Raw genomic sequence first — 71,182 nt, forward strand, 5'->3', positions numbered from 1 at the left:
AATGCAGAAAGAGGAGTTCCAGGGTGGAAATCAGCAGTGTGGTTCTGAACATTTCATCGTTGACATGAAAATCATGCATGTGATACAAGTCTGGGGTTCAGGGAAAAGATCCCAGGTGAAGATACATGTTTGAGAGTCATCAGCAATTGTCTGACAGTGCCAAGAGGCAAGGTGAGGTCAAGGCAGTGAGTTAGATGGAGGAACACAGGCCCGGGACATAAGTGGTGTCCTCCAATATTTACGGATCAGAGTGAAGACCAAACACCAGCAGAAGAGACCAAGAAGAGTGGCCAAGAGGAGTCAGAAGAGAACCAGTAGGGTGCAATGTGGTCAAGGAGCCAAGTAAACAAGGGACTTCAACAGGAGGAAGTGATCAACTGTGTCGAATGCTAATAACAACAGAATTGATCATTGCTGTTGGCAATATGGAACTATTGGTAATCTGGGGAAGAGTCAAGGGAGTGGTGGAGAAAAGACCTGATTGGCATGGGTTCAAGAGAGGATGGGAGGAAAAGAGGTAGGAACAAGAAGTAGAGATGACTCTTTTCAGAATACTGAAAGAGAAGCAGAGGGTTAAAGAAGTTGCTGGAGAGGCATGTGAGTGCACGTGAGTGAAGATTCTCTTTTCTTAATTTAAGGTGAGGTGTATTTAGGCACAGTTGTATAATGATGGGAATAATCCAGGACAGAGAGAAATTGATGATACAGAAGAGAAGTGACAATTGCTAGAACAATGCCCTTGGGTAGTTGAGAGAGGATGGAACCCAGAGCCTAAGTGGAAAGCTTGGCTTTACGTGGCAGAGTAGACAAAAAAAAAAAAAAAAAAAAAAAAAAAGAGAGAGAGAGAAGAAAAGAAAAAGAAAATGTCCCTAGAATCACAAAAGCCCCCTGGATGCTATAGTTGGGACAAACTCCCCACATCTGAGTGAGCGGGAAGTCTGCAAGCTTCCAGATGGGGTAACAGGGCTTCTGTTGTCCACAGCTGCCACCTGGCTGACCCCCTCCTTATTTCCAGCTCAGGTTTGGTTTGATTCTGGTGGGTGACTCATGGCTGTGTCATACGCCAGGATGCAGAGCTGGACATCAGCCCTTATGGCCCCGGGGGAGATTCATTCTGGAGCCAGGCCAGCCCACCCTGATGGGAGCCTCACCTGCGCCACACGGGGCAGGCGGGAGGCTGTGTTTGTGGAACAAGCGTTCAGGTGACTCTCATCAGGGATGTTTTGGGAAACACCAGTGATTCCCCAGCTGGGCTGCCCATCGGAGTCAACGGGGTCCTGCCCCTGGCCCTACCCTGAGCCAAGAGAGTCAGAACCACACAGACCTGGGCTGAGGAAAACTATTATTCAAAACTGTGCCAGGTGATTAAAATAATAATAATAATAATATAATAGTTTTGTTCCTTTTGTAAACCATATATTTTATAAAGAACTTAAATCACACAGAAAATTGCAAGAAAGAAAGAAAAAGTCATCCTAAACTCTATGATGTAGGAGCAGCGTTGTTAGCGTTATGCAGGCAGAACCCCAATGTTTCTTTTTCTTTCTTTTTTTCTTAAAGATTTTATTTATCTACAAGAGGGAGAGAGAGAGAGACAATGCACAAGCAGGGGAAGGGGCAGAGGGAGAAGGAGAAGCAGACACCTTGCTGAGCAGGGAGCCCAATGCAATGTGGGGCTCCATCCCAGGACTCTGGGGTCATGACCTGAGCCGAAGGCAGCCGCTTAACTGACTGAGGCACCCAGGCACCCCACCACAAGGTTTCTATAAGCATCAACACTGATAGAAGAAGGCTAGATGGACAGGCACACTTGGCCACACATTCTGAGGCAGGTGGGCCCACGTCAGGTCCCCACAGCTCAGGGGACTCTGCTCCCTGCGGGACGCACGGCACCTTCACCAGTTGGTGGCTGGAGTAGGCCCTGGCTGGGGAATTCCCCCTGCAGGCCCAGGGCACCCATCATCTCTGTGTCCATGTTACCCTTTCACACATTTCTGGCACCTCATAGCACTCTGATCCAGCTGTCCCCTCTGATGGGACAGGGGCACAAGGCCATTTTCTCCAAACCATCACCTTAACCAAATGGGAGCGATCGACTATGAACAATGTGAGACAACACGTTAATGTTGTGGCCCATCGAAAACATGGGACCATGGTTACTGCCGACCCCAGTGCCCCTGAACCAGAGCTTCCCAATGGAGGTTTATAGTGTTTGACCTCTCAGCCCATGGTGAGCCTGGGGTGGGGCTGCACGGGCAGTGACGTCCCCAGGCCAGAGGCATCCAACAAAGGAGCCTCAGTTAACCACAGAATGCTGCAGATAGAATAGCTTCTTCTACATAAGCTGGAGTATTAGTGGCCTAGGGTTGCTGCAACAAAATACCAAAAACTTGGTGACTTAAAACAATGGAGATTGATTTTCTCATAGTTCTGGAAGCCAGGAGTCCAAAATGTAGATGTCAGCAGGGTTGAGCTCCATCTGGAGGCTCTAGGGGAAGATCCTTCTTTGCCTCTTCCAGCTCCTGGGTGCTGCTGGCGTCCCTTGGCTTGTGGCCACATTGCTCCCATCACTGCCCCTGTCCTCACATGGCCTTCTCCTCTGTGTGTCTCCTGTGTCTTATAAGGACACTTGTCATTGGATTTTGGGCCTGCCCTAATGGAAAATGATCTCATCTTGAGATCCTTGAATTGTATCTTTGAAGACCCTTTTTCCAAATAAGGTCACACTGACAGGTTCTGGGAAATGGGCTATCTTTTTGGGGTCACCATTCAACTCACTACAGCTGTGTTCTGAAAAGCTGGAAGCATGTCCAGCAGCCTGGACTATAGCAACCAGACCCTGCTCAGCCTCGGGGAGGTGTGGTAGTCTGGGTGTGTGCCCCCCCCCAAACTCATGAGTTGAAACCCTAACTCCCCGAGGTGGATGGTATTAGGAGGTGGAGCCTTTGGGAGGTGATTACGTCCTGAGGGAAGTACCCTCGGGAATAGAATTACTGCCCTTATAACAGAGACTCCACAGAGCTCCCTCAACCCTGTGTGGGGACGCAGCAAGGAGTCTGTGACCCAGAGGAGGGCCCTCACTTGACCATGTTGGCGCCCTGATCTCCAGAACTCCAGAACTCCAGCCTCCGGAACTGTGAGAAGGCCATTTCTGTTGTTTATAAGCCACCTGGTCTACGGTGTTTCGTTATAGCTTCCTGAGCAGTCTAAGACAAGAAGGTTCTCCACCCAGGGCTCTACCACTTTGTATGCCTCGAACAAACTGTCTGAGCCTGGTATGGGCTTCAGAGAGCTTCCGGTTGCTGGACACCTGGAGGTGCTAGGTGGGCGGCATGTGTGGGGAGGGTGTGGACGCCCCATGCCCCATTCTCCACACCATGTCCTATGCACCTCTTCCCCCTGGATGTTCACCTGTATCCTTTATCATATCTGTCACTGTATAATACACTGCTAAGTGTCGGTGTTTCCTTGAGGTCTGTGAGCTGTTCTAGCAAATGATGGAGCCTGGGGAGGGAGTGGTGGGAACCCTGAAGCAGAGGTGGTCGGTCAGAAGTACAGGTGGGCACCCTGAGACTCGCGAGTGGCACCTGAAGTGGGGGCAGTCTTGTGGGACCCCTGCACCTGCGGGGTCTGGGCCAACTCGTTAGTGTTGGAATTGAATCGAATCATGGGACACCCAGCTGGTGTTGCGAAGTGCTCGATGGGTGGGAAACCCACATCTGGTGTCAGAAGTGTTGTGAGCGTGGGAATAAAGAAGTGTTTTTTCCGATGCAGTTCCCCACGAGGCCACCAGGAAAGGGGGCACACATCCTGTGTCCACAAACATAGGAAGCCACCGCACTCAGCCCGAGGATGTCCGGTTTGGCCTGGAAACCTCCTCTCCACCACCCAGGGGGCTTCCTCCGCAGCAACTTTCAGGTGCACATCAGAGGGGTCCCCAGGGAGGATGGCTGTCTGGCAAGCTGGGCTGGGGGGGACATGCAAGCCTGACCCTGGCCTGGTCATCCACCCAACCACACTTCCCAGGCAACTACTAAGTGCCTGGAGGTGCACGAGGCTCAGGGGTCCGGACGGCAATGGGCCAGCCCTGCCTCCTGGCGCCCCTGCTCCGGTAGGGGTCAGCTGGCCGGCTGGAGGGACAGCCTTGGGAAATGGGCGCTGGTCCCAGCCCCCCTCAGACAAGTCAACTTGATGATGGCTGCATGAGGAAGAAGGCTACTCCACCGAGGAAGGGGTCCTTGGGGGACCAGAGGAGTGTGAACGCCCAGCCAGCAGGGCCTGGGAGCGAAGGCATGCTGGGGGGCTTTGGTGGGCTGAGCAGGGAGCACAGGAGACGCCCCCAGCTCCGGGTCAGCTGGGTGGTAGAGGCAGGTGCAAATTCTCGGCCAGGGCTGGGGTCAGGAATGGAGCAGCGGTGACCTCGGCTGTCCCTGCCCCTCGGCAGAGCAGGCCGCCCCGCCCCGAGTCCCGAACCTTCCGTGTACCTGGTCAGAGCGCTGGCTTCCCTGCCCTGGGCCGTGGATGCTTCTGTCCGTCTCCGGCCTGCGGCTGCCCCGGGGCCCGGCTGTGCCTGGCTCACCGGCAGTGAAAGAGCAGGCCCCGTCTGCGCTTACACGGTCGGTAGCAACGAGACGCTAGCGCCTGGCCTCAGGTGCCTGTCGCTGCTCCAACAAGTCACCACGAGCAGTGCCTTCGGAGCGGGGGGAGAATCCGTTTCCTTGCTCTTCCAGCAGCTGGAGAGGAGCCCACGTTCTTCAGCTCGTGGCCTGGCGCCACCCCCGACCTCTGCTGCCGTCCTCACAGCTTCTCAGGAGCCCTTCCTGCCTCCCTCGAGTGAGGACCCTCGTGCTCCCTCAGGGCCCACAGACCGTCCATCCCCATCCTCCCACGTCTAGATCATTCATGCGATCACACCGGCCCAAGGCAACACGGTCTCAGGTTCTGGGGACCGGGACGTGCACATCTCTGGGGCCGGTGTTCTGTCTACCACGTGCTGTGGGAGCCACAGCCCTAACCTACTGGAATCCTTACAGCAACGCCGTGAGGGATTGCAGTGTCCATTTTACAGATGAAGGACTGAGGCCCAGAGAGGTTAGGCAGTTGCACCGAGGGCCTCACCGTCCGGCTCCAGAGCCCGAACTCCTGCCCCTCGCAGGCTTCCTTGGCCTGAGATGAGGGGAGGGCGTGAAGGCCACGTCCTGGGGGGACCAGAGAGGCAGGACTTGGGTGCACGGGACCCAGGGCGGCCCTCCCTGCCCGCCGCACCGGCGGCCTGGCCGCACCGCCCTCCTGGGCCGGGTGGGAGGCAGGCTCCGTGCTTGCAGCGCCTGGGCGGGAGTCCCAGTGTGACTGTGAGCGGCCGACCGGCCACCTGATCTCTCTGAGCTTCAGCCTCTTCGCCTGCGAAATGGGAATAGCCGTTACTCTTGCTCAGAGTTACTGTGACGTTCCCTCTCTGTTTTCCCGCTTGGAAAACGGCCGCGTTGACCTGCGCGAGGCCTCCCAGCCCTGCTCTCCAGGGGGCAGGTGGTGGCGTGGCCGAGGGGGCAGGCAGAGGCCACCATGGGGTCAGAGGGGGAAGAAACCTGTTTTCCGGGAGACACCGGGGGGCATGCTGGCTGGCACTTTGAGAACACGTTGGTGGGTGCTTAGGGCACCTGTTGGGCGGGTCCTTGGGCGTCATGCTGGGTAAATACCCAGAGACGGAATTACTGGATCATATGGTATTTCTGTTGTTAACGTTTGAGGAAGGTCCACGCGTCTTCCAGAGCCGCCGTAGCAGTCCGCATTCGCAGCGTGGGTTCTGCTTTCTCCACACCCTGGCTAACCCCTGTGGTATCCACATCTCCTTCTTGATTGTCTTTCTCTCCATAAGGTAACTTGAGGCCAGGAACTGTCCTTACTTAAACCCTCTATTATTCTTTTAAGCGTAGATGTCCACCAACTGTCACGTGGCCCCCAGCTTCCCCTATTGACGGAGGCACCAGGGGCGCCTCCAGAGATCCTTCCTGCACGCCATCTGCGAAGGATGCGAAAGTGATGAACGTCCTCTAGAGAGAGGCCGAGCAAAGCGCTGGCCTGGACCGGTGCTCCCCACCAGGGCCGGAGAGGACCCCGGCCTCCGACCCCCATCTGCTGGCCAGCCTCGGGGCAGCTGTCTCCACTCGTCCTTCCTGCTGTGGCTGCACTTTTATTTCCAAGTTCAGCGTCCATGGTAAACAGGAGACACCAGATTTCTTTCCATCCTCCATCCCCGCCCATGTCAACCCACCAGACAGATGTTTTCCACTCGTCCTGCGTCCTCTGGGTAAGGCAAGGTTTTGAATCAAGAAGGGAAAAATATAATTGCAGTGAGGAGTCAAACAGCTTTACCTTTGAAAGAGAAAAGTCATTCATGTGCTCTGTGGGTACTTTCTGAGCGTGGCCCTGGGATGTGATGGGGTCACAGGCTGCATCCCTCAAGGCACTCAGAGTCTGGTGGAGGTGATAAGAGGTAGAGATCCCAGTTGGAGAGCGAAGTAAAGGGTGGGAGCACTGACGTAAAGGGAGCCAGGGACCAGGGTGAAAGGCCTGGGGAAGGGTCTTGGAGGGAACTGAGGGCTCTCCAGGAGAAGGAGGGCATCCACCTCGGGGAAAGCATCTGCCACATGACAGTGAGCAAAGCAGGGGGTGAGGGTGGGACTGGACTGTGGGTGCGGGTGGCAGGGAGAGCCCCAATGGAGCTGGGGCCAGACGAAGGCCTTGAGTGCCAGCCAACGCTCCAGGGCTGCACTGCAGAGGGGCAGGGGGAGCCTCTGGGGAGTCTGAGCAGGGCGTGATGTGGTCATGCCTCGGAGGGCAGGCTAGGAAGAGCAGGTGGAGGCAATGGGCCAGCGGGGCCTGGCCAGAGAGGGGATGCAGTTTGAGAAATGCTCGAGAGATCAGAACAATTCATCCTGGAGAGCCTGGGGGTCGAGGAATGAAGGAGGGGCTGAGTATATCCCGGGAGGTGAGAGGAGGTTGGCATCAGTACCTCAGACCCCATGGGCTCCAGGTTCAAGTCAGCTGGCTGGAGCAGGTTACGTTCTGGTCCGGAGGGGCGGGGTGCTGGGCAGATATGAGGGTGAGGACCTGGGAATTCACACACACACACACACACACACACACACACACACACACACACGGCGGTTGGGGGGTATAATAAGAGACATTTATTGAGTGCTTACTCTGTGAGTAAACACTTTACACATGCTAGCTTATTAAGGTCTGCCCATTTTACAGATGAGAACACTGAGCGTTGGCGAGGGCACACAGGCCACTCTAGGCGTGGCTGGTGCTGCCAGAGCTGGATCCTACACCAGGGAGTCCGGGTGCAGACCTGCTTTGCCGCCTGAGGCTCAGACAGCAGACACCCACCTTGGGTGACACGGTGTGCCTGTGCCTGGGGTTGGCATTGGGTCTGAAAGCTTCCCAAGCACTCCCCCGCGCTGCTCACTGGACAAAGGTGTTCCTCTTTCTCTTAAGCCAGCGTGAATGCCTTTCTGATCCTTTCCCTCCTGCTGTTTAACGGGTGTGGAGAGCTGTGCTACACATCACCTTTGTTTATGACACTCTCTGAGCTCTCCACGCCGGACCCTCTTCCTCCTGCCTGCCTCCCTCCCTGTTCCTCCCTCCCTCTCTTCCTTCCTGTATTTTTAATCTAATAAACACCCGTTGATCAACATCCAGCAAGAAAGCTGGAACCCCGACAACCATTGCCATGTTGTGCTCCCCCATCCAGAACCCTCCTCCCCCAACCCCAGGGAACAGACTTCCATAAGCCTTCTTTCTTTCTTTTTTTTTTTTTAAAGATTTTATTTATGTATTTGACAGAGAGAGAGACAGCCAGCGAGAGAGGGAACACAAGCAGGGGGAATGGGAGAGGAAGAAGCAGGCTCCCAGCAGAGGAGCCTGGTGTGGGGCTCGATCCCAGGATTCCGGGATCACGCCCTGAGCCGAAGGCAGACGCTTAACGACTGAGCCACCCAGGCGCCCCTCCATAAGCCTTCTGCTTATCATTCCCCTGGTTTCATCTGATCGCATCTAAATAGAGCCTCAAAAATATTTTTAATTTTAGTCATTTTTTTGCTTTAAAAAGGGTCTTATGCTGTATAATTAAAAAAACTTTAAGTTTTAGAATAGTCTTGGATTCACAGGAAATTTGAGAATACAGAGAGTTTATATCATCTTTTGGGACTTTCTTTTTTTCTCTCAAAATTATATTGCTGTTTTGGAAAGCATTTTGGCATTGTCTCATGAAACCGAGCTTTACATACCTTGCATTCCAGCAATTCTTCTCGTCGGTAATACCAGAATGTTCATGGCAGCACCATTGCTGATATTAAAATGTTGAAAACAGCCCAAATCCTGGCAACAGAAATAGATAAATAGATACATGACTTATGTTCTATTTAGACATTGGGATGTTACAGAGCAGTAAAACTGAACAATAGCAGGGACGCAAATATGAATGAATCCTCAAATCTAATTTGGATGGATAGTCAAACAATAATGGATATTCAAATAAAATAAAAGGAAGCCTGAGATTTTCCCCTTACTTGGTGTATAGGGGACTCCAAAAAGTTGTCCAGCATTTAGGGGGATTCTTGGCCAAAGGCCATCACCTTTAGAGTGCAGGATGAGCCCACGTCAAGGGCGAGGTCCTGTCTGCAGGAGGACAACCCCCAGGGTTGGTTTGGAGCTTGAGGCGTGGCCAAGGTGAGTCAAGGTGACCAGAACTGAAGGTACCCGTAGAAAGTTATAATGCACCACAGTTGAAGGCTGGAGAGCCAGGGTGGGAGGGGCCTCTGCCAGGACTAGAGAGGGAGAGAAGGCTGCTCCCAAGGAGTCGGGGGGGGGGGGGGGGGGGGGAGGGGGTGTTGGGGGAGGGATAGAAAGACCCTGAGACTGGCTGAACCAGTATTGCGGTCACCAGAGAGAGGCCCAGAGCGGGGCAGGGCAACTTCTCCAAATGTTGCCCCAGCTGAACAAACTGTCCCTTAGCCCCATCCAATTTCCATGCTCACTTAGCAACCCTCATATTTTTCTAAAATAATTTTTATTATAAAACAGGGCATCCTTATAAAAGAAAAAATTTAAATGCGTGAAATAGAAAGAAGGAACAAAAATCATCCATGCTTTCAGCACTCGTGGCTACATTTTGGAGTATTTTATTTCAGCCTTTTTCGTATACTATTAATTATACCCATTATATTAACTCATGTCTTTTATCCAAGCACATTTTTGCATTATAAACCTTTTCGGGTCATCATCTTTAATGACTGTATATAGATCGTTGGGTGGAATCTAGGTGTCCTTCTATCCATCCATCCATCCATCCTATTGATCATCAATCTATCCATCCATCCATTTATCCGTCCCACCTCCACTTCATAGAATATATTCTATATGGAATATATATTTTTATTCCAATGGTTGTCCTCCAATGGCTGGTTATTTTGGCTGTTTCTAGGTTTTCACTATTATAAGTAATCCTGCCAGGAATATCTTGGTGCAAAAGCTTTTTCAGTATTCAAATTATTTCCTTAGGAGAGATTCCCAGAAGTGGAATTATTAGATCAAAGGGTTTGAATATATTTAAGGCTCATGATACTTGCTGCCAGATTGCTTTCCAAATGTATGGCAACAATTCGCCCTCCTGCGGGCACCCTGTGATCGAGCTCATTTCCCTGCACCTCCATGAGCATCGAGCATCTAATTTTTAAATAGCTCTGCTAATTTCTGATGGCCAGTCAGTGGTATCCTGGAAAAGACAGGAGCTAGAGTACAGCGACCTGGGAAAACTCTGCCCTCCAGTGTGAATTATGCTGTTGTCTGGTTGCCTACTCGCTTGCCATCATTTGACTCCATGTGAGCCAGTCCCCTGGGCAAGACGACCAAATGGAGTTCTATGGTCAGCTGAGCTGAGGGCCAAATCCATGGATCTGAAGGCCAAGGGATCTAGCCAGGCATCTCTTTGGTTGCTTATAACTGTAACTGCTTCTGGAGAAAGAATGTTCTAGAAGGAAAGAAAAATATGAGGGTACCAGCCATTGGGGAAGGCTATTGTTGACCACCCAACATCTGTTTCACTCCTGCGAATCTTTTAAAAAAATTTTATAAAGAAAAGAAAAGAGTTTTATTCGAGCCCAAGTTAGAACAGCTGCCCAGGAGACACAATCTTCACAAAGAAGAGAGTGCTCTGGGGAAGGAACATTTGGTTCAGGGTGATATGTCTTTTACATAAAGAGTTACAAATCATCATGAGCAAGGACATTCCAGAAAGTTCCAGACTTTATCTTATGTTTTTAATATGTGCAAGACTGTATGATTTTAATCTTTTGGGAGCCAGGGAGGGTTTTTTTGTTTGTTTGTTTTTGTTTTCTTATCTTTACATTTGAAATGCTCCTTTTTGGTTATTATTATTATTTTTTAAAGATTTTATTTATTCATGTGACAGAGAGACAGCCAGCGAGAGATGGAACACAGCAGGGGAGTGCGGGAGGAAGAAGCAGGCTCCCAGCGGAGGAGCCCGATGTGGGACTTGATCCCAGAACGCCGGGATCATGCCCTGAGCCGAAGGCAGACGCTTAACGACTGCGCTACCCAAGCGCCCCTGGTTATTATTTTTTTAAATAAATCAGCTGTACAACCTGTGCTCGGGGCAGAACTGGAGCCCATGCTTTGAGGTTTTGCTGAGTCATTTTGGACATTGGTAAAATGTTAAAGGAGAGCTTCCCTGGGAGCCCAGGAGCAGGGCCATAATGTGAAAAGTTGAAAATTTGTTTTTATCACTCCTGTGTTCTTCCCACCAGTAGACCTGCGGTTTGTTCAGGTAGTCGTGCAGATTCCCTGATCTCAGGGAGGGGGAGCCTGGACCCCAGCCCCAGGGGACGAATCACAACTGTACCAAGGCCAACATGATAGTATCATTCCCGCTGACCAATCGTTGGTTTAGGTGGGTGTGTGATGCCATTTTGGTCAATAAAATGTAAGTAGAAGATGGCAAGAGAGGAAGTAAAGTAAAAGTAAAAGTTGGGACAGATCTGACCGACTGAACCCTTCAGCCCTTTATCCTATGCTCTTCTTGCTGCCTGGGATGCACATGGAATGTCAGAGGCACAGCAGCCCTTTTGTGACTCCGAGTTGACAAGCACGAGGACAAAGGCCAACACACCAAGAATGGCTGAGCAGAATGAGCCTGTGTCCTTGAGGACCTGGTCCACTTTTGAACTGCCTATTCCAAGACTTACTTCCTGCTATGCAGAAAAACAGTGTTATATTTACTTACGCCCCCTTGACTGGCTTCTCAGTTACTTGCATCTGAATGCATTCCTACCAAGAGATATGCCAGGATAGATGATGCTAGCTGCTGTAACAATGTCTCAGTGGCTGAACACCATACAGTTTCTCACTCACGTCACAGTCTGATGTGGGTTCGGCAGTGCTCCTCCAAGCCGTGACTCAGGGATCTAGGCTCCTTCCATTCTGTGACATCATCTTTTTCAACACATGGTCTCCGGGGTTGCCTTGGAAGGCGAGCATGGACCATCATGTCCATGATCTTATGGCCAATCCTGTAAGCGGCCTGGATTGCTTTGGCTGACATCTCCTTGGCCAGGACCCAGTCACAGGGCCTCAATCTAACTGCAGGAGAGGCTACGATGGAGTCTTCCTGTGTGCACAGGACGAAGAAATGGGCTTAGTGAGCAAGCAGCCAGTCTCTGCTCCACACTCACTGGAAGGGAAACATCCCAAAGATGAACACGTTGGCATCATGGTTTGCCAAAGACCCATCTGGGAATGTGCATTCTGGATCTAGAAAGTGAGCCTGGTGTAATGTGCAGTGGCAGAGCTGTGCCTGAAGATTGGCAGTCTGTCATCGGCGTCCAGGGGCAACCTCGCCAGGGGCCCGATTTCTGTTTTCGTTGTTTTTAGTCCTGCAAAAAAAAAATGATATTGACATTTTTCAGAAGTGTGCTTTAAAGACTAGTAAGACCCCCCTCTTTCTCTCTCCCTTCCTTCCTTCCCTTTCTCCTTCCATCCTTCCTTCCTTCCTTCCTTCCTTCCTTCCTTCCTTCCTTCCCTCCCTCCCTCCCTCCCTCCCTCCTTCCTTCCTTCCCTCCTTCCTTCCTTCCTTCCTTCCATATATTCTGAAGAGATGGGTGATCTGTGGCTTGGTTTGGAATGGACTCATCAGGATCTCAATCACCTTGGTCAGAATGTCTTCTCTTAGATGCTGTCATCACAAATTCACTTATTAACAGTCATGGGTACTGACTCTGTGAAAACTCTGGGCCACCCTTGGGGCCCAGATACACACACATTGGGATTCTTGCCCCCAAGGAACCTGCCATTTTGTCAGCATGTAAGTCCACAATAAGGGGGGAAGGACAGGAGGGAGGCCAAAATGGGGGCCATGGCCAAGAGCCCAAGGATTATTGAACCACACTGGGTCACACAGGGAAAGCTCACTGGACAGAGCCTCTAAGAAATCGTGGGGCCATCATTCATGCATTTAATCAGGCAGTATATGTGAAATGCTGAGAACCATGTCTGGCACATGACACACTATTTTCATCCATCCATCCATCCATCCATCCATCCATCCATCCATCCATCCAACTGAGAAGGAACACTGGTTACGTTCCAGGCCCAGGGCTGATGCTGAGGACAGGTAGAGAGGGCTCTGCAGGGTTGTAAATCTGGTGATTAATTCTGAATGTCCCGTCCAGCTGAGGAGCTGGTCAGACAAGCAGACAATTACAGCACAGTGATGGGAGGTGTGTTGTTTTTTGTGGGGGTGCACAGGTGGGACACTTAACATCTTGTGGAGGTAGGGAGGGCTTCCTGGAGGAGGTGGTGCCTAAACAAAAGGATGAATAGGCAGGAGCTGGCCAGGCAGAGATGGTTATATAATACACAGGACTCAAGGCAAAATGAAAATGCAGGGCCTCTTGCTCAAAAAGCAAGGACGAGTGCCATTTAAAGGCATTAAAATATAAAGTTTTCCCTTTTCTTCCACATGACCTTTCTTGTCTTGTCATAGGGCTTTTATTTGCTATTTAATGATACTCTAAATAAAGAGAAATTAAAAATTAAAAGTATCAGCACACATTTTACCACTCACCGCTATACCGTGCCGTGCCAGTTTTAAATGGAAATATAAGAGCATTCAGCTCATAAGCAGAACCACTGAAATGACACGGCCGATCTCAGAGGTCTTGCATGCATGCGAACTTCATTCTTACCACAAAAGTGGGAACGTTCAACTATTTTTTTTTTTGCTTATTGATGAAGTCACCTTCTGCCCACACTCTGTGCCTTCATCTTCCTGCTGAGTGAGGAAGGGCCCTCAAAAAGGGAACTGTGGGGGCCCCATCTCTCCCTTTCTGTGCCTCTGGTGTAGGCAGAAGTGATGGGCTAATGCAGGGACGGGACATGACTAAGAAAGGGCTTCTGGAAAGTGAGACCCTGGAGTGGGGGTCTCTTCCGTGGACTGACTCCAAGCCTGCACAGAGAGGGTGAGCCCCACACCACCCCACCAGGTCCACACTCGGCCTCCGCTGGCCTCTCCTCCTCCACGTGCCAGCCTCACCTCCACGTGCCAGCCTCACCTCCACCATTTGGAAAGCGCCCATTTGCCAGCATCCAAACCTTGACCTACCAGTTTGGCCCATCCATCATCCTTGGCTAGGGTGTTGGTGTCTCCTTGGTCAGTCCCCTGCCCACCTCTCCAGCCTCATCTCCACCTGCCCCGGTCTCTCCCCTGCCGCTTGGCCAGGGCGAGGCCCTCCAAAAAGAACATAGGGACGTTGGCTGCCGGGGGCGGGCAGGCCTCGGAGGGCACGGAGGTTTGACCGGGACTGTGGGAAAGCACGATTGCTCAAGGACTCTGACTTCCAGTTCTGCTAAGTCGGCTGGAAGCTGGCAAGGCTCGAGCAAATCTGGTAAAGGAGACGCAAAGCAACAGGAAGTCTGGAGGTAAAACAGGATGGGGAGGAAGTGGAGGACAGAAACTCCCTCCTGGCCGGGCGCCTCCTCTGCCCGTCCGTCGTCTGAGAAGCCCATAATTAGCTGCCTTTAGTTCTCCATGGGTTGAGCTGAGCTGCACTGAAGTGCCAGGAGGCCCCGAGCGTTTCTGGCCAATTCCGGTCCAAGCGGCTCTATTTCTGGCTTTAATTTTGGATGCTCTGCTCCCAGCGTGGGAAGGAAGACAGGAAGGGCATTTAGGGAGCTGGACCAGAGGGGACCCATGGCTGCGTGACTTTTCAGACTGTGTCCCACGAGGAACAGGCTACTCTTGGCGGCTGAGCTGTGCCCCCCACACCTACTTCCAGGTCGGGGGGCCAGCAGGGAAGGGGGCCTGGCTTAGCGAGGCCAGCTACAGCTGGGAAGTTCTTCCTACACTGAAGGAACTAGGGTGTGTTTGCAGAAGAACCAACACATTCTGAGGAACTCGGGCCTCCTCGTGAGGATGGGGCTGGGCTCGGAGTCGGCCAGGCCCCGGTCATGACCCCAGGGTGATGCGAGCATTCATGGAAATCACAACACATCTGAGGCCAGCTCAGGGCCTGGCACCCAGCACAGGATCTGCCAGCGATCGTCTGCATCCTGCCCTGTCTCTCCCTTCCCTAATAAAAGCATCTCGGGGCGGAAAAGGCTGCCCAGGACTGGAGAGCTTGTCTTTGGGGACTCTGGCCAGTGTGGAAATCCACAGGCCTAGGGTGGAGGCCAGCAGGAAAGAATTTGGGTGGGGATGGTCTTTAAAGAACTGGTCACAACAGGAGTGGTGACTGACGAATGTCCCGATGCTTAAGAAACAGAAAGCGTAGGTTTCCAAATCTGAGACTGATGGGTTGTAGTTTTGATTGAGCCCATCTTGGCATGAATTCCGGGACACGTTATAAAACAGAAAGGAAAGCGGGGATTACAAAGAGGTTTGGTTTATTACTTTGTTTATTTACTTGTTGTTTACTTACAGGGCTGAGCAGAGGGCTGGTGCTCAATCCACGCACTTGGAAACGAACTGTCAGCAAGCCAGAGTGATGCCATTTTCCCTTGGCCATGGGGCGACTGTGGGTGTCCCAGGAAAATGCCCTGCACGTAAGCTATTTTGAATTTGGCCACACATTAGAGAGTCCCTCCCGAAATCTTCATGAACCACAGAGGGAACTAGGAGCTGAATGTTGGCCAGTTAAGGTAGGATTGAATACGGTTGTTCAACCAGCTGTGAATCTGGTGAAGTTGTGCGATTGCCAATATTTGACTGTTTTGACCTACAAACATGGCCATGCTGCACAGTTCACCTGCTGTTTATTGGACTAGGGAACTGCGTAAATCCCTTCCAACACAAGGGCTCTGTATTGCTAGGAGACTCTGGTTGCCCAGAGAAACTGGAACCTCAGCCACGCATGGAGGTGAAGACTCCGATTCTGGGGTCAAAAGGCTCTTGGCTCAAATTCTGGCCCCACCACTCACAGGGTTCATGGAGGAGCACGCATGGTGTGTTCAGCATGGTGCCTGCCCAGGGTTCCTGCCCCTCTCTCTGCTGAGGGTCTTTGCTCTGTCACCTGGCCTCTGCTATGCCTGGTGTGAGAGCCAAAGCAGGAATGAGGCCAGGAGGTGCAAGGTCAGAGCTGGGAGTGGCCGTGCATTGGGTCTGGGATCCAAGGGCAGAGCGGGGATAGCGCCAAAAGATGGGAGGTATTAGGGAGATGCCATGAGCATTAAGACTAGCATTGCCCAAAGGTAGACAGCAACTGGGGCTGAAGACATAAGTAGGACACTCAAGTACCTAGTCTGTTGGTTACTGCTGCAAAATGCTGCAAAACCAACCCCCAGCTCCCCACTCAGCGGTCTCCAACAGCAAATCTTCATTCTCAAGATCGAGAGTTTATAGGATGAATGGCTGGGCCTGGATGGGTGGCTGTTTCAGGCAGTGGGTTGGATTTTGTTCTGGGGTCTAGGACGAAGAGACGGAGCCCAGCTAGGGCATGTTTTCCTCAAGGGGTGAGTGGAGACATGCCATGTCCCTTAAGGCCTGTCACCTCTACCCAAATCCCATTGGCCAAATCAAGCCATATGGCCAAGCCCGGTATGAATGGGGCAGGAACGTGCACAAACCCTATGGCGGCGGGGGAGGGAGAATGAATGATCGCCAAGCAAGAATCCGTTTTGCCACCGTGTTCGAGAGTGGGACAGAATCAGCAGCCACTAACACAAGTACCAGGAATGCTGGAGACTGGAGAGCTTCTCTTTATTTTTAAACCATTTTTTAGAGAGGGAGCATGCCTGTGCGTGTGTGAGTGGGGGAGGGGGGCAGAGAGAGAGGGAGAGAGAGAATCCCAAGCAGGCTCCATGCCCAGTGCGGAGCCCAACCTGGGGCTCCATGTCACGACCCTGAGATCTTGAACAGAGCTGAAATCAAGAGGTGGACGCTTAACCGACAGAGCCACCCAAGCGCCCTGGAGAGTTTCTCTGTAAAAGGCCAGGTACACCCTTGTCCCACAGCTTCATAAAGGTGCTCTGTGACCCTGACAGTGTCTAGTCCTAAAAACAGCCCCTCCTATTATGGCTCCTACTATAGCTGCATACGTTATTTCCAGTCCTCAAATCTGTCCTGCCAGGTGGGGTTATCATTCCATTTTCTGTTTGAGGAAGCCAAGTCCGGAGGTCAGGGACGTCCTGGCCAGTAAGGTATTTCAAGGCAGAACCAGGATTCCAAGGCAGATCTGGGTGCCTCAAGGTCTATATGCTTCACCTTGTGCTGACCTTGAAGACCTGTGCCCCAAAGTGCGGGGGATTCTGGCTCCCATCAGACTGCAAAGAGGCATTTGGGGGCAGAGAGGGCTCCCTGTGGTCCCTCGTATAAAACAGAGTTCGGTGCCTGTCCAGCTGCTTTGAGGAGCTGGCCGTAGCGTCTTTCCTTTTATGAGATTGGATGAAACTCACCCCGGCCCCCTTTATGGGCTGTGCTACAGGGCCGACTCCAGGCGAGCAGGGGGGTAAATCTGGGTTCTTTAGGGTGAAATGTACCACGCTGAAGGCATCACATTGGTCCCCTAAGAGTTAGGAGATGATGAAGTCATTATTGCTCATGATTGCTCATAAAGCTCGTCCCCCTGAGCACAGCTCTGTCGCTGGCCGCCCTGGCCGCGGGCGCTCAATAAGGTGCCAGACTCTTCATTCCACGCCTATTACTTGTGGACGCCTTTGCAAGGACTGCTCGTGTTCTCGGTCATTGATCCTGCCGGGACAGATGGCGCCACGCTCCTGCCAAGGCTTCCCATAGACCCCGAGTCTGAGCTTTGGGCGGCCTGGCGTGCAGGTCACCCCTGGAAATGACCTTGGGAAACCATATGTTGGGGCCTTGGAGCAGGGAAATTTGTATTCATGAGAAAATTGACGATCCCATACCTTGGGCTATAAAAGGGCCTTGGTGCAAGGCTAATAAAACTCTGAAATCAATATTCTATGAGGTCCTAAGTGTTGTGGAATGAGGCGCTGTTTGCTTCAGGTTTGCCTCTGAAATTAGATAAATTAACGTAATGAATTCTCACGACTCATTTGCATACATTGCCAATTTGATTTTAGAGGGAAGCATTGGAAAAGACGGTGTTGTGGAGCGTGCGTTGGATTTGACCTATTTTCTGAGCTGTTTGTGTCTGCAAAGCATGCACATTCTCTTCAAATGTAGCTGTACCGGGCTTTAGAACCAACGAGAGGGCCTCAGCCGGCCCGGAAATGAGCCAATGTCTCAGGAAGGAATATGGGGTGGCTTGTGACCTTTGGGGACACTCTGTGCTTCTGGAGGCTTCTGGCTCAGCCAGTGACATTGGGAAGGTGTCTCGACCTCCTAGAAATTCCGTGTGTGTGTGCAAGGCTGAGATTCTGGGGGGCCTGCCCATAGCCTGCGTGGGTGCCGGGAGGAGGTCATGTGGGGTGGTGAGTCCTGTCTGTGCTCACTCCCTTCTCTCTTTACCAGCTCAGAGTCTGGGGGATCCAGGCCAGGACAGGTGACCCCACACCCAGCCATCTTCACACGGTTAAATCCGGAGTCTGAACCTGGCCACGCCATGTGGCGAGTTGAGCACTTCGCTGCTCTGACAGCAGCCACGCCCCCGGGGAGCGAGGTGCCCTCTGCAGTGTGGAAGCAGCCAGACCTGGGACTGATCCCGGGGCACACCCCACCCCTGTCCCCAGGTGGTCTTCAACACTGTTTGCTTTCACGGATGAGCCCCGGGAGCGCCGGCTCCTTGCTGGGCTCCTGGCGGCATCTCGCTCGTAGGCGAGGTGGACCCATTCCCCCCATACTGGACCGTGTCCGGGCTCCAGCCCCGGGAAGTGAGGCTTTCCCATTAAAAGTACTCATTTCTCCTGCTGTGTGGAGAGGGAGCTCTAGAAGTCCGGAGTGTGAGTGTGGAAAACTGGCAAAGGAGGAGGTGAAAGCTGTGTGATCACCAAGTCAAGGTTTCTCAACCGTGAGAAAGAAGCAGGTGAAATTGTAAACCCCCCGCCAGGAGCTTTGATAACAGCCCTGTCCATCTGCCAGCAGCTGACTTGTGTGTCCCTGTGGATCATGGTCACACAGACACCTCACTGCTCCGGGGACCTGGCCTCACATCCCACCTCCAAGCCTTTGCTCGCAGAGGAGCACAGGAAGGCCTGGGGCTGCCCTCGCCGACTCCACTGACCCGGGAGCCTGGCTCCCCACAACCTCTTGGGGGCTGAAGGCGGCACTGTCGACAGTGCTGCCTCCATCACGTCTGCCCCTCACCTGCCCTCGTCTTGTGCTTACCTTCTGGAACATTCTGGGCCGAAGTTTTAGCCAAACCCGGGTATAACGCCATGCATGATGTAAGGGTGTTCTTGGTTGCCACAGAACAATGGCAATGGGCAGAAATGTGTCATCAGTTTTGCCAGCAGCAAAAACCCCTGAGTCAAGTGGCAAATGTCCCCAATGCAGGAAAGGCAGGAAGAAAGTTCTGCCCAAAGTCTAGGCATCTTCCAAGCAAGGAGACCAGGCAAGGCAGCATGGGCTTTGGCGATGCCCGGCATCGGCGCCCTAGCTCAGTGCCTCCCCCTGCCCTCCTGCACCTCCGCCACCAGGGAGGATGGCCAAGGGGCTGGGAGTGAGCCCTGGACCCGGCTGCCTGGGTTGGAATCCTGGCTCAGCCTTGGCTGCCTTCCCCAGGCATTGGCTCCGTGCAACATGACTGGGTGACACGCTATCCTTCTCTGTTCTCCTGGGATTACGATCGAAGCTCAGGATGAGCTCTGACCGCTAACCACGGTCTGAACAAGGGGCTCTCCCAGTACCTGATGCGGGTGTGGCGTCCAGCGCTGCAGGTGTCAAACGTCTGACTGACGGTCCAGGCTGTTGGCTCAGAGGCGGAGAGCGGATGGGGCAAAGCCACTCACCAAGGAGGGGGGGATCTGCAGGGAAGTGGTGAGCCCCGCTGCCCTGAACCGGCAGCATGCTCAGTACCAGTCACAGAAGAAAGCCAGGCCCACGTGCCTGTGTGCGAAACCTGCCAGTTTTTAAAAATTTTAATTCCAGTATATTAACATTCAGTGTTATATTAGTTTCAGGTGTACAATACAGTGATTCAACACTTCCACTCCTTAATCCCCATCCCCTATTTCACCCCCACGCCCCCTACCCACCTCCCAGGAGGTATGTGGAGGTATGTGGAGGTATGTTCCCTTTAAACCTACCTTGTTGAGGGTTTTTTTTTTTTTATCATGAATGGATATTGCACTTTGTCAAATGCTTTTTCTGCATCTATTGAAGTGTTCATATGGTTTTTATCCTTTCTCATGTGGATGTGATGTATCACATTGACTGATTTGCGAGAAATCTCCCAATTTTAAGTGATAGAACCACTTCGGATTTCTGTAAGTTGGTATGAAGAGCTGAGCAAGGTGCAGTGGCAAATGGGAACAGATGGGCACACGGCAGACGGAGAGACAGGAGGTCACCCCCCTCCTTTCCGGGGCTGGCTGGCCCATGTCCTGTAGGGGGGTGGCCTCCTGGCCCCTCCCCCCAGCTGCTCCTCCCCAGGACACATCGCATCTTCCCTTCCTCTGCTGCCATGTCTGCCTTCTTGTCCCCTCCCAGAACGTCACTCTGCTGTCCCTTTGGCCCCTTCCAGGTCTAGCTCTGGACCTTGCTTGTCTCTTCTCCAGCCTTCCCTGCCATTGCTGCTCGTGGGGTGACCGGTTAGCAGGAGGGACATCAGCAGGGACTTTCTGAAGCTAGCTGGGGTGTGGCCAGCCTCAAGAGCAAACAGAAAGAGTACTTCCAGGAGGAGGTCAGGAACAGAAGGGCAGCTGAGGGAGCAGGAGGTGTTCCTCCCAAACACATTCTCCCAAGGACACACCTTGGAGTCAGCGGTTTTTGATGAAGACTGCTGGCGAGCTGCTGGAGCGAGCGGAGAGGAGGACAGGCCGGGGGAGGGAGGCAGGGGTGGGCGCTCCTCTCTCACATGCTTCTTTTCCACCAGCCCCTGGCCTGCTCTTCTGGGTTAGAGCCAGACTGAGCCTTGGATCTCGAGGCCATGGAACGTCAGGGCAGCAGCAAGGCCACGGTCAGTTCCAATGGTGCCTCTGTGCAAACGCGAGCCCAGTGCTCCTTGCTCAAGATGTTTTGAAGTTAGTCCAATGCAGCACAATCTGAGGAGCTGGGGGAAGGGGGCACTCTGGAACCGTGGCAGGCAGCAGCTCTGGCTGCACATACGTGTGTGCGTGCAAGTGTGCACGAACCTCTCTTGCTCCCCATTTACATAGCTCCTGGGCACTAGAGCATTTGTGTCGGATTTAGTCTGAAGAAGTACAAATCAGGCCTCAGACAGCAATGGGGGCGGGAGAGGCAACTTGGGGGTGTCCGGCGAGTGAGTGTGAGGGTGCATGCTCTTTTTCCTGTGTATATTGCAGTGTGGGTTGGTGTAGACGGGACCTCGCCCTTACCCTTCTCCTCAACCTCCCAGACTGGCCAGGGTGTCTAGAACGCCATGCCCTCCTGTGCATTCTGGGTGCCATGTCTACAATGTGAATGAAGCCCCCTCAGATAAGGCACCCATGTGCTGTGTGCAACCTGAGCACCCATACAAGGCCATCCTGGGTTGTAAGTGTAGGTTTGGATAATAGACTCCTTGGCTTGAGTCTGGGCTCTGCTAATTGCTAACTGGAAACAGTGCTTTGCATAAATTAATCACTCAATGTGTTTAGCTCTTACTATCATGGAGCTGCGAAAATGGGTAAATACTGGCAACCTGGGGCCCTGAGTAGTCAGTGTTACAGCTCTCAGCTGACAATACAGGCCCGAGGGCCCCTGAATGTGGAGTTCAGGGCCGAAAGGGGGGGGAACCCTGAATCTTTTCAAAAGGTGTCCTGGGTCATTCTGGCAAAAACACTCTGAGCCCACTGCCCCCACAGGAGACAAACTGCCCAAAGTTCTTCAAACCTCTAGCTCTTTCAAGACTTCTGCCCTTGTTCCTGCTGTCCCCTGCCTGGGCCATTCACACCTGGTGAGCTGACCTTGCCCCTCCAGGCTCCATGTGAATGCCCTGATGCCTGCATAGGAGGGATCTGTGAGTCCTCCCTTCTCTGAGCCGCCTGGCCCTGTGCTTGGTCTCCTAGGCCTGGACTGTGGGCAGCCTGAAGGCCACTGGGGCCGGGCAGACTCTCCCGCGAGCCTCAGCGCTGCACCCGGCATCCAGGCCACCAGCAAAAATAGGTGAAAGGCCATGGGGCGTCGCTGTGCCGGCCTACGTGTCCCCTGGGCTGTGAGCTCCCGAGGGGCAGACATTGGCTTCTCTGTAGCTTGGAATCTCCCGGTCTCTGACAGAACAGGGGCTGAGAGGTCCTGGGGAAAACGGGCTCAGAAAGCCCATGTGGGAATTCGAGAAGCTGCTGGAAGTGGGGTTGTCTCCTCAGCAAGAGAACAGACGGGAGTAAGAATTACCCAGCTTCTGGGCTGCCCAACAGGATGTGCGTTAACTCCTCCAGAAACCACATCACCAGGGACTTTGGGGCTGAAATTCCTGTAGGACACCAGAGATCGTGCCACAAAAATACCCTTTTAAAAATAGCCGCTGGTTTTGTTTTGTTTCCTAAAGGCAGTGGAGTGCGGCTTCCTGATTTGGGAAGACAAGTGTCTGAGCAGCGTGGGGAAGACCAGGGTTTGGGTCCCGGAGGGTCTGGCCCGGAGCTCAGGGTCCCCTCTGTACTCTCACCGGAGTCCTGGGGGCCACATGTGGGGGCCTCACCCGGCAGCCCCACCAGGGATCAGTGACCAGTGACACATGGAGGCTTTTCGTGTTTTATCCTTTATTGACTGACTCCTCCTCTCCCCACCCTCTTCCCCACCTCTCTGTTCTCTCCCCTCCCCACTTCCCTTCCCCTCCCATCCCTTCCCCACCCCTCTCCCTCCCTGCTCCTTGAGGTTCCAAGAGCTCCCGAGACTGGCGCACTGAGGCGCGAGTCTGGTTCTGCCCATTCCCAGCTCTGAGATCTTGGTCAAATAACTGCCCCTCTCTGGCCTCCTTTCCCTCATCTCTAGAAAGGGAGTAACAGGAGTCCTAACCTGACAGGGCGCGTGTGGGGGTGAGAGAAGCAGGCCTGGGTTGTTTCCCTCACAGCCACCCCATGGGACTCTTCAGAGGGTGATGGTGGAGAAGAACGGGGAGCCCCTGCTCCAAGGGGCTCTCGAGGCCACGCGGCACAGCAGGGGCCCGTCTGTGGCGGGGAGACCCCGGCGTCCGGGGCGGTGGAGTGGGACTGATGTGTCTCCCTTTCGCTTTTCTGTTTCCCCAAATTTCTGCCTTTTGCTGCACTGTGTTTGTGGTCAGAAAGACAACAACAGTAAGTGCCAGTTGGAAAAGACAGCATTCGCGGAGTGCTTCTGCCCTCTGACCTCAGCTGGAACGCAGGGGCCCCGGAGGGAGGGCTTCTGGAGGGCTTCAGGCCCCATGTGGTAGGTGGGAGCCGCCAGGCAGTGGGGTGGGGGCAGGCTGGCAGAGGGCCGCAGGCCTGCTGCCCCCAGTCCGGGTCTCTGCAGGGAGCTGAGCCGAGCACCCCGGGCTGGGTGGCCTGCGGGAACCAGCACATTCCAGCCCCAGGGGGGCCTGTAGGGGTGTGGGGTGTGTCTGCTCCTGTGTCCCCCACTCCCTCCCTCCAGAGTGTTTGTCCAGAGTCCCACCCCCTGCCACTCTGCCTTGGGGGGTGCTGCGTCCCCCCACCTCTCCTGTCCTTTGGGGACGCTGACAAAACTCCAACCCCTTGGTCAGGGCTGGGGAGATCTCGACCAATGTTCTGTTCCTGTGGACATTTTGACCCCAAGCCATTTTGAGTGCAAGCATTTTAATCAGAATCAGTCAACAGTGATGAGTCCTCCTCTAGAAAGTACCAGAATTCCACAGGGAACTCCATTAAGCCAATTGAATCCCTTTATCAATTTTCTGTACAGCACAGTCAAACCATGTCCGATGTTTCCGCTTCCCTTTTGCTGAAATTATTTTCATAGAGATCAATTCTTTTGCATTTAGATTTTCGCAGTGGAGGTTTGCTCCAGAAATCCCTTTTCTCTCCAGCTCAGACTTTACTAATCGCAGCCGCCGCCGTGGCAAGCGGCCTGGTGTCCGTCAGGGATGGTTTTCCTGGGTTATGTTAGAGTCTGCGTTTCTCTGAGTTGATCCAGGAGGACACAGTGAGCGGTTTTATGAGACGGGGAGCTCGTGGGGCCGGGAGCATGGGGGAGGGGAGGGGGAAGGACGGACGGAGACACAGAGAGGGAGACAGAGGGGCCTCTGTGCAGAAACAGGGCCACAGCTGGCCTGGTGGCCGGGGTGGGAGGGGCCAGAGATCAGAGTGTCCCCTTGGCCACAGCGTCATCCTGCGGCACAGTCCCGCGAAAGACCGTGTGTGGCCACTTGGCACACGGGCTGGAAGGTGAGACCCAGGGGCTTCCAGTGTCCACGTCTTGCTGCATGAACAGAGCCCAGGTAGGACGATCAAGGAGTGCAGAAGAGTGGGCCAAGAGACACCCGAGAAGGGAAGTCCAAGGGCCTTAATCACTTCGCTCCTGGATCCAGCTATGCCTGACAGGAGCTCCCCAAGCTGCCCTGTTACATCAGCCAATTAACTTCTCCAATTTTCTTTTCTTTTTTCTTTCTTTCTCTCTTTCTTCCTTCATTCCTTCCTTCTTTCCTTCCTTCCTTCCTTCTTTTCTCTCTTCATTCTTTCTTCCTTCCTTCCTTCTTTTCTTTCTTCTTTCTTTCTTTCTTTCTTTCTTTCTTTCTTCTTTCGATTAAGGTAATTGATTATGAGGTTCTTATATTTGCAACCAAACATATTCTCCCAAACACCCTCCAGCTCTATGCTCACTAATGCATGGCTTCTGCCCCAGCTTGTATGACTCAATTTTCCTGAATGCCTTGCAGAAACCCCCTTGTCCTCTCCTCACTGCCCCCTCTGCTCAGTGTTGACATATCAGAGTCCATTTACTATTTCTTTTTCAGATGCCTATCGAGTGCCCAACATGTCTAAACGGCATGCTGGGGACTGAGAAAGGGGTGGGGAACACCCGGACAAACTTCTCACTCAATCTCACTTCTCTGTTGCCTTCTCCGTAGAACAGGTAAATTGCAAGGAGCGTGCGCGGCTCTGTGGCTGGAGGGCTGTCCAGGCCATAGGGGACACTGGAAGTTACTCACTACTTGAACGTTGAGAGGAAGAACACCCCTGGGCCTGGGGAAGGAGCCTCGGGATGGCTTCCATGGTCTCACCGCTCTTAGAGGGCAGGGAGGGAGGGACCTGTGATCCCCCCTGGTGAAGGGAAACCTCTGGATGGAGAGGCCAAGAGGGATCAGAGTTCCCCCGAGGGGCATGTGCCCACAGCAGGGAGTGGGGCCGCAGGTGGGCAGCCCTGGGAGATGGGCGCCCCTGGCTCCCTGGAGCCCTGGTTTGGTGCTTGGATATTATTTATTATTCCACGTGCTGTGTCTGCATTTTTGGATGTAGGGTGGAAGCCAAATCCTCAGAAGTGAGCTGGCACCCTCCTTTCTCTTGGCGCCTCTAACCACAAGGCCATCAGGCTCGGTTGTTTACCAGAGCCCAGAACGGAGCCTTGTGTAGCATCTTGGACCCTGGTTCGGGCCAATGTGTTTATTGGAAACAGGGTGGGAGCCTCAGCAGGGCTCCCTGGCAGTGCGGCCGTCCACGCAGCTTTATGCATCTGTGGGGTGCTGCCCTACATCCCGGGGGTCTCTACTTGGGGGTGGCGAGTTCACCTCTGTGTGCACGTTGAAATCCTGGGGGGGGGCTGTGACAGGTGGTTTTTGGAGCAGCATACTCAGTACTCAAACATGATTTTATATTTTGAAAACTAAAAAGTAAAACCAAACACCAACTATTGTTTTAATAAAACAAAGAAAGGAAAGCTGGAAAAATTTGCCCTGGCTTCAGAGAGACCTGGATGACAGGGTGTCCTCACGGGGGTGGGGGGCGGGGCGGCAGAAGCACAGCTGCGGTGGGCATGTGCCACCGTGGAAAGCTGTCTCCCTGCCCTGCTCCAGTCCGTCTCGCCTGGATTAGCCCCGACCTGATGCCGGATCAGCTGTCCTGTCCCCGCATCCTCAGGCAGCAGAGTTGAAACGTGTCGGAAATGTCCTTCCTTACCACAAGGAACATGTATCATGTTAGAGGACAGGGATGATAAGGTTTGTGTAACCCACATGTACTTTCCACCAGAGAATGCCAGGCAGGGGTGAGGCTGGACCCTCTGCAGTGGAGCAGGGTGGAGGCCAGTGAGAGGCAGAGCAGTCCACCTTGGGTGCCCCGAGAAGGTCTGTCCTCCTTCCTCCAGTCCTGGCTGAGCCCCTGGACCTCAGGGGACCCTCTCAGAGAAGGCCAGGAGCCCTGGACTGTGGTCCCCAGCTCAGTCCATGGAGACCATGCAAGGCGGGAGACAGAGCAGATGACCCAGTCCGAGCTGCCGCTGGGGCAGGCATCAGCTGCGTGACCTTGGGCAACTCACTTAACCTCGCCTTCCATGTGTATAAGCTGGGGCGGCAGCTCCTCCCCTGGTCCTCTGGTTAGCGCCAAGACAGCCCCTGTTCTCCATCCCTTGAAAGGATTGTAGGCAGTGAATATTTCTCGAAGATTCTTGACTCTAAAAACCAACGTCTATAGAGAGCGTCCGTGTGCCGGGCATCATTCAGATGACTTTACCTGTGCTGATTCAACAAACCCGCCCCACGACCTATTCGTTTTTACAGGTGGGGCGACCCAGGCAGAGAGCTGAGAGAGGAGGTGCCGGTGTTTGAATGTGGGCAGCCTGGCCCCCAGTCGGAGCCGCTGGACGCCGTTCCATCCCGCCTCTGATAAAAGTCCCACCGGTCGGTGGGTGAGTGACAGCAACACCCTGGGGGCCTCTGCCGGGTGCAAAGCGAAAAGGACACCCCCCGATCTCCCGAAATCTGGGAGCTTGCTGGGCACAGAATCATCAATGTTTTTCTCTCCACCTGCTTCTCCTCCTCAGCTTTCTTCAAACGTCCACGAGGGCTTTTTGATCATTTGTGTTTATGCCTCGGAGGGCAAGCTCCGAGTTGAGGAAGGCGAGGCACAGAGGGGTGACCTGTCCGAGGTCATGTGGCACACTGCTCGCAAGAGGAGCCCTCTGGCGGCACGTTGCATGGCTTTCTGGGCCAGCCAAAGCAGCGTTTAAGCTACAGCGTATGACAAATGGAACGGAGAGGGAAAGAGAGACGGAGAGGGAAGGGGCTCCTTGTTTTTCTGTTTCAGACTGAGATCCCCCACTTTGGGAAACCTGCCTAGTGGGCAGACTGCCTCTCGTGAGTACTACCAGATCAAGGGCATAAAGGTGACGTCTGTCTGCAGGCTCAGGGGTAGAGCTTAGCCAGGGACCGGAGGAGGGCAGTCAGGCCTCACACTCCCTTCCCTCTGACAGGTGACAGACATGATGCCTGGCGGAACCCTGCTTGGCCTGGGGGTGCCAGGGGATAGCCAAAGGGACTTTGTTCCTGAGGCATGGGGACGCACACCCAAGCTGCTGAGATCACTCCTGCCCATGGCTTCATAGCTAGCATGTGGGCTTCAGGGCCAGGCTTCGAACTCTGGCTCAGCCACTCACTGGCTGTGAGATCTTGGGCAAGTCCCTTATCCCGTCTGTGCCCCGGTTTTGTCTGGTGCAAAGTAGTGATTATAAGAGTAAACATCTCAGAGGGCCATTGTTGGGGTAAATGGGGCAGGTGGCTATGCTGTGTGTGCACTCAATAAATGTGAGCTGTTACCAAGATTCATATTATCAGTAGCCTTAATTATAGCTGTCAGTGACGTACCTGCATTGTTCCAGGCTTGTTTCTGGGGTAATGCATTTAAGAAATGTGACCAACAAAAATGTTTGCCGACTTTATGCGTGGGGTTCCTGGCTCAGGCGCTAGGCTATGGGGTGGCAGCGGGGAGGGGGGAGCCTGAATGACCAGAAGCATGAAGTCAAAGTGAATCCTAGCACCGCTGCTTATCTTTATGGGGACTTCAGCGGGTCACCTCATCTCTCTGAGCCTTGCTTTTCTTATCTGTAGAATGGGAATCTATTGGTTCGAAGTGTTCGTCACTGAAAGTAACAGAATGCTCAACCAACACTGGTATAGATGAAGGATTCTTTTTAAACTGGCCTCACCAGAAGTTTGGCATAGATGGTTCGAGTTATTGCAATGGCTCCCGACAGGGGCCCAAATTCTTTTTTTCCCCCCACCCTTAGAATATTGGCTCTGTCCTCATGCTTGCTGCCTCATGGCCTCAAAATGGTTGCTCCAACTCCAGCCTCTGGTTTGTGTTCTGGTCAGAAGGAAGAACAAGGCATTCTGTGTCCAGAAGGGGAGCCTGTCTTTGGCTGATGTCTTGTTGGCTAGACAACAAGTTGGGGGAGAATGATCACCCCAACTTTAACGGGGTCTGGGAAAGAAACTATTTTAGCTCCCTAGACTCGTCAGCAAGGGGAAGGCAGTTGTGGGTGCCTTTAGGTAGTAAATCTGCAGGGCCCAGCATGGGGCCTTGGAGAGGGTGTATGTAAAATGCTAACTCCAGTGCCTGACACAGATTAAGTGCCCAAGGAGGGAACACTTTATCCTTATTAGCTAAATTTGCTAAGCAATGGATTTTAAAAAGGGGAAGGATTAATATCTTACAGTGCAAATTGGGCCTTAGTAAATGGATTTCCTTCTAGTTCTTCTCTTGGCTTCCACTGGCTTTCTTGGGGTTGTTCTCGTGTCTCCCATCTCAGACAAAGCTTCCACTGAGATCGCCAGCATGGGGGGCATTCTGAGCCCCCCACCCCACTTCCCAGGCTCTCTGCAGACTGGAGGCTTTGTGCTGCCTGGAGAAACTTGGCTTTGCCCACCAGCTACAAAACAACTGGAGAGTGTGTTGGGCCAGGGGAAGGCTGGATTGCCCTCAGACCTATCAGTGAGAGTTCTGGGGGAACCTGCACGTTCGCGCCCCGCCCTGATCAATTGGTGATTTCACCATGGAGACCTTGAGAGGTTCCTCTCAGCCTCCTGACTCTCCAGAAACTTACCGCCCTGTTCTGCATGGTTCTGTTTTTAAGTGTATTTTCAAAAATGCGTTCATCCAGATAGAACTCAGAATTCATGATAAATTCATGATAACACTGCGGGTGTTTACAGCAGTAAGTGTTTTCTTTGGGCTCCTGATTGTTTACTGCCTGGGGTACATTATGCATGTGGGAGGTTAAGGAAGGAAATTCATTAATTCACAGCCAACCACAGGTCTCACCGGGGAGCAAGCACCTCACCTCCAACCTGTCTCGGTAGCTAGTGAATGTGAACCTCAAACTGGGGGTCCTTCCTCTGGAAACTTAACGGAGACAGATCTCCATTGGTTTGGGAGGCGGGGGGGGGGTGTAGGTTGTGATCGGGAACTACCCCGAGGCCTAATCAAACTGGCCTGCTGATTCCCAGGGGCCAATGGCCGCTGGACAGCGGTGAGGCGTTGATCTGTGGGTCCCCCCTGAGCAAAAGATGACAGCAGCTTGTGATTCACTCCAGGACTGAAGGGGGTTGAGCTGAATAACAGCCCCTTGGAAAGTGGGAATTAGACAGATCTTCCTGCCTAGCCTCCCCTGCTTTATGGGTCTTGCCCACAAATCACAGGCTTGGGTGCCAAGCCATTGACAGCACTGAAGGAGATGGGGCAGCCGGGTTTTGATGGCTGGCTTGGTTGATGCTTGGACCGAGGGTATCATCAATCTTGAAACTTTTGGAAAGCTGTATGGATTTTGTTGGGGGAGGAGACTAGCTATATTTGTGGGTTAGGAAGGCTTATAAATTAAAAGCATATTCCTGGTAGTACTTTTGAAGTTCTCCATGGCGTTTTATATCTACCCTTACCTAACATCCAGCGTTTTCTTGAGGACCTCCCGTGCGCCAGGCACTGTCCCGATGCCTTCCACGGGCGAGCCTCCTGCATTCGTCCTCACTGTGACGACGACTCTTGGAGGAAGCAACAATTCTTATTTTTTTTAATTTTAAAATATTTTATTTATTTATTAGAGAGAGCAAGAGAGAGAGAGCACGAGGAGGGGGGAGAGGGAGAAGCAGACTCCCTGCTGAGCAGGGAGCCCAAACGGGGCTCGATCCCAGGACCCCGGGATCATGACTTGAGCTGAAGGCAGACGCTTCACCGATGGAGCCAACGAGGCGCCTGGGGAGGAACAAGGAACAATTCTTTTTTTTTTTTTTTAAAGATTTTATTTATTTATTTGACAGAGAGAGAGACAGCCAGCGAGAGAGGGAACACAAGCAGGGGGAGTGGGAGAGGAAGAAGCAGGCTCATAGCAGAGGAGCCTGATGTGGGGCTCGATCCCATAACGCCGGGATCACGCCCTGAGCCAAAGGCAGACTCTTAACCGCTGTGCCACCCAGGCGCCCCTAGGGATTCTTATCCCCACATTGAAGATGAAGAAATTTGTGCACCAAGAAGGGAAGTTGCTCCTCTGGGGCCACATCGTACGTGCCGGACCTGGCCTGAGACTGACGTTTCCTTCCTTTAGTGTTCGAGGGCTGATAACGACGGCCGGCAATCCTTAGAATGACCGTTATCTCCGTGTCTCTCCAGTGCTAGAGCTCTTGTGTTAGCAATAATAGTAATTAGCAAACAATAACAATTAGCAACTAATACTATCATTATAGTTACATTATAATGAACTGTAATACTGTCAGTTAATAATAATCAGCACTGGCTGGTGTATCCCTTCGCACCTGGTGAGGGTTCTTTGTTTGTTTGTTTGTTTGTTTGTTTGTTTGTTTGTTTGTTTTAGGTAGGCTTCATCACCAGCATGGAGCCTAATGTGGGACTTGAACTCATGACCCTGAGCTCAAGATCTGAGCTGAGATCAAGAGTCGGACACTTAACCGACTGAGCCACCCGGGCGTCCCTCCCCCCAAGGTGAGGGTGCTTAGCAGTTGTGACACACGGAACACCAGGGGTCATCTGGCCACCCGCAGTGGCGCTCTTTCGCTATCAGGCGGCAAACGATCCAGTTCTAGGATCACAGTTTGCTTCCTACAACCACTTCTTAAACCATCTTGGATTGGTCTCCCCCAGAAGCAGACCCTTGTAAGTAGTTGATTTAGGAGGTGATCTCCGGGAACATCTGCAGGTGGACGAGAGAGGAAGGGTACAGCAGCCGAGGGACGGTGTACTATCAAGCTGGTTTCTAGTTGTGGGCAACTGGAGCTCATTCCCACTGGAGAACTGTGCGGCGGGCGAACACAGCTCAGACTTAACCGTGCAGAGGGGCGGTACTTACAGGGGTACTTACCCTCTAACCTGCGTCAGTTATGGCTTGAGGGCTACTGCTGGAGGCTTCTTCTTCTGCAGCTCTTGGGCACATACAGCCCACGGGCTAAGCCTGCTCCTACAGCAGAAAGAAGTCCTCAAGCAGAGTCATGGGTTTGCAGTAAGCAGCCTTTGGCACCTGGAGAAGAATGCCAAGGGGATCTGTGTGGGATGCTGACCTCATCGGCCGCCGGGGGCTCCCCGCTCCCAAGCAGCCTATTCTGACCTTGGACTCCAGGTTGCTGGAAAGCCCTTTCTCCAGATCCAAAATCAAGTCCCAATGCCTAGAACCTGTGAATGCTGTCTTCTTGGGGAAAAGGTTCTTCGCAGACGTGAGCAAATCAAAGATCTTGTGATGAAAGATTACCCAGGATTGTGGGGGCGGATCCTGGTTGTTATCACAAATGTCCTTGTGAGACAGACTCGGGGATCTGAGGACAGAACAGGAGAAGGCAAGGTGACCACGGGGTGGAGATTGGGACAAAGCCACCACGAGCCAGGGAATGTAGCAGCACCGGAAGCTGGAAGAGGCAGGGACGAATTCTCCCCTGGAGCCTCTGGAGGGACGCCGCCCTGCCCACACCTTGATTTTGGACCAGGGATACTAATTTTGGCATTTTGGCCTCCAGAACTGGGGGCAAATAAATCACTGTTGTTTTAAGCTACTGAGCTTGTGGTAATTTGTCTCAGAAGGCCCAAGAAATTCATATAGCATTCCTGGATTTCATTTCATGGCTATGAGCTCCTTAGCTCTGCCAGGACAGTTCTTTTAACATCTGTAGAAGGGCCCGTGCTCCCTGGGTCTTTTTTCCTGCAGGCAAAGCAGGATACCCCAATGTCCTCTGCTCGTCCTCCCACCGACAGACCCCCTCTTCTTCATCCCTTTACGTGGGTGAAGAAAGAAGGTGTAGCAACAGGCTACAGCCAGACCAGCCCTGGACCTTCTCTCAGAGTCTGGAAGCTGAACCCAAGAACTGATGCTAGCCCCAACCGAGCTTGAGCTTGCCGGGCCTCATCGCGAGCGGTAGAGGGTGTCTGGTGCCCACCTTCGTGGCTGGCTCGGCTGGCGGCATTGTCTCCGTCCTTGCCTGAGCTCCCAGAATGCCTAGTACCGAGTCCAAAAATTATGACCACAACTCGTCACTAACTTCCAAAGAGTGACCCACTAAGAAATCACAGGTCACTGGTCCTCTGCAGGTCTCAAAATCCTGATGGAATCCTGCAACTGTTCCTGCCTCAGTCCACCAGGACCCCAAGGCTAGAGCCTTCGTACAGATCGTCTAGAGATCCTGTTACAATGCGGGTTCTGATTTGGCGGATCTGGGTCGGCACCCGGATCCTGTATTTCTAACAAGCTTCTAGGTGGTGCTGATGCTGCTGGGCTGCCGACCACGCCTTGAGAAGGACGAATCTGGAGACACCAAGTCCCATGGATGAATATTTACCATGCTTCAAATGCAGGTCATTTTCTGCAAAGCTTTAGCAAATCTCAAACACAAATCTCTATTTTCTATTGTGTAGAATGCTGTTTTCATGGTTTTGTTGCCAAGATTATTGCAGTTATAGCTCTATTAGGAAACACCTCATCCCTGTCTTCCCTAGAACAGAACACCAATCTGAGTTTTCTCCAAGAGACCGCATCTGGCCTTGGCCCTCGTTCCCTGTTGGGCTATAGATTCCGAGTGGATTAACAATGCGCCCTTCTGCAGACTCCCTAGGACTTCTGTTCTAAAATGAATGTCAAAACAATCCTGACTCCACATGCAAGCGGAAGGCACCAGAGAGTGGAGGAGACAATGACACTTCCTTGGGCTTGGGCATGTGCCAAGGTAAGGGACCCCAACTACTGCTCACTACCTTTCCACCCAAACCCACAGCCTCCACACCTTGCCTCGGTGGGAGAACACCACAGTGCTCCCAGCCTCCCGCCGCTGAAGCCTGCCTCCCTCCCTGGCCTCTGGTGTCTCTGGGACAGGAATCGTGCCCATCTCTATAGCTCTGGTACCTGGCTCATTAGGGGCCTAGATAAATGTGTGCATTAAATGTATACCTCTCCAAAGGCTTTTACTTTATCTGCCTGCCTGAGAGGCCCCACAGCCAGTGACAGGGAAGGCAGATTCGTCAGGCAGAAGGAGACCTAGTCCAGCCTGATGAGTTGATAAACTGAGGCCAGGGCGGGCCAGGGACTTGGCCAGGACTCTACAGAAAGTCAGAGAATACCTGGGCCTGGATTCTGGCTATCCTGACGTCGGTCCCTGTCCACACCTCTTTTGGGATTCTATTTGTTTCCACTAAAAATATCAAGAGGAAAGATAATGAAGAAAATCTTCCAAGCTCTATAAAGAGAAGAGGGGGCTGAGCCCATGCGTCTTGCTTTCTGGGGTTGGGCTCCCCACCTGAGGCTCTGTATCAGGTTACTACCCGAGATTTAGGGAGTGTTGACGCCATCTGTTCCAGCGGGAATGGCGAGACCCTGTGGACTTGTTTGTTTGAGGGTGCAGTATAACGCACTAGAAAGAACAAGGGCCAGACTTTAGAAAATGTCTACCTTTTACCTAGCAATTCCATTTCTAGGAATCTCTTTTACAGAAACTCTTATATAAGCACAAAGGTTTATGTATAAGGATACTCATTGCGGTTGTGTTGGAAACAAACGTCTACCCCTCTGAATAATTTGAAGTCAGTGGAAAGGAGGGGGAAAAGCTGGTTTTATGTACCAACATGGGGAGATCTAAGATATACTATGAAATGAAAAAAGCAAATCACAGGAAAGTATGTATGGGGTACCCTGTTCATTATTGAATAAATGTAGGTATGTTTATATGTATATATGAAATTCGTCAAGGTACTCAAAACTGTGTGGTTCCTTTTGGGAGGAAGCATGTAATAAGGGGTGATGGAAGGGCGAACAGAATTTCTGATTTTAATTTTTGTTTGAATTCTAAACAAAGAATTAATAAAATATCCTGTCCATGAGTAAAAAAACACACAGAGGGCAGCAAACAATGGCGTTAGCATTGTTCCAACATATGCTTGATCCTTGTGTTTGTTATCTGTGCCCCAAACCCAGGCGCATGAAGCCACACACATTTAGTACCTCATGGTTTGTTTCTCGGGGTCAAGAATCTGGGCATGGCTGAGTCTGGTCGTCTGCCTCGTGGTCTCTCACAAGATGTCACAAATGCAACCAAGATGTCAGCTGGGGCTGTTGTCTCATCTGAGGGCTCCCACCAGTGGAGGGTGCTCTTCCGAGGCCACTCACGTGGCTGATGGCAGGTTTCAGGTCCCCGTGGGCTGTTGGCCAGAGACCACCCTCAGGTCCTTGCCTCTCCAAGGGCAGCTCACAACATGGCGGCTGGCTTTCTTCAGTGTAAGTGAGCAAGTGAGAGAGTGGGGGAAAGTGAGCTAGGTGAAGCCAGAGTCTTTTTGTAACTGAATCTCTGCAGTGACCTCCCCTCGCAGTTGCCATATTCCACTCAGAGCACAGCGTTACCAGGTCCCACTGGCACTCATGGAGAGGGGATTATACTAGGAGGTGGAGGCCACTGAGAGCCAACCTAGAAGTTGCCTACCGTACTCCCGGTCTCTTCTCTTCAGTGTTCACAAACTGTAAGATATTGCGCAGGTCGCTTAAAACCTCCAGACTCCAATTCCTTATCTGTAAAATGGGCGTCTAGCAGCTGTCGCTCGAGGCCATTGTGAGGATGACATACGATGGGCAAGCGTGTGAAATAGCCAAGCACAGCACTTTCGCGAGGCAAACCCCATCTCCTTCTCTCCCCCCGCTGTAGAAAGACCATGGATTCAACATTCTTCGTGATTGTCTCTATAAGTTAGAAATCTATCCACGCAGACTCTGCTTCTCTGGAAACTCACTTTCAGGGGACTCTCTAGATAAAACTATGTTTATGTCAAGGAGCCTGGAATAAAGAGTTCTCTATTTAAAGGCTGCCAACATGGTGAGGAGGCAGGATGGAGTGCAATGTTAATAATTGCTATGTAGGCATGAAGGTGCCATAGATTATAGAATGCTCGGAGAAAATGGGGCCTTTTGCTGTGGGTCTCAGTCATTAGCAAAATTTCGCATTCAAAATTAGTCAGAAAAGGTAATTAGTGTCAAGGAACGATTGCAGCCGTATCGTTAACATGATGGATGCTGGTGCGGGCTCACACTAATGACTTATGGAATTTTCATTCGGGAGACAATCGGAGCAATTTGGTGGTCAGCAGACAGTCTGGGAATCAATCACCATGATAGTCAATAATTTATCATTTCTATTTAAAGTCTGGAATCTGTATCCGCTTAAACAGAAGTGAGCACCGATGAAGGAAGGTTAGCATCCAGCAAAATCCGGGGCCCTGGGTCCATCTAGGTAAGAGGCACCCATTTCTTCCCGGCGCTGAGGACACAGAGCGTTGCTCTAAGGATCTGCTTTGACTCCATGTTGGGGTGGAAATCATCAGATGCTGCGGGCTGCAGGGAAGTCAGCATTTAGACGTTAAACTAGATTTAGCGTCACGAGTTCATCTCTGGTGATTGAAACAACAGCTCCTACCATTCAGTGATCGTCTCATGACATCAGCAGTAACTGGGAGGTGGGAAGGGGTCAGCTCCCCCCGACAGGGAGGACACGGACTCCGAGACCCCAGTCCCCAGTCCTGACCTTGGTCATGTCCTTGCAGCACAAACAACATTGATAATGACAATAATAGTAAGGATACCAGCTAATAGTTCTTGGGCGCTTACTGTGTGCCTGGGGTTTGCTGAGAATTTTGCACATGTTATTTCACTGTGCTCTTTATAAATGGAGGCTTAGAGAGGTCGAGGAAGTGACTCAAGGTCACACAGCAAGCGGTTACAGGGTGAATCTTCGTGCCCAGATCCTGGTCTCCTAAGTACTGTGTTATATTGAGCCGTTGGATACAAGAAATTGAAGCTAAATTCTTACTACCTCAGCCATCTCATCTATAAAATATGAATAATAATGTGCTCCATGCACAGTTTCAGGAACAGGTTGCCCGGTGAGCTGTTGTGCGGGGCGTCTGAAGCCTGAAGGTAACTGAGATCTGGTAATTGGAACACACGGTCACACAGCAGGCACCCGTGTGCTGTCGGTTTGGATCGAAGCCTCTCATCTCCACCCCCTCCCTTCTCACCCACGGGGCCCCCGAGTCCTGCCTGTCATTCCCCGCAGTCTCCTGTGTCCACACCACTTTGCACTCACATTGCCTGTGGTCTATAGGTGCCGCCAGATTAATTTTCTCCTGCTGTATGTCTCTGAGTCCCCTCTTCTAAAGCTTCCGGTGGCGCCCCGTTTCCTTTAGGATTAAATGCGGCCTCCTCAGAGGAGCATTCAAGACGCCCTACCTCCTTGCATAATCTGGCCCCAGCCTGTGTCCGGAATACTCTCTTCTGCAGGTGTCCATGGCCTGCTCAAGTCTCAAGTCCCTCCTCTTCCTCCTCCACCTTCTTCTCTCTCCTTTCCACCACCATCATCACAGTTAGCGTCCTCTTTTGACGATGACAGCAGGCCTTCCGTTCCTCGTGACCCGCACCAACATCCCCAGCCTGTCAGATTCCCAGGAAAAGGTCCTTGTCCCTGCCCCCAAGTGGGGACTCGTGTTCTTTGTCCCAGTCTCCAGACTGGGGCTGCTCGAATACATTCTGGCACCACCTCCGTGCCCAGGAAGCCCCGGAGGGACGGCTGGGGCTGGAGACAGAGTCTGGGCTGGAGAGAGGGTGAGCTTGCTGCACATGGATCAATCTCCCAGCTCCATGCAGTGACGCAGTGACCACGTGGTCCAAATTTAAAGCATTTCCTTTGGGGCACCTGGGTGGCTCAGTCAGTTGAGTGTCTGCCTTCGGCTCGGGTCATGGTCCCAGAGTCCCAGGATCGAGGCCCACATTGGGTTCCCTGCTCGGCTGGGAGCCTGCTTCTCCCTCTCCCTCTGTCGCTCCCACTGCTTGCGCTCTCTCTCTCTCTCTGTTAAATAAATTTTTAAAAAATTAAAAAAAAAAAAGCATTTCCTTTGTCTTCTTCCCTGTTTTTCATATCATCCGTCCAACTACAAATCCACATTTTTGGTTTAAAAGTGATGGCTACCAAACTTTCATTCTGGAATATCAAGCTTTCAGGACAAGGGAATCCCCTGAGGTCACGTACAAATACAAATTTAAGGCAAAGGGTTCCACAGGTACTCCCAGAAGCCCATGACCCGGTAAGACTTCCCCAGGAGACTTGAGGTACTGGGGACAAGTCCCATGCGATCCCCAGGGTTCTGAGATGGGACCGGAGGGGACACACAGTAGAGGCATGAGCAGGCCTTGACTGCACTACAAAGAATTACAAATCCGCAATCACAGCAGATTTTAACATGCTTCTCTCAGCAACCGTTAGATCCGGCAAACGAAAAAGTAGTAAGGTTGTAGAAAAGTTGAACCACACATTGATCCAATGACAAATAAAAGAGCCCCAGTACCCACCAATTAGAGAATGCATATTTTTCCACGCACACGATTATATTTACCAAAACTGATCATATTAAGCCATAGAATTCATCATGGCAGATGCAGAATTGTCAGATCCTAGAGAAATGATGTTTTCTGCTCACATGTAATACAATTAGAGATCAAAACCTTCTATATGCTTGGGAATAAAAAAATCAGTATATAATTCATAAATCAAAGAAGGAATTATAATGGAAATTTTATAATACTTAAAACTGAACAATAACAGAACACTGTATGTTTCAGCCAGGACAGGCGAGGTTATGCTAGGATAACATACAGCTTCCAAGTCTTCGTGGCTTACACGCCAAAGGCTTGTTTCTCCTTTCCGTTACGTGTCTGTTGTTGGCCAGGAAGACGTTCTGCTTCACACCTTCTTCACTTAGAGACAAGGGCTGAAGGAGCCTCAACCATCTGGAATGTCACCAATCCCTGTGGCTTGGGGACGAGAACATTGGAAAGTTTGGAAAAGAGACTGGAAAAGAGGAGAGCCCTGGGAAGTGGAAGCTTCTGGAAAACGCTTCCACTCAAGAACAGCTCTTGCCAGTTTCACTCACATTTCTACACAGCCAGGTTGAGCTTGAAGGGGGTGAAGAGATACAGTTCTCTCGCGGGCAGGAGAATACCAACCACCAGGGGTGGTAGTAATGGCGGCCACCATCCATGAAAACATGTGGGATTCAACTCAAGCAATGGTTTGAGAGAAACAGATGGCTTTATGTGCAAAAATTAGAAAGGAAGAAAGGCTGAGAATGAATGAGCTAGGAGTTCAGCTTACGAGAGTAGAAGGATCAAGAAGTTTTAGAGAAACCCCAAAGGAAGCAGAAGAAAATGATGAAATGGTGGGCAGAAATGAATGAAACAGAAAATAAAGGGATAATTGAAAGGATCAAACCTAAAACCGATTCATTAAAAAAAAAAAAAAAACCAAACCCTAGCAAAATAGAGAAATGTATGGTAAGACGGAGTAATTAAGAGAGAGAAAATACCCACCAATCAACAGTAATAGGCATTTCTTGTGAAAATGTCAGAAGGGGGTCAGCTTCAATGACAGTGGCAGCCAAGAGTCTGTTCCCTATGAGCAGGGAGGAGCATGAGAGGTTTTTGTGAGATGGGGGGAGGTGGGGGGCAGAACCAGGCTTGCTGCTGAAAACCAGGGAATGAAGTGGGTCTCAGCTTCTGAGGAGGGCTGGGCGCAAGAGCCCTGCAGCCAACCTGCTGCCTGGGCTTTGGTTTTGTGAGGAGCTGTGGGCCTTGGCAAGTGAGAGCTAATATTAATTGAGGTTCTCGAATGTTCTAGGTATTGATCTAAGCATTTCATACGCAGAAACTCATTTATTCCTCCTCATAACCCCAGGACTAGGTACTGGTGTTATCCCTTGATTTAGATGAAGAAACTGAGGTCCAGAGAGTTGAAACATTTTTCCCCAAGGTCACGTGGCTGGTAAGTGGTGGAGCCAGATGTCTGGACCCCAGGACCCACACACGTGCTCAGTGAGGTCACTTTTGTGGTCTCCGGTCTAGAAAGCGAGTCCAACTGCCTATCGACCCCGGATGATCCAGGCTTACCTGGAGACAGGAGCCTTCCGCCCCATGTCCTCTGTCTGTACTTACGGATGTTGGGTTTGCTGTGAGAAAGAGTTTAATTTTAACGTCCCATTCAACAGTCTGTTCCCTTATTGCTTCTGGTTGCGTCCCATTCCCAGGTTATGCAGGCCTTCCCCCGTGTTTTCTTGTAGTACCTATAGGGTTTCAGCTTTTATATTTAAATGTCTGATCCGTTTTGGATTTTGCCCCAGTCTGTGGTGTGAGCTCCAGGTCTGACTTTTTCCATATGGCTAACCAATTATCTTAACACCACTTAAAAAAAAAAGAAAAATCTGTCCACGCACACTTGCGAAGCTGCCTTTCTCATACAATAACTTTCCAGATGCAGTTGGATCTATTTCTGGATTTTCTTTCAGTCCCACTGGCCTGTTTCTTCATGTGCCAATACCAAACTCCTAATTACAGGCTTTACAGTATGTGTTAATGGTGGGTAGCCCTGCCCCCCATATGGCTCTTCTTTTTCCGGGTTCTTCTGGCTAGCTTTGCTTTTTTGTTCTTCAGGATAAGCTTTGTAATCAACTTGCTTAGCTCCGGAAAAAACCTGGTGGTATTTTTTTTTTTTTTTAATTGGAAGTGCATTCAATCTGTACGTTAACTTAAGCAGACATCTTTATGATGATGGGTCTCTTTAGTCAAGAGCACGGTATGTCTCTCCACCCAAAATAAAATATTGAGGGGAAAAATAAGTTTTCAGGGGACACATACAGAAGTTAGTTGAACTACAAGAAACATACAAAACAGCAGTCTATGCAGTTTACGGATTCATACATTTGTCGTAAACAGACGAAAATTAGCATGGGAATGATTCACACCATTTCAGGGCAGGAGTTATTTCTGGGGAAGGGGGGGGGAATGAAATGTGTGGCTTTAACTGATTTTAAGTGATTTCAGAGGAAGAGAGAGAGAGAAATCTGAAGTAATTATAGGCAGATGTTTGATCTTGATGGAGGACAGTCTGTTATATTATTTCTTTATAGTTTTCTATATGTTTGAAATGTTGCACACGTTAAAAACAAAAGAAAAAGGAACTATAGCTTTTCCCATGGCTGACGGGGACTCCCCAGAAAATAGCCCAGTTCAATTTCTTTTTATGTGGCTGTGGAGTCGCGTCTGCCGGTTAGGCCTCTGTCGGGGGAAGCCCGTCGTTCTTTCTATGGAAAGGGATTTTATTAAAGACTTTGCAGCCGGCTCAGCATCTGGAGTGGGAAGACTCCCTTCCTTTAAACGGGCATCCTTAGCAGTTCCGAAGCAGACACGAGACGGTGTGAAACTTGGGGTTTAATGAAATCTTCCTGCAGCCGCCTGAATTTGTGATAGGAAGGGTCTCACGGTATTAAAAGCCTGTTTCTCAGAATGTTGTAAACATCTCATTTTCCTCCTCTACATCCAGCCACAAGATTTAAAATCGCTAGAAAAAACTCTGACAACTTCCAAATGGAAGGAGTCGTTTCTCCTCCCGACTATACAATGGTCTTAAAAGAACCTTCTTTAGAACAGCTGACAGGAGATTGTATTTTCATAAACTGATTTATTGTGCCGTCCTAATACCTCCCGTTTCAATAGGACTTAAGAAAACAGTTTCAAAATTGAGTTACTGAGGCGGTTCATTCGGAACAATTTTCCTCTATGAGGAAAAGTTTTCATTACTGAAAGTGGCCCAAATCAAGGCAATCGTGTTTTTCTGAATTCATCGCCTCCCAGGAACGCCCTTCAGGGGGGCTAGGTGGCCTGGCCTCGACATTCCGAGCTGTGTTTGTTTTCTGAAGCTGATAAGCTTAGTGTGAGCCCAGCCTTTGGACACAATCCCTTCATTTCTATTCTCGGCTGGGGGCTTGCATATATTACTATTGCCTCTTCGGGCCCACACAAGATTTCCAGAGAAATGAGCATGGCGTTAGACACCCTGTTTTATGTGAGGAGAAACCGTGATAGGTCATTAGGCGTGCACCTCGTCTCCACAGACACCAGAGGGAAGGCCCCCAAGGAACCACTTCTGCCTCAAGGAATCCTTCTCCCACTCCTGTTCTTCCTTGAGGAAAGTCCCCACCAGCATCCTTTAAAAAAAAGAAAAGACTTAAATTGCTGGTGAGATAGTTAATTCCGAGAAAGAACTGCTAATAAACGTGAGACAACCCTTTGGGAGACACGCTAAGTCAAGCTGGCATTCCCAAGAAAGACTTGAGAGAGTCTTTAGTGTCTCAAGGAAGAGAAAATCTTGAGGTAAGCTGACACAGTCGCTTCCCCCCAAACTGGAAACAGAGAATGGGGGAGGGCTCTTCATGCAAGAATTTACCAACAAAAGATTTCCTGAGGAAAATATTTGACCTTGATTGAGTTTTTAATTGAAATCATGAACATCAAGAAAGGGATGGGAAAGGAATCGACACTGGTCTCCCGTTTAATTGTTGGTCTTTCTGTTGGATTGGACTTGGAAATGCTCAGTCTCGCCCTGCGTGAGGGAGTCGAGGCAGAACAGGGGCCCTGCCTGTTTGGAGAGTGACAGGGAATGGGCCCCGCAAGGGAGACAGACATGAGCTGTGATTCAAGGGGTCCACGTCATGGCTCTTCATTTTTGTCCTTACACCCTCTCATCCTGCTGTTTCCCGATGCTATTCTCCCAGGCTCCCAGGCTGCAAACGTGCTGATATTTCCAGCTCCTCCCATTTCTTGGCCGCCCACAGTCATCAGTGGTCAAATCCCGTGATTTTACCTCCAAATGCCTCTTGCATCTGCCCCACATAGACCTCTGTCCATGGATGGCATAACCCTCTAGGGAAAGTTCCCGACTTCCAGTCTGGTCTTCTCGGCCTCTTTAAACCTCCCTGGATCGAGCTTTCCAAAATACAGCCAAGCTTCTGTTACTCCCCTGCTCAAGAACCTTCAAATGCTCCCCATTGTCGGCAGCATGAAGTCCACGGACACTCAGGCTTCCCTTCCCAGCTCTGACTCGCCTCTACCTGGGTCTCGGTTCCCTCTGGATCGCCCGGCTCCAGCCATCTTGGCCTCTCTTTGGTTGCTGAATTCTTTCCAAACTCAGGACATTTACAGATGCTGTTTTCTTTACCTGGGACCCAGCGCTCCCCTTTCGTCCTGGCTGGCTCTTTGTCCTTCAGATCCTGGCTTCAATCTCACCCTCTCGGTGGAAGTTTTGTGAGCATTATCAGCGATTCTGTTATGATGCCGCAGTAACGCAACATCCTTCTTAGCAGTGATCATTCATATTTATTTCCTGGCTTGTTTACTTGTTTACTCTCTGTTTCATCATGCGATTGTAAACTCTGCTTGTTTACTATGTGGTTTATCATGAAATTGTAAACCCCACAGGGCAGGAAATATGTCTTTTTTACTCACGCATAAATAGTATCCAGCACAGCAAATGGCAGGGAGCAGGCAATCAACAATGATTTATTGAATACATGAATGAATATTTAGGATAAATTATTAGAAGTAGAATTATTGTATCAAATGGACTGTGCACATTTTGGGGGTTTCTGATGCATGTGTCCAAACTGCTTTCCAGAGAAGTGCACAGATTTGCACTCTACGAGCGCTGTGGGCTGTTGACCGTCTCTTTCCACGTCTCCCAGCACTGTGTATTATTTTAAAAACATTTGCCAGCGTGAAGGTGAAAACAGTTTATGTGATAACTAATGGAGTTCAATGGCTTTTCATATTTTCCGTTTTCCATGAATTTTATTTATTTCCTTTATTCCTCTTCCTTAGGAGCTTTTGGGGAGCTAGTCATACATATTTCTGCGAGAATCACTCACTTGACTGTTGGCGCGCTGGAGGATGGTCGCTTTGGATCACCCCTGCAAAACAACACGCACGCTTCTCACAGACACTTAGCAGGGGGTCCTCTTCCCTGTTTTCAAATGTGGTTTGTATTTAAGACTCTTCAGACGTCATCCGTTGTCCATGTCTCCATGACCTCGAAACCAGTATGGCAAAAACAAAAACCCTCAGAGCAGTGGGTTGACATGATTGATTATGTTTTGCGTGTCTCCTCTGGAGCTTTGGGTGTTGTATACACATAGACTCTAGCTCCCTGGGGGAGAGTTAAAGAGCTCTAAAAACAGTTGCCTTTTCTGTGTTTGTTTTGTTTTCCTCAGAAGAATGTCGGGTATTTTTTTTTTTCATGTGGCCGACATTAAGAGTCAGGGAATGCGCTCGTGCGAAAGAAGGTATTATACGGGAGCTGGGTCTTTGCTCTGGATAGAGGGTGCTGAGATGCCTCAGGGGTGGCCCCAGCTTGGGCCATAGGCATGCAAATGTTTTCATAGTGGTTTCCTAGCGAGGGGCACCTGCGTGAACGTGACCTTGACCATGGGGAAGTTTCAGAGTTTGCACCTGGCTCCTTCCTTCATTCCACAAGTATTCAGGAGCTGGCATTTCAGAGCAGGACCAGAAAGGGGAGGCCTCTGCCCTCACGGGCTCTGGCTTTTGGTGGGAGAGACAGATAATTAAGAAGTCAGCAAATAAATAGGGTGCCAGGGTAGAGAATCCTGGTGAAGTGTTTGGAAAGGGAACACTCACTCTTTCAGCCCATCACCAAGAGCAACAAAGAGATGTACCGGGCAGGTGTGTCTGCTGGCTGGAGACTTGTGAGGCCTCCGCCAGGCCCTGGAAAAGAAATTGTTCATTGCCCACTGATAACCCATTCTCTCCTTTCCTAATATTGGCACCCCTGAGTTTTATCTGGGCACAAGGCTGCCATGAATAAAAAGTGGCCCTACGACTACGTTCTGGACAATGGGATATAAGCAGAAAGGGAGTGTGCAATGTCTGCCAGCTGTCTTTGATGTAAGAGCGTGTACCCTCCTTTATTCCTTCCTTCTTCCTTTTGGGATGAAAGGGATGTAATGGTTGGCGCACATGCAGCCTTCTTAGACTAGGAGGTGGAAGGCTCATGCTGATGATGGCAAGGTAACAGGATAGAAGGAGCCTGGGTCACTGACCTGGTGGGGGGCCATCACAGATCTAGACTGTCCACCTCTGACCTTGTTTACTTAAGAGACACAAAACTCTGTCTTGTTTAAGTTACTGTGTGACCAATAGCAGTATGGTACATGCAGCCAAAGTGACTCCTAACTGATGTAGGCCTTGTGGTGACATCATCTTGAGAGCAGGGATCATGCGTTGACTTATTTCATATCTCTTCTCCCAAAAGCTTCGTGCGGCGTAGGACACAGGGGTCCATCTTCAAGGGAGCTCAGTCACATTGCTGGCGGGGGGCATTAGTTCTTCACCATGTGGTTGTCTCCACAGGACTGTTGAATGTCCTCATGACATGGAGGCTGGCTCCTCCTCTCTTTTTGCCCCCCAGCACACAGAGTCTTAGCTGGAGGTGCCACATACAGGCCTCAGAGGCCCTTGGGTCAGTGGGATGGAGCCACTACTTGACAAAGGGCCACCTTGGAGACGATCAGATGGAAGAAGCCACGTATGCTTTAAAGATGACAGGTTAGCGTCCAAATCTCCCTTCCTGCAGGAGCTGGACACAGAGTTCAGGGACCAGATCTCATCTGTCGAGAGAGCAAAATACGTAATAGCATTTGAGCTCAGCAGCTGCTCAGGCTGACCGATGAGAAAAGGAAGTGCCTGCCCACGATCGGTCCTTCCAGGCCAGTGCCTGTTTGCAGCCGAGCCTTCGAGCCAGGGCCACGGCTCCTTCTCAGGTGTGTTCGCACTCATAAAAGCGATGTGTGGCCAGTGACTGTCAGCTGAGGGAGCAGTGGGGTGCTGGCCATCCCGAAATACCTCATAACTGCTGATTGTCCAATTTTCGGGAATTTTGAGAGCTGTTTTTTTCCTTTAATTATTTTTTTTCCAGATCTTATTTATTTTTTTGAGAGAGCAAAAGAGCAAGAGAGAGCATGAGCAGGGGGAGAGGCAGATGGAGAGGGAGAGGCAGAAAGAGAGGGAGAGGTAGACTCCCTGTTGAGCAGGGAGCCTGACGCGGGACTCGATCCCAGGACCCTGAGATCATGACCTGAGCCGAAGGCCGATGCTTAACCGACTGAGCCACCCAGGCACCCCGAGAGCTGGTTGTTAAACACAGCCATTATTAAAAATTAAATTAAATAAACTCATAATTAAATTCTATTAAAAATAAAACACAATAAATACTCAAAACTCATCACTTGCTGATCCTTTTACTACAATGCAGGTTGTTGAGGTGATTTGTGTCTCTTGTATCTGTAGGGAGAAGATACTGTGCAATGCCGAGCATCTCTCCCAGCCCTGCACCAGGGACCTCACGCTGGTAGCCTGAAGTTGGCCTTGGTGGGACTATTTATGCCACCAAAGTTGGCAAATGCTACCAGTCAATGACACCTCCACCCCCAGAGTCTTCCGTTACACATTTTGCCAGCACGCCATTGTGAGGGACATGGCAGGGAAGGATCACCTGGCTTGATGGGTACTGTCACCCAGGGAAGAGGACACCCGGGTGGCAATAGCCTCTCTCAGGCTCTGGTCCCTGACCCACCTTGACCTTGACTGAACAGGTGTCTTCTTCCCTCTGGACCTTAGGGGGAGCTGGCAGTCTCTGGGTGTAGACAGAGACCCTTCTGGCCCTCGAGTGTAGACTGGAGCTATTAATTGTAAGAGAGCTATGAATTTTAAAGAGTGCCCCTTTAAAATACTCCAGATGTCAGCCCCCAGAGATTTCCTGTCTCATGGAGGGTTATTAATTCTGGGTCTGGGGAGCACAGAGGGTGTGAAAGGTGAACTCCTGGTAGACTTTGAAGGAGTCCACAAAAGAAAGATGAGCTGGACCTGATCAGAAGGTTACGTCCTTCCTGCGTATTGACAGAAGCAGTAGAAAGAAGGAGAATCCCAGAGGCTTTCAGGTAAACCTGTTACTAACTTCAAAACCGTGCTGTCTTGACAACCCAATTTGTCTCCCTGGAAGATCGGAAGAGACCAGAAAAGAAGGAGTTAATCTGTTGCCACCACAGGAATGATCCCTCATTCTGCCTTTGGTGCTGCAGACCATTAAAATGTAATATTACGTGTATCACGGTCCATTTCCTGTATGTGTGGAGGGTGGCGGTGGGTCTGGCACTGCAGCATTTTGCGTGCTACGCTGCGGTTCCCCAGAGCCATAGATCACGCCGGGATGGGGGGGAGAAGCCTGGGCATGAGGGGCAGCTTGCTGGGGTTGGGAGCCATTTGGCTCTCCCTCAGAGCTGCCCCCCTTGGACATCTTGCTGGCGCCCAGTCGGGGACCAGGGATGTGGAACCCAGGAACCACGCTGCTTTCCCTTAGGTGGGAATTGTGGGGGTATTCACACCGGAAGGGACCCTGGAGAGCCGGTTTTCCAGATGATGAAGCTGAGGGGCAGCAGGCTCAGACCAGAGCCCCCCGGGGTAGAGGCAAGGCGGGTGCCAGGGGCTCCCGGTCTGGGGGGAGAGGCATCTGGTCTGCTGCGCAGGCAACAAGACCGCAAGTCCGTTCGTTACTAGGCTTGGATCCGCCGCCTCCACCTCCGAAGGGTTCCGGGGTGCAAAGTCAAGAGCACCCCAGAGCCATTTGTGCACCGCCGCTCCTAAGTGCACATCTATAATCCTTTCAGTGACGGCCAGCTCCAGCCCGGGATGCCTGGGAAACAGTGCAGGGTGGGGAACCGGGAGAGACCCCTGCCACCCTCCCTGTCCCCGCCGTCAGGGCAGCTCCAGCGCTCCCTCGGGCAGGGGCTGTGTCTGGGCAGGGCTTCGCAGCCCTCCCGGGAAGAGCAGGTGGAGAGAGGAGGGGGAGCCCTGTCTGCTCCTGAGGCTGGGGCCCATCTGCGCAGTAGCGAGGAGCCCTGCTCTGCGTGGCAGCACTGGCAAGCCAGACCCTGTCACCTCCCTGGCTGAGCGTAGCCTGCTTCTCTTCCTTGCTGCACGTCCCTCGTCACTCGGTGCCGTCCCTGCTTCCCCCTGCCCCCCAAGGCCATTGCCTGAGTGCCCGCACCCCATCTTCTTTTTTAAAAAAAGTTATTTATTTGAGAGAGAGGAGGAGGAGAGAGAGAGTTGGGGGAGGAGCAGAGGGAAGGGAGAAGCAGACTCCCTGCTGAGCAAGGAGCCAGGGCCTCGATCTCGCAACCCCGAGATCACCACCTGAGCTGAAATCAAGAGTCCAATGCCCAACCGACGGAGCCACCCAGGCACCCCTGCACCCCCATCTTCTGTCTGGACCTGGGGAGAAGGCCCACCAGCCACCTCCTCTCCAGCTGCCTCGGTTGCTCCCTATGCTCCCTCTTCCTGGCACTCAGACGGATCAGGTCACTAATCCCCGACAGTCCTCAATGAAGTCCAGCAACTTACCAGGCTTGCTTTCCCGGGAAGACCTGCCCTACACATCTCTCCCGGGTCTCCATGGTCCACTCAGCTGGAAATCCTCTCCCATCTTTGGGCATACTAGGCACCCTCGCTCCTGGGCTCTTTCTTCCTGGCATTCCCTCTGCTTAGAACATCCTTCCTCATCTCTTTATTTGACTAATGACCTAACTAACCCACCAAGGCCCAGTCTTCCATTTCTGTAGACTCAGAGCCCCCACGTTGCGGTCTCTCATCACAGCATGTGGCACTTTGGTTTGCTCTGGGCTGCTTTCCGCCCTAGACTGGACAACATGGCGACAGGGGCCACATCATCCTGGTGGTTGTTACGGATGAATACCCAGCACAGGGCTTGGCACAGAGCAGCCACTCAGCTGAACTAACTTCGACCAAGGGACATAAGCTACCAGGGACAGAACTTTCTAGAACTTTTCACAGATGCTGCACACTACCCTGGAGGTAGTGAGTTCTCTGGCACTGGAGATATACTAGGAGAAGTTAGACACTCCCTGGCAAGTTTATGCATTGTAGTGGGGGTGAGGTTGGATGGCTAATTAAGCTTCTAGAGTTTCCCTCATGTACCAATGTGGAGGTTGAAGAATGGGGAACGTGTGGCAGCATAGGCCAGAGTTGGGAGGGAGGAGGTTGGCATCACGGAGGAGAGAGAGAATTTGGATGGTGGCTTCTCTTCGCCTGGACGTGCCCGATGGCTCCATTTACTGATGTGCCTTTTGCTCAGGGCTTTGCACGTATGTGCTCAGTGAAGCCCTGACTGTGGCCCTATGAGAAAGGGCCCATTATTATACTCCTTTTATAGAGAAAGAATGAGGCCCAAGTCCTCCAGCAGATAGATAGTGGAGGCGAGATGTGCTGGGGGCTGTCTGCGCCCAGAACCTGGGTTCTTAGCTGAGGTACTCTACCACTTCCTCTCGTGTAAAAAATGCCTCCGTTGCTTTGTCCCCTCCCGGCTTTACGTGCTCTGCCCAGACCTCCCTTCCTGCAGGCTCCTGCCCTCACTCAGCTGTGCTGTTTCCTGAACCTGCCCTGTCTAGTCCTGTCCCTGGACCTCACCTTCAGGGGCAGGAGTTCATTCTCTCTTACTGGCACCTGTTAACTGATGGCATGAACTTCCCAAGTATCTCTGCTCAGAGGCTTCGCCAGAGATGGCCGTAGTCAGCTTTCCTCCAATGCTTCCTGTGTGACACCCGCCACCAGGCAATAACTTCCTTTCCTATGTGAACCCTGCACCACAGCAAAGAGAGGTAGGAGGACAGGGGTGGGGTTCCGGGGCTGATCTCCCTTTGACCCAAAGAGTAACTTCCTAATTGGAGTTGAAGAAGGAAGAGAATGTTGTCCTCCAAGCCCTGCTCAAAAACCGCTCTTCGTAAGAGTAGTAACAATTATAATGAAAATATTGACAAAATCCCTCTGGGCATGGGCCACACTGTATGTATCATCACATCTAATCTTCTTATCATCCCATGAGGTGAGATCCCCTTCTCTTTACTTTATAATCTCATTTTACAGGTAATAAACTGAGGCCAAAGAGGTAAGGTTCTCCACAGTACCACACGTAAGTGTCAGAGCTGGGACTCAAACCTGGGTCCATTTGATTCCCAAACTTGAATGCTTAACTTCCTTGGTCAGCTGCCTTCTGGAAGAAGACTGTTGACAACTTAAGTGGACCTTGCTGGGAGAGATTGGAGTTGGATGATGACAGACCTCAGGGCTGGACAGGCACCCACTTGGATTCCCCCGTGCCGCCGCTGTCCTCTGTAATACAACATGCTGGAGGCAGTCACTTGGAAAATTGAAAAATGATGAAGGCCCAAGCGAGGTGACCACTGTGATATCAGTCAATGGTTTTATGTTGTGGGAGAGCCTGGGCAAAAGCAGAAAGGCCTTTTGTCAAAGTTGTCTGCACGGAGATGAAATGAGCCATAGATAGAGCAAGGATCACGAAGAAGGGGCTGGAGCTTGGCCATTTATCCCCTGTGGGAACCCACTTAGCAGACAGCCTCTCCAAGCCTCTCTTGGGGCTCCCTCCTGACACAGCAGCTTTGGTGGGGGTTCCCAGCCCTGCTCTCTCTCTGGGAGCCCAGACCATACCAGGAAGGGAGGAATTTGCCCTTTAACTGAGAGCTCCCCTTTCTCAGCGATCTGGCTGCATGGGTTTTATTTTTAGTGATAGAGTACAAGATGATTGAATTGACAAAATGGGCTTTAGTTAAAGAGCAGCAGGAGGAGAGGAGGGAGATTTGGGAGGATTCTCGGAAGACAGAGATGCAGCTTGGGCTGGCAGGCTCTGTGCACAAATGGCCATCTGTGTGAGTGCTTTGGTCCTGGCGGTCTCAGGGCCACACCGAGCCCAGGATCCCAGAACCCCAGCTGGCGAAGGGCCTGAGGGAGCCCACGGGTCTGGCCTTGACCTATGCAGCCCACACCCGCCCCAGCTTCTGAGACAGGCTGGTGTTTGTCAGTATTTAGTTCCACCATATTGCCCTGAAACGAAAACTCAAATGAAAGATGAGGTGGTGGGTCCGACCTCAGGGAAGCTCTGTTTATTGAGTGTCTGCTGATGCTAGGGACTATGCTGGGTGCTTTATAATTTCATTCAATCCTAGTTGCATTCCTTGGAGACACATATTAAAGGAAACAGGAATTTGAACTGTTGGGTCTCTCCCTTGGACCAAAGCACTGTCACACGTGTTATTTATTTCTCCATCACAACAGGCCCTGTGGTTAGGAGCACAAACTCAGACTCAGGGAGGTCAAGTCACTTGCCAGGTCCCCGGAGCTAATACCTGGCAGGGCAGCAGTTAGCCTATTGCTGCTTCCAAAGCCCATGTCGATCCTCGGGGCTGCCTTGTTCCTTCCCGATGCTATTGCAACAGGCCCTGTTAGGAGTGAAGCCCCTGGGGCTGGGGTCCAGGGAAGGAGAATGAGTAAATCCAGTGCCACAGGAGAAAAATAGGGATCAAACAGGACAGCTAGGTTCTGGGTGTGAAGGAGGGGAGGCAGAAATAAGAGCCTCATGGCTATGAGCTCCCGTGCCTCCTGGGCCCATGGAATGGAGGCTGACTTGCCTAAGTGTCAGAGTCATGGTTGATGGGGGGGGTGGGGGCAATGGGTCTTGAGCCAGGTCGGAGCCTGCATGGAGAACATGGAGGGTACAGAACAGCAATGCCCTGAAGGCCAAGGCTGAGAGTGCATTCATGTGGTCGGAAGATTCCCGTGGCCCGTGATGTTTACTTAATTGTCTTTAACGTCAGTGTAAGGCCCCAAAGCAGATGTGTTTCCTTTGGCCCAGGATGGATTTGGTCAGACACAAGGATAGTATTGTCAGCCCTTAAAGCAAGTGACTGACTTCGAAAAACCTGCAGTTTTGGGTCTACAACCACGCAACCTCACGTATCATATAGTGCAGGCAATGTGCCTCTGAGCCGGGCTCAAATCCCAGCTGCAACGGTGAACAGCTGTGTGAGCTCGGGCACCTTGGGTAACCTCTCTTAGTTCCAGTAAGCCTCAGTTCCCTTGAGTGCTCAAAAGGCAGACTAACACTCCTTTTGGAATTATCTCGTAGTGCCCTTATCACAGTGCCTGGCCTAGAGCATACCAGGCATGGTAGCCACTGGCTCTATAGTCAAGGCAGAACGTGGGAACCTGGTGGTAACTCATATGTGAGGAGAGAAAGCCCTGGAGGGGCTTGGGCAAAGTGTTTCCCATCTGAAAATTAGGGTGGGTTGGGTGAGCTTGACTCTCACATGGGCCCTTTATGCCCCTCCCAGGTACTCTAGTCTGATTCTGGGATTTATAAGATGTGAGTCAGTAAGTCATGGAAAGATCATCTCTACGTGATGGAAAGATTGTGGTGGGAATCCCGGGTAGGCCAGTTGGCTAATTGCTCAGAGACCCGAAAGTAGAGCCTTTGGTTAGGTGTGTGTCCTTGCTCCCACAGCAGCACTGATGGCTAGTGTCTCCACCACCCCACTTCTCAGAGGGAGCCCTTTGATTGGCAGAACTCACTCCCTGCATCAGAGAGCTTTCAAGCTGTCTACATCGAAAGGGGAGTCACAGATGGGAAAGTGATGAAATAGGGTCTGATTTCCTCTTGACTGCGGCCACCCGCACCTCTGTTCCCACTCTGCACAGCTCCTGATTGCTTTCTCTGGCCCAAGTCTGTTCAGACTGAAAGCTTTGGAACCAGTCCCTGCTTCAACACCAGCCAATATCTGCTGTCTCTGTTGGAATAGGTCATCTTTGAGCAAGGACCAAAATAGCTCTAGAGTTTGGGGCGAAGGGTATAGGCCCTCGAGAAGGTTTCTTTCTAGTTCTTTCAAGTTATTTCCCCCCAGGGAATAGAGAAGACAGAATATGTTTAAAAACAAACCAGTCTTAAAATAAAAAGGCTTTAGTTTAAACTTGTTTATGGTTTGTTACCGAATCTCATGAACTACAGAAAAAGATAGAATATTGTCACTTTTTCTTATGTACTTTTATAGGGGCTCTTACTTAAATGTAGACTTCTATCACAATCTGTACTGCTTAGATTATGCAGAAATAGCCTACCTTGGATTGAGGGACAATTTCTTTAAACCTCTCCTCTGCTCAAAAATCATCACTGGCTCCCCACTGCTCACAAAGAAAGTCTAGGCTCCTTAGTGCCCAAGCTCCGCTCTTCTCAACATCTTCTATGGGTAGAGATGGAATGCTTACCTGTTCAAAATCCATCCATTCTTCAAAGCCTCCCTTGAATGCTCCCCCTGCCCCCAAAGCTCCTCCCCTACCCATGATATTCTGCTCCTTCCATCCTACAACGCGCTGCTAATACCTCCCCCTCCTTAGCCCTTGAATCCTTCCCTGGGTGCTGGGGGTCTCTGAGCACATGTCTGTCTTTCTTCCCCAACCTCCTCCCAGATTTGAAGTGATGGAGAGCAGTGTCCATGGGGGAGTCACCCTCATTGCCCAGCATTTAGCAGAGAGGTGGTATTCAGCCTCTGAATAAGAAGCCTGGGACCGTTACTGAGAAGACCCCAATGGGTAGTTGGTCCAGTGAGGAAGACGAATGAAGAAACAGAACTACTCCCGAGTCTTAAACCAGTGAGTCAGTCAGGGGTTTGGCAGCAGGAAAGGGAATCGTTTAAAGCATTGATCTAAGAGAGTTAAATGAAGGGTCCATTTATAAAATGTGGGCAGGATGGAAGGAACCTGACAAGGGGTGAGATGGCATCCTGGAGCTGGGCACAGGAAGAAGCCCTTGCCACCTCTAAGTTAGCAAGGTAGGAGGAGGAAGGGCTTCCCAGTAAGGGCTGTAGGAAAGCTTTAGGAAAAGAAACGCAGTGTCCCTCAGAATGTGGCCTGGCAGTCAAGAAACCAGATAAATAAGTATTCTGGCCTTTCTCTGCTCCCACCTTCTAATCTCCAGCCTGTGCCTCCCATTGGCCAAAACCAAAGGCAAACAGGGCTCAGCTGATGTACACCACAAGGACAAGCCTCCTGGGCCACAGAGTGGGTACAGAATGGAAGGAACACCTGGGAAATGTCCAGCCACATGGTTACTGGTTGTCCTTGTGCCTGGTTTTACCCATTATACAAGGGAGAGCTGGTTTACCCACTGTGGGTCTCCAAGGGAAATCTGTCATCAATACCACCCTAACACCTGTTCAAGCCACGCCCCTGCCCAGGTCCAGAGCTTTGGAGGGCCTTGCAAAAACATTTTAGAATCTGTCTCTAGTGCTTGGAAGAGCTGGGGTGGCAGTGCTGGCTGGGCAGGAAGCCCAAAGCCTGGACTGGGACCCAGGTGAGCCCTGAATCCCATTTCTTTCCTTTGAGGATCTCTCCAGCCCTTTACCTTCTGCTCCTCCCTGATTCCACATCTATTGGGTGGACCAGAGGCTCCAAGGAGCTCGGGGACTCCCACCTATGCAGTCATCCTAGGGCCCTGGCGGGGCACCCTGGTTCCAGAGGCGGGGCGGAGGGGGAGCCACATGGGGGACTGTTCCCAGTCGCAGATGTGGTATTTATTTTTCAGCTTTAGTGAGATAAAATTGACGCATAGTGGAAGTTTAGGAAGTACAATGTGTTGATTTGATACATTTATATATTACAAAATGATTAGCACTGTAGTATTAGCTAATGTTTCCATCCTATAACATAGTTACTGTGTGTGTGTGTGTGTGTGTGTGTGTGTGTGTGGTGTGGTGAATACATTTGGAGACCAACTCTTACCAACTTTCAAGTATATTATCCAGTATTATTAAATATAATCACCATGCTGTACATTGGACTCCTGGGACTTACTCATCTTGTAACTGAAAGTTTGTACTGTTTGACCAGTGTCTCCCCATTTCTCCCACCCCCAGCCCCTATAACCACCACTCTACTCCTTTGTTTCTATGAGTTTGGCTTTTTTTTTTAACTTTTATTTTTTATTTAATTTCAATTAATTAACATATATGTATTATTAGTTTCAGAAGTAGAGGTCAGTGATTTATCAGTCTTATATAATACCCAGTGCTCATTACAACATGTGCCCTCCTTAATGCCCATCTCCCAGTTAGCCTATCCCCCCACCCTCTTCCCCTCCAGCAATCCTCAGTTTGTTTCATATGATTAAGAGTCTCTTATGTTCGTCTCTCTCTTTGATTTTGTCTTGTTTTATTTTTTCCTCTCTTCCCCTATGAGCCTCTGTTTTGTTTCTTAAATTCCACATATGAGTGAGATCATATGATAATTGTCTTTCTCTGATTGAAGTGTGTGTGTGTGTGTGTGTGTGTGTGTGTGTGCGCACACACATACACGCACCACATCTTTATCCAATCATCTGTCGATGGACATCTGGGCTCTTTCCATAGTCTGGCTATTGTGGACATTGCTGCTATAAACACTGGGGTACAGGTACCCCTTCAGATCACTACACTTGTATCTTTGGGGTAAGTCCCTAGTAGTGCCATTGCTCGGTCATAGGGTAGCCCTATTTTTAACTTTTTGAGGAACTTCCGTGCTGTTTTCCAGAGTGGCCGCACCGGCTTGCATTCCCACCAGCGGTGTAAGAGGGTTCCCTTTTCTGCTTATCCTCGCCAGTATCTGCCATGTCCTGATTTGTTAATTTTAGCCATTCTGACTGGTGTGAGGTGGTATCTCATTGTGGTTTTGATTTACATTTCCCTGATGCCGAGTGATGTGGACATTTTTTCATGTATCTATTGGCCATTTGCATGTCTTCTTGGGAGAACTGTCTGTTCATGTTTTCTGCCCATTTCTTGATTGGATTATTTGTTCTTTGGGTGTTGAGTTTGGTAAGTTCTTTATAGATTTTGGATACTAGCCCTTTGTCTGATAAGACATTTGCAAATATCTTCTCCCATTCTGTTGGTTGCCTTTTAGTTTTGTTGACTGCTTCCCTGCTGTGCAAAAGCTTTTTATCTGATGAAGTCCCAATAGCTCATTTTTGCCTCTGTTTCCCTTGCCTCCAGAGACGTGTCTAGCAAGAAGTTGCTGCGGCCGAGGTCACAGAGGTTGCTGCCTGTGTTCTCCTCTAGGATTTTGACCCATTCCTATCTCACATTTAGGTCTTTCATCCATTTTGAGTCTATTTTTGTGTACGGTGTGAGGAAATGGTCCAGTTTCATTCTTCGGCATGTGGCTGTCCAGTTTTCCCAACACCATTTATTGACGCGGCTGTCTTTTCTGAGTCTGGCTTTTTTAGATCCTACACATGAATGAGATCATACAGTATTTGTCTTTCTTTGTCTGACTTATTGTATTTAACATGATGTCTTCAGGTTTTATCGACATTGTCACAAACGGCAGGATGTCCTTCTTTCTCATGGCCGATAGCATCCATTGTGTATGTACATCACGTCCTCTTTATCCATTTATCCTTTGACAGACACTTAGGTTGTTTCCATGTCTTGGCTACTGTGAATGGTGCTGCAAGGAACTCAGAAAGGCAGACTCCTCTTTGAGACCCTGATTTCAGCGTTTGTGGCTCTATGACCGGAAGTGGGATTGCTGGATCGTATGGCAGTTCTAGTTTTGATTTGAAGAACCTCCGTACCATTTTCCATAATAACTATACCAAATTACATCCCCTGCATCAATGCATGAAGGTTCCCTTTTCTCCACATCCTCAAATGTATTCGTGATTTCTTGTCTTTTTATGACGGCCATTCTAACAGGTACGAGGTCATACTGTGATTTTGATTTGCATTTCTGGTGTGGGTTCCTTTTTTTTTTTTTTTTTTTTTTTAAGGATCACGAGAGCTTGGGCTGCTGATTTGGGGTGACTCAAATTGTTTATATGGACAGAAGCCAGAAAACAACATTTGCTCAGGGACCCACACCCCGGGGACAGTGCTATCTGTCATCTCTAGGTGCCTCTTTCTGGGGTTCTAACCTTCGACCCCCTTACTCCCGGGCATAGCCTTGGCTCATTGGCAGGGCTGGAACAGGCCTCTGCTGGTTGAGTCCACGAATGTGACCAACATTATAGAAACCTGAGACATCACCAGCAGGCCCCCCAACTGGCACCGTCCCCCAAACCCAGCGACAGGCTCCTTCCAAGTGTGGCCAAGTTGGCGGGAGAAGCATTATCTTTCCTATGCCTGACTTCCTCTGATCACCATTTACCGGGACCCCTGTCACAATTCTGAGCTATTCCAATATTCCAAGAGATGTTTTGATTTCACAAATGATTTACCCACAAGAAATTAATACATTCATTAACCTTCTAGGGCTCCTGGAGGGCAATTTTTTTTTTTAGGAGAGGAAAGAGCCAAGAACACAGCTAATATTTCAATAGCTATCTTTCCTGCTCTCATCGGCTGGTGGGAGGACAAGCCATTCTAATCTTTCTGGAGGGCAATTTGGCAACACTTACTAAAGCCTTTAAAATGTACTTACCCTGTAGTCCAACTGTTCTTCTAGGAATTTACCTGAAAGAGAGAATTCAGATGCGCTCAGAGATGGGTCTCTGAGGATGCTTTTCAAGTGCGGTTTACAATAACAAGACCTCCAAAAAATATGTACATGGGAGCCAATAATTCAGAGCTGGTTATCTGGAGCATACACGCAGTGGAGCCCCGTCCAGTCCCTGAGATGCTGTTGCCAGAGAACAATTGTTCATACAGAAAGGTATTTATGATGCATTTTGTGTGTGCGTAAAGTAACACAACAGAACAGTGGGGTGTCAGTTTTGTTTTTTAAAAAATCTATGTCTGGGTGTTACGCGCAACTGATGAATCATCGAACACTACATCTGAGACTAATGATGTCCTACTGTATGTTGGCTAATTGAATTTAAATGGAAAAAATCTATGTCTGGGTATGTATGGGGGAAAAAAATGGGAAAACTGTATATCCAAATATAACAGTGGGATGATGTTTCTTTTTCCTTGGTTGGAATATTTCAGTAATAGCCTACGTGACACGTGGCATCTTTTTAAAGTAATGAGGGATTATGCTCTTGCTTCCTCGGTGCTTCCCCATAGGCAAGCCCATCTGAACTCCTTGGTGAAGCTGCTTTAAAAACCAGTGATTCCTGGGCCTGCGGGACACGCACGGTCCTGAAGCGAGTGGTCGTTCTATGCTTGCCTTCAAGAAGCCTGAACGCTGGAAGGGGGAAGCCTGGGTCCGTGTGTGGGGAGCAGGCTGGGAGGAGGCTCACTGCAGAGCTGGGCATGTCCCAGTGAGCGACTGTGTGTAACAGTGCCTCGGACCAAGGGGCAGGGGCTCGAGGTCCCGGACATGGACGAGAGGCAGAGACTTGTGCTGTGGGGAAGTGTCTTCCAAAGGCGTGGAGGGTGAGATGCCCTTGGCTCTGCAGGGGCTGCCCCTACTCGTGGGTCCTCTCTTTAGTGTGACCCACTCAGAGTCCGCAGAGGGCTCAGCCCATGGTAGGTGCTCCATCAGGGAGAGGTCGGCTGAGCAGAGCGTGCGGGGCACCTGCCGGGACTCCGTGGCAGGTGGTCCCTCCTGGAGCAGGCGGCATCCCTGTGCTCGGCGCACCTGCCCCGTTGGCCCGCCACGTGTCAGAGCGTCCCCTGCTAGCTGCGAGCATGAAGCTTCCTGGCCTCTCGCTCTCCCTTTTGGCCTAACAGTCCCACACAGGGAGGACTGTTTTGGGGTTCGGGAGATCCCTCCTGCGTGCTCACCCTGGAGGGCTTAGGGGCTTAGCGCTGCAGATGCGGGGCAAGCCTCCCCTGTGTCTCGCCTCCAGGGAGAATTGCAGCTCGCAGGCAGGAATGAAAATGTAAGACCTGAGATTTATGCTTCCCTGGTCGAAGACAACATCCTGACCACGAGGTCTCTGAAAGGATGTCCTCTCTCTGTTTTCCTTTCTTTGACAGCCCCTGCAGACTAAGCCATTGGCCGGACGCCCGGTTCCTCCTCTCCTTGCTGCCAAAGCCCCTGATCAGCCTAAGAGTCGGCGGCCCTGAGCCGGCCCTGAAGGCAGCTGTGTCCTGCTGCTGCCCCAGGCGCAGACGGTGTCCTGGTGCTGTCACCAAGGGCCCCCCTCCCAGGGGTGTGCCCACCCCGGTGCACCTGTGTGCATGCCCTCGTGGGTCAGGTGGTCCCAGAGGCAGTGGACAGAAGCAAAACCAGCCCTGGAGCTGCACATCAGAAGCCGGCATCCAACCCCACCCCTCAATAGCTGGTGGCTTATTGAGTGACTTTACCTTTCCGGGCCTCAGTTTCCTCGTCTGAGAAATGGGGATCATAATGGCATCCAGCTCAGAGGGTTGGTGTGCAATGGCAGGTGCACGCAAGGGGCCCGAAGCCATGACCAGATGTGTGCGCACTGGCATGAGAGAGGCCCGAGGGGATTTGGGCCTGACGGTGCCCATGTGCACAGGAAGCCAGGGCTGAAGATGAGTCACAGGTGTTCCCGAGGTAGGGCACGGGGACTGGGGAGCACTCTAGCTGTGTGAAAACTAGGAGGAAAAGGCAGGAGCAAGCTAGGAGAATGGACAGGCTGAGCAGAACCCGTGGGTTGGCATGGTGGGGTAGGGGGCAGAGGACGGCTCGGGGCAGGATGCCAGGCTGGGGGGGCTGCATGAAGGAGGCAGCGGCCTACGTTGGGGAGCATTACCCATCAGTAAAGCTTTGGCCCTGAGTCTGGGGGGAGGGGAGGGAGGCAGCCTTGGACCAGCCTGGAGGATGTCCTTGGTAGCGTTCCCCATTCTTGGGACCCTCCGCCCCCATGGGAAAGCCCAGACCCCGGACATGGAGGCGAGGCAGGGACTTTGGCCTGGGGAAGGGCTCTGGGGGTGGTGGGGAGAAGTAGTCTCTGTGGTCAGGTAGGGGCCAGCAGAAGGGCCTTCTCTGCTTCTCTGGGGCCAGCTTGGCTTCCACAAGAGGAGGAAGCACAAGAGGAATTGGAAGGAAATGCAAAGTGATGGTTGCAAACTGTAATGTGCTGCGTGGGGTCCCTTCCGGGAGTGTCCCACAGCCACTGTGCACGGGTCCCTCCAGCCTGGGCTGCACCCAACCCCAGCCCTCCCTCCCACCATGCATGGAGGGCCCTGCAGACATGCCCATGACAGGTGCCAGCCTGCTCAGCTGCGGGCCGAGGGCCTGGAGATCCTGGCCCCATTTTCCCTTGGGACTTTAATGAGCCTCGAGCGTATATTTTTGGAAGCAGTAATGAAGGCTTTCCAGGAAATGAGGGGCAAGGTGAAATCCATTGGTGCTGCCACAAATTTGTGGTTGGTTTTTTTTATTTTTAAAATAACGATGCTGTTGAATTCAATTATTTCTAACTAGGAAAGTGCCTGGATCTTGAGAGTTGGAGTGTGTGGTCTCGAGCCAGGAGCAGGCATCTAAAGTGAGGTTTGGGGCAGTGAGATGTTCGGGTCCAGACTAGAGGGGGCAGGGAAATGAAGAAGGAGAGGCAGGTGGGTCAGAAGTGAAATAGCTCTTTGCAGGGACTTGTCACCGGTCCTGTGCCCATTTTGCAGGTAGGGAAGCTAAGCCTGAAGGAGTTCTTGATTTGGTCCATTGAGGCCTCTGGACTGCCTGGCTCCCCTGACCCCTGCCTGATGGGGGGTCTGGACACCAGGAAGGGGCTGAGGATCCCTGGCTGTGGGGCCTGCATGGAGGGCACTTTCAGATCAGTGTTCACGTTGGCTCCGCTGAAGACAGCAGGTGCCTGTGGGCCAAAGACAGCCCTGTGGACGGCGTGGCTCTGCCCTGCCAGCCAGTCCAGAAATTCCATGCACGCTTTCTTCTTATTTATGCTCTCTGATCACTCTGGGAGGGCGCACCCCCAATCTCAGCCTTCTTCCCTGTGACTTCCTAACTCTGGGGTGGCTCCGGGTTAATGGCTCCTCCTACTGTCCTTCTTGGCTGTGAACCCTCCTGGGGACTGGAGGGCACTGGGGTGTCCCCGCTGGCTGGATACACAGCACCACTGCCCACAGTTGCCTGCCCCTGCCTGAGGAGGGGTGAGTAAGCCACGCTCACCCCGGGCCAGCTCCACCCGCCACCCACTGCACCCCTAGGCAGGTGCTGGGCCTTCCTCAAGCCATGTGTCCTGCTCAGACCCATGGAACTCTGTCTGCTGTCTGGGCGTGGACATGGGTGGTCATTAATATTTGATGGTGGGCGGGCGCAGTGAGATCTGGAATGCTTGTGCATGTGACACTCGTCCCCGTGTGTGTGACACTGCATGAGTGTCCCAGGGCTGCTGCAACAAACGGCCACGAACGTGGCTTCAAACAGCAGAATTGTATCTGTATAGTTCTGGAGGCCAGGGTCCCAAGTCAGGGGTCAGCGGGGCCCACACCCCTCTCTCTGGAAAGTTCTAAAGGAAGAGCCCTCCTCGCCTCTTCCAGCTTCTGGGGGCCCCGGGTGTTCCTGGGCTTGTGGCCGCATGGCCTCTTCTCCACCTCTGTGCTCATGCTCCCCAGGTCTCTATTCTGTCTCTTATGAGGACACTCATTGGATTTCGGGCTCACCCTAACCTGGGATGATCTCACCTCTAGATCTTTAACTACAACTGCAAAGACCCCTCTTTCAAATAAGTCACCTTCCAAGGTTCTGGGTAAGCACATATTTTGGGGGCCACCGTTCAACCTGCTGCAGTGATGTTTTCTTGCTCTTAGGGAACATTCTCCACCCCTCACACAGGCCAGACACCCTCCGTGCCCTGCCCTCGCTGGCCTCTCACCAGTCTGGCCTCACTCTGCATGTCCCCTTCTCCTCCAAGCTCTTTCGCATTCATCGCTCGGAACAAGCTGCCCATTGCTCTGCACGGCTCCCCGGGGGCCTCCGGGCGTCTGCTAGAATGTTCTGTGCTAGTTCCCTGCAGACCTCACAGCCCAGTCTTCGTTGACCACTCCTCCCCCGACCCAGGTGGGTGCTCTGATAATTGTGTAGCAATTTGTTTACCATCTGCTTTCCCCAGTGGAGGGAAGACTGTAGAAGGCCAGAGACTCTGCTCTGTGCTGTTCATTCCTTATCGCCCCCAACGCCCAAGGCCCTGGCCTGCTTGGCCACTCCAAAACTATTTGCGGGATGCAAGAGAAAGAAGCAGGCACCAAAGGGAAGTGGGCACCCCGGGGCTCGGGCTTTGGTCCAGTTCCCCCCGACAGGGGCCACCTGACCTGATAGGGCCTGGATGCAGGTGCTGGCCAAGGGAGGGGGAGGGACGAAGCCAAGAGGCACCGAAGTTGGCATTCTCAGGACGTGATATTCATGACGCCGAGTGTGAGGAGCACGGGCAACCGTGAGGAGGCGGAGCCAGTTTTCTACTTTAGCGACGGGCACCTGCTCGCCTTCGTGATGGAGAGCAAACCAAGGCAGACTGAGGCAGAGGGAGAAATTGGGTTTTGTTCCCTTTCTGCTGCCAAGGCTCCCTTGTCAGGCCAGACCCTTGTCATCTCTTCCCTCAACCTTTGTCACTGCCTTCCTGCCTCCTGGCCCATCTCTCTCTGATCCAGCTCCCATCCTGCAACTAGAAGGTCCAGTGAGAGGCAAGCCTGTCCCTGCCTCTCCCCTCACTAAAAATCTTTCCATGGCTCCCTACTGCCAACCAGAAAGGTCCAAACCCATTGGTCTGGCTGCAAAGGAAGCTTCATGGTGCAGCCTCAGCTGGCTGCCGGAGCCCCATGCCCATGACCTTCCCGAGTCACCCCGGGTCAAGTCACCCTGAACTCCTTACAGTTCCCCAAACATGTCAGACGCTCACATCTTTCCTGTGGTTTACACATGCCATTCCCTCTCCCTGGAACTCCTTTGCCCATGATTCACCTGGAAACGTTTATTTACCCCTAAAGGCTCCAGTTAAAATCATCTCCCAGGGTGGCCCTCGCTGAACTTCCTGGGTGGGGGTGGGGAGCACGGCCATGGCTTGTTTCTACAGGTGTCTCCTCTACCCGGGCCTGGCACAAATACTCCCAAGTGAACTAGCATGTGGTCCCCTGTGTAGACAGCATCCAGTCCGCCCCAGCAGGGTGGGGCCTGAGAAGGGGTGTCTGTGAGGCCGGTGGTTCTTCCTTGGGCCCCCCCAAGGCTGCCCAGCCTGCCGCTGCCTCGCGTGTGGACTGCCACGGCAGCAAGTTGGGAAGCCTGCCCGAGCCGGCCTGCTGAGGGCTCTGAGAAGGGAGGGGGTGAAGCCCTTCCAGCCCTGACTGTCTTCTTCCCCCGGCTGCGAGCGGCTGCGAGCAGGGGCACCTGCTTCCCTCTGATAACAGAACGGATCAGTTCGTGGCTCATCACCGGCGCAGCTGTGATGACAGTGGGAAAAGCGGGCCCGTCAGGGAGCCAACAGCAAGGGTATGGACGATACATGTTCTGAGGATTCATTTGCACACATCCCAGCTATAATTTTTCCCCTTGAGAGAACGGGATGTCACAAGTCTGACAGGCGTTCAACAACTGGGGTAGGAAGGGGAAAAAAAACAGCAAGCCGCCAGGGCTTCAAAAGACGCCTTCTTGGCAGAAAGGACATGAGAACAACTTGACAAGATAAAGGTGCCGAGTTCTGAGCTGCACGGCGATGGGTGCTGAAGACACAACTGGCCTTGGGACGACCAGGCTGTGCCAATGGTGGTTTCGGGAACATCGGAGAAAGAAGGTCACAGGCGGGGGGGTGGGGGGAGCATCGTATCTCCTGGGACGGTGACCGTTTATATTCACCGCAAAGGGGCATGTGTGTGTGTGTGTGAGTGTGCGTGTTCCATATGAGTGCTTGTGGAGACTTTGGATGAGCTTGGACATTGCATCAGTCAGCTATCAGCGCGAGAGTGCTGTGTAACCGCTGCAAAACCCAGCAGCTTAAAACAGCGATTACTCACGATCGCTCATTGGTCTTTGGATCACCTGCCACTCAGCTGGGCTGGCTTAGGCTTTTGGCTCCTGGCTCGGGGCCCTAGGACCCGGATTGCAGCCTGGGATTCGGCGTGCCCATATGTCACGCATCGCATTTGAACTGGCAGCCACCAGGGCACGTGGTCTGCTCCGTGTGTCTCATTCTGGAACGTGGTGGAAGGGGCCGCGGCTCCTGGAGCGCGGCCTTCTCGTGATGATCCCTGGAGCGAGACAGCACACCACACCATATAGGCACGCTTCAGGCTGTTTGCTGGACCCGGTAACAACACCCACGTGGCCAAGCCCAAAGGGAAGCGTGCTCTGCTCGGCACGAGGCCATTATGGAGTGGGAACTGGCCCACAAATCTCGCGTTATGTGAGATTCTGAGCCACGTGAGCATCCTGAGGGTTTGAATGGACGCGGTCACGTGTCTCAGTGCGTGCGGAACCACTCTGCGTGTCAACGATCAATACACTCCCAGTGGAGCGTCGTAAAATTATTTTAGTGAGTTGACCAATGGGGGTCACGTGAGGGAAACTCCGAGGGTCACGGGACCTTTGGCACGGCTGGAAATTTAGTGCAAAGTGATACAATCTGGCCTCGGTCTCCACTACGGTCATAAACTGTGTGCAGCTGCCTGGCGTATCCATCGCCTTGAAGGTGTGTGATTTCTGGCCGCATCTCCCGCTCACAGGAAGAGAGGGGGCAGAGCCAAGGAGACTTAACTTTCCAACCCATTCAAGTGAGCTCAGCCATCCATAATTTGGAGGCCACCGGGGAGAAGTTGGAATGAAAATGAGGCCCGAGGAACTGCCCCCACGCCAACGGAGTTGAAAGCATCCCCGCAGGTAAGGACAAAAGCCGCGTCTCCGCTGGGGCCTGTTCCCTGGGGTGGGAGGGGGCAGAACGAAAGGTATTGATCTTTGATTGCGGAGTGTCCGGTAAGAGGCTCTAGCCGTTGGTGTGTTCGCGGCACAGAGGCGCAGCGGGCCGTCCCTCATCAGCTTTCAGGCAACGGAGCCAACCTCCCGGTTAGTTACACTTGCCTTTTATTTTTCACGAGATGAATTTTTAATTTTTATGACAGTATTGGGAACATTCCAAAGCATCTCCACATGGCAGCCTCCAAATGTGCTGTGTATTTGGTCAAACAGTCAGGGCGTCCAGAAGGGTCGGTCCAGCTCCAGACATGGAAATGGGAGTGGGTTCCTCCAGCTCTCAGGAGTGGGCCTTGCCTGACAGCCTCGGGAAGGGGCCCTGTACGGGAGCTTGCCGGGCACAGACGTCGTGTCAGGGGCCCTGCTGGGCTCTGGGGGTGGAGCACAAAACAAGATAGGCAGGTGGGCTCTTCGCTCCTGTGGAGCTGACACGCTCGTGGGCAATCAGACCGCAAAGAAAGAGGCTGATAAGCTTCATAACGGGGCCATGAAGGAGCCCCCAAGGAGCAGAGATGGCAGATAACAGCCGTCATCTGGGCTCAGGGTGAGGGGTGGGAGGAGCTGCCGGACCAGTTGAACCATATACCCCAGCTCCCAGGCTACCAGGAGGGGCCTGAGGCAGCCAGGCCTCGCCCAGGATGGATGTCCATCACAGATTCAGTCCCTCACCCATCTCTGAGGCTGTGGTCCTGTTTCCACCTTCTGCCCTCCATGTTGGACGGCACCCTGGCCCTGGCTGTTCGAGCCCCTCCAGAGCCAGGTGGCCATGACCACCGCCAGCTCCTGCACACTGTACACCACTCTCTTCCCTCCTGCGGGCCAAGTCCGCATCTCCCCACTAGCCCAAGGCTCAGAACATGGAGGAGATGGGAAGTCGGTCTCAGGAGCACTGCCTTCTCTTCCTGCACCGTCCTCCTCCCTCCGTGCTCTGCTTGCTGCCTGCAGATGGAAATTACCGTCCCTGCTTAGGGCCTGCAGTGAGGAACTTGATAACGCAGGACAAGGCCTGCCACTGAAATGGAAGCCCATTCAGATCCCAGGAGCAGAGAGGGCCTGAGCAGGGGGGCATTTTCCTACTCGCTTGGTGGCTTACCCAGCAGTATCCATGAAGCACGCGCAGGGTGCCCAGAGCGGGCCAGGCAGATGCAGGACACCCCAGGCACAGGCAGGCGCAGCCCTCTCGCGGGAGGGCGGGGCTGAGGTTGTGTCCTGGGCACCGGGAGCTGTGTGCAGAGCCCAGAGGAGGCAGGAGGTGGAGCAGTGGCCCCACATCTTGCCCATGGCTGGGGGGGGGGGGTGGGGATCAGAGGAAGCGAGGCTGAGGGTGGGAAGTTAACCAGGTGGGCGGGATGCTCGTCTGAAATCCGCCTTTATCTGAATCCTCCTTTATCTGTCCTCCCGCCCTGTTCAGCCTGATGCAGGACCTCAGAGTCTGGGCCTCAGCAGGGGAGGAGGAATCTGGCCTGAGGTCATGGCCTAATGACAGATTTTGATGATTACTCGCTTTTCACCACCGCAGGGGAGGGGAAAATTCTCCAGGCTGGTGAAGCGGAGAGGATTAGAGCTAGATCCTGGTCTTTGTCTGAGATGCATCCTTCCCTGGCCCAGATCCTGGGGAGAGAGCATAATGGGTTTGGAGACTGAAGAACACAGGGACCCCCCCTCCCCCACCCCCTGCCCTTGCCCGCTCCCACACCAACACGCATCATCTACAATGTCCAGTTACACTTGACTTTTAGGCAGAAAGAGAGCTTCAATATTTTGCAGCAATGTGGCTCAGACGCCTTCCAGGTTTTTCCTATGATTTCCAATCTCTTACAGATGGCAACCTACCTCTTGTTTGATTGATAGCTTTTTTAGCAACTTGTCTTTATGTGGTCTCACCCGTGTAGTCAACTTCTTTTTCATAGAAACGGCAACTCTCTTTTTACATTCATATTTCATTAGCTCGTATCACATTTAATAAAACGATACCACTGCGATACCAAAACTGGCGCAAACAGGTCTGGGACCATCATATCCCACTCTGGGCAAATTCACAGGTGGACGGCTGGGAGCAGAGGTGGGGGAGATCCTGGAAGGCAGCCCCTCCCACCCAGCGCCTTCGTGTGTTGACAACATCAGGCAATCTTGTTCACAGAGGGAGAGCAGAGAGGGGTTACTCCAGACCCTTCGTTAAGTGGAAGTTGGTTAAGAGAGTTTCCACTGTGTTTGCAAGAGAATGCTCGCGTCTAAGCTGAGGTACCTCCAAAGCGGACCTTGAGGACCAGGATTTGAGAGCAAGTGAAGCTTCTATTTACTGGGGAGGTGATACAAAGAAGCACGGGTTGGGTGGGGGAAGCCAGGCGAGGGTGGGAAGAAAGCCGACTCAGTCAAGGCTCCCTGACAGCAGGTTTCCACCATGGGCAGCTGGGGCTCACGCCCGCTGCGGACTTCTGCAAGAGCACACAGAATGCCTCTGAGTGCTCCCACCCAAAGTCCAGGAAGCTGGGGCCCCCTGCCCCCCAATACCCACCCATCCTTAGCTGGGGCTGCTCCTGGGAGGCACAGAGGACATCCTGCCTGCAGCTGAGCACCCTGCTGTGGCCCCAGAAAAGCCCTGGGCAGCACCGTCCGGTCCAGCAGGCCTCATAGACCCAATGCCCAGCACCTAAGATACTTCTGGAGCTCATGAAAATGTTCCCTTTTTTTTTTTTTTTTTTTGGTTTTAATTAGGGAAAAAAATGAAGATAGTTGAAGAAAATGTTTTAATATGTAACATTAATATGTTGATGCCAATGCAGTCATAAAATAATTTGTAATATTTACTTATGGAGTGTCCAAGTCTGGTTGGGCTGCCATCACATGACATCACAGGCTGGATGGCTTCAACAACAGAACTCACAGCTGTGGAGCTGCAGAGTCCAAGGTCAAGATGCTGGTGGATTCGTTTCTCGTGAAAGCCCGCTTCCTGGCTTGTACACCTCCTCGCTGTGTGCTCCCATGGCCTTTCCTCAGTATGTGCACAGGGAAAGAGAGAGAGCTCTCTCTTCCTCTAATACGGGCCCCAATCCTATCAGATTAGGACTCCGCCCTTATGACCACAATGATCCGTCATTACCTCCTTTCCCCCGAGGTACTCACACCGAAGGTTGGAACCCCAACATATGAATTTGGGGAAGACGCAGTTCAGTCCACAGCACGGAGGAGGGGCCCACAAAGGTCAGACTGAGGCCCTGGTTGGGGGTGATTGTAGAGAGAAGCAATGGGTCCATGGAGGCATGGGAGGGCCAAGGGGCTATCGTGTGGCACCGGCAGCCTCTAGCGGACCGTAATGACTGTTGACTCGATCTGACATGAGCAAGGAGGGTGAATATGGGGGGACCACTTGGGTAGTGAGACAACGAAGGGGTCAGTGGTTTTGGGGTCTCCGCAGGGTCACAGAGCAGTGGGAGTAGAGTCATGTAAGCTAGCAGGCTGAAGAGATGAAAGGTCATGTGAATTTGTGGGTTTTGGAGGCCATGTGGTTTGAGGGTGGTGACGGGAGTCCGTGGCTGAGATTCGCATCACCGCAGGCAAGAGGGTTGAGGAACCACGGGCCAGACCATGCTCATGGGTCATCCAGGTGGGCACTAAACAGTGTCATTTGGGTGTGAGGGAGATGGGGCCGGGGGTTCACCAGTGGCAGAGGGAGTGTGACCAACAGGGCAACAGGCAGGTGAGCAGAACTCTTTCCAAGAGGCAAGGAGACCAACTAACCCTGACCTGAGCAGCAGGCGGTGAGAGAGAAAAACCAGCATCTGCTGCTTCTCTGAACAATTAACCCGTGCGAGCCCTCACGGTCAGGGTGGAACGGAGCGCTTGCTGAATTCCTGCACCAGACAGAGCCGGAGTTGGAACCGGAACTAAGCCCTTCAAACTGAATGACTCAAGCTAATTTTAAAAGGGAGTTTGTGGGATGGACAGGTAAGCTATGCTCTTGGTTGGCAAGATAAAATACTGAATAGATGTCTGTCTTACCCCAAGCTAATGTATGGATTCAACACATTCCCAATCAAAATCCCTAAAAGATGTTTTAAAATCAATATGCTTTGAAGTCCCCCCTGAAAAATAGGAATAGGCAAGAATTTCCAAGAATGTTCTTGAAATTAAGAGCAACAAAGTGAGGGGTAGAGAGAGAGGAGGTGCGAGCCCAAGATCATGTTATCAAGAAACCTCAGAGCTGGCTCGGGCCCAGAGAAATAGAGTATGGAAAATGTTTGCATTGATGAAGTCCACTTCCCAAAATAAGTCCTAAGGAAGTAGTGTGTATAAATCGTGTCAGATAATAGCATAGTCATTTGGAAGAGAAGATTAGTTTGGACCCGCAGAGTGCCATACACCTCATAAAGCCCAGGCAGAATCAAGTATTAAATATGGAAAACTAAATATTAGATAAACTAGCAGAACAGAAAATAGAGTATTTATCAGATCTATGGATGAATTGCTCATCTCAGAGCAATAGAAACAACCACAATGACAGAGATTGGCTGGGTTCAACAGTGAAGGTCTACAAACTCCAGAGTAATGACGATAACAGAAAAAAATTTAAGGGATAACATATTGGAAGAATACTTACACCAAAAACGAAAATAACATGATTTTCAAAATATGATTGAATAATATAATAAATATAATATAATAATATCCACAGAGTTCACTCAAATTTATAAAAACAACAAGCCTCTCAAGAATATCCAAGCAGAGACCACCGAAATCATTCATGGGGTAAGAACAAATGGCTCCACCACAAAAGAGCTGAAGCTGGGGACGCCATTTGGACTTATTCAAGGATGTGTTATTTTGAACAGTTTCAGTTTAACACTGAGGCCGGGGTGATGCCTGCAGCACGATGGAACCGTGGGCGCAGTGTGTTCAGAAAAAATGGGGAGAGGAAGCAAGAACCACAAAGACTTGGACGTGAGCGCTTATTTCAATGTCTGAAACTCTACGCGAAGAAAACCATCAAATGGAAGCTCATTATCATGTACTTTTAATAGGAAAGCAAAGCACAGAGAAACAGAAGTGACTCTAACGTCTGAAAATAAGGTAAAAGCTTAGTTAAACTGTGGCACATCTAACTCGAACGTACTTGGTCGTCCCACCCTCTTAGAGAAGGAAGAACACCAAGCCCAAATTGGAGTCATTTGCCCCCCATGACAGCCTACCAGGACTTAATTACAGTTTCAACCTATTCCAGGAACAGAACCTTTTCAAAGTCAATCGGAAACGGCCTGATCAGCATTAGGGAGGCAATCACTAAAAAAGAAAAAAAAAAAAAGATTAAAAAAAAGATAAAAGCCTTGCTGTTCCCTCCCCCCCTAAAAGAAGATGTCCTGGCCTGACACAATCATTTCTTTTCTTTTGCTAATAAGGTTCTTGCCACACCCTCCTGCCTATCAAAACCTTCCGTTTTGACTGACTCCTTGGAACACCGTTGGGCTTGCTCAGTGGGATGCTTCTCGGTTCATGGATGGCTTGATAAAGCCAATTAGATCTTCAAATTTACTCGATTGGGTTTTTTTTTTTTTTAAAGATTTTATTTATTTATTCGACAGAGATAGAGGCAGCCAGCGAGAGAGGGAACACAAGCAGGGGGAGTGGGAGAGGAAGAAGCAGGCTCATAGCGGAAGAGCCTGATGTGGGGCTCGATCCCATAACGCCAGGATCACGCCCTGAGCCGAAGGCAGATGCTTAACCACTGTGCCACCCAGGCGCCCCGAGTTTTTTTTTTTTTTTTTTTTTTAAACAAACCCGTATGGGGAAATGTTAGGAAAATGTTAAGATAAAGAAACAGATCCTCATGGGTGGAAGATTGTAACTCTTAAGATATATATGTATGTAAAATTAGCACGTGGGTAGAAAAGGACCAAAATGTAAGCTGGAAAAATGAAAATGGGTACCGTGTTAGAACCGTGGATTTAAAGATACGCCGTAAATAATTTGGGGGGGAAAGTCGTGTGTTAATACCTTTCCTTCCTTTCCTCCTTCTGTCCCTCCCAAGCAGAGTGGATCTGATGGAGAGAGCAGAGGTGAGACCTCAGCCTTCTGTGGCAGGCTCCGAGGGCTGGCCGAGGGGCCGGTGGGGGCACTGGGAGTCGATGGAGACCTTTCATCTGCTGCACGTGCACACGCTCCTTAGGTACGAAACCTTAGAAATACAACCCATCTATTTAGAAACATCATGCATGCTAGTTATACTAGATACATTGCCAGATGAACCCAAAATGCTATTTTGAGTATGTTTGAAAAACATTTCACCTCCTGGTGAAAATGAGTCACGCTTGCAGCAAAACCACAAATCTCAGTGTGGATTTCTCCACCCTGTGCTAACACGAGAGCTTGTCTTGCCTCGGATCTTTCTAGGCATCTCTTTCCTCTGGGAGTTGTTGTTGTGGGATAGAGGTCCGCACGTGTAACTGGAGCTGTGAGGTCCTGCCCTGCAGAACCCTCCTCCTCCAGTATCTGCCGGGTTCACCCTCCTGCTGCCCACCGTGCGTGTCTGGTCTCAGACGTCCGCTGCCCCTGCGCACATCCCGTTGTCCACCCCAGCTGAGCCGGTGCCTTGGCTCCTCGTCTGCCTTATCATGGTCCCCTTCTCAACGCCAGCTCTTGGAGAGGCTTTCCGGCAGCCTGGCTGCTGGGGCCGGCTGCGGGGGTCTGTTCCTCTCTACTACGGATTTCTCCTTCCAGTGCGCAAGGCCCTGCTGGGTCAGGGAACTGTCAGGTCAGCCTCCCTCTGTGGCCCTAGTCACCTCCTTCACTTTTGGCAGTTTCTCTCAGAATGCCCCTGTTGCTCCTCTTCCTCAGACCCCTTTTTAGGGACCCTTCCCCCAAGTCCATCATCGAGGACCTCAGAAGAGGTGTCCCTGCAATTGTCAGCTTGGTTCAAGTTCTTACTCTCAAGCTCTGGGCTCCCACATAAATCGACAGAGGTGGTTGGACAATTGTTTCTGTTTTCCAGGGCCTTCTGTGAGAACTGGAGGCCTTCTCTGTCCAGGGCACATAGTCGACTCTGGGGGCAGTGTGGCCTTTGTCTCAAAGCAGCCTGATTGAGCCCCACCAGTAAGCAAGTCAGGGGAGCCACAGAGGTGTTCTGACCCCCACTGCCTATCTGCATGGTGGGGGGCACACCTGTAAAGAGAAACAGAGGGGAGAGGGGGAGACAGACAAGCAGATGGACCCTGAACGAATCCTTGGGTAGAGTCAACCCAGAAGCAACTCTGCCCCTCGTCTTATGCAAGACACTATTTCACTGAAGGGGAGCAGAATCTGTCATAGCAAAGTATGTCTCTTTGGCATAAGGATTATTTTAGGCTGACTACTTTTAAGAAAGAGCAGACAGAGAAGCTCTGAAAACTGAGTAGACGTTGCCCTTTTGTAGGAGACATTAGTCTCCGTGCATAAGGGAGATCTCCCTGAGCAAGGCTGTCTCCCTCTCTGTACCAGGAAGGGAGCATGACTAAATCTCTAGCAACTCTTATCCACTCAGAGGGCAAGGACTTATATCTGCCCAACAGGCTTAGCCTTGTTTAGGGTGCTTTTCCTGGTAACTCTCCAACCTGGCTGCTC

The 71,182-nt window shown here is 51.5% G+C and overlaps 1 long non-coding RNA gene across 1 annotated transcript; it reads left to right on the top strand.

Moving 5' to 3' along the window:
* Positions 1-5,954: 5,954 nt before the first annotated feature.
* On the top strand, positions 5,955-10,825 carry LOC123776577 (uncharacterized). Its single transcript, XR_015724700.1, has 2 exons — positions 5,955-6,307; positions 10,478-10,825. It is a non-coding gene; the product is annotated as an uncharacterized LOC123776577 (long non-coding RNA).
* The last annotated feature ends 60,357 nt before the right edge of the window (positions 10,826-71,182 follow it).

The sequence above is a fragment of the Ursus americanus genome, chromosome 6 (genome assembly GCF_024610735.1).
Source record: "Ursus americanus isolate L20-20 chromosome 6, mUrsAme1.1.p, whole genome shotgun sequence".
In the NCBI taxonomy this organism is placed as follows: domain Eukaryota; kingdom Metazoa; phylum Chordata; class Mammalia; order Carnivora; family Ursidae; genus Ursus; species Ursus americanus.